The following is a 72089-nucleotide window of genomic DNA, read 5'->3' as shown; positions in this document are numbered from 1 at the left end:
ATAGCATCAGCGGTACTCTCTAATTTCATGAAAATTACACGTACAGTTGAAAATACCTTGCTAAAAAGAAATAGTAGGACTAAAAGGAAAAAAACTGTCTGGTTTGATAAACATTGTGCTAAGGCTCTGAAAATGTTGAAAAGTGTACTTGATGTCAAACCTAGAGATAAGGAAAGAGTGAGAGAAGAGCGCATTAATTACAAAATGGCCTTGTTAACTAGGAAAAGGGAGTTACAGAATGATGCCTGGAACAAACTTGATATGGCCGTTGCAACAAAAAACCATAAATTGTTCTGGGAAACTATAAATTGCCCATTCTTAAAGAATGAAAATATTCCAGAGGTCAATTCTCACGTCACTTGTCTTGCATGGATTGCACACTTTTCTGAGATTTTTAAATCTGATTTTAACCCAGATGGGTCTACTTTATGTTTTAAGTGGAAGAAAATGCGGTTGTTTTTAACATTAAATGAAGTGACAGATGCAATTAAAAACAGTAAGGGTGGCAAAGCGCCGGGGCCCGATGGGGTACCCATGGACTTTTATAAACATGAACTATTACTATGGGCCCCAATCCTGACCCGCTATTTTAATGCAGCGGTGGAAGGTAACTTACCTGTGACATGGGGCCAATCAATCATTATACCCCTCTACAAAAAAGGATCAAGGTCAGAGGCAAGGAATTATCGACCAATCTCACTTCTGGACTCGACAGTTAAAATCCTTAGTCGAGCCCTATTAGTGAGACTGGAAGCCTGGGTAGAGGAGAATAACATCCTGTCCCCTGTACAGTATGGGTTCCGTAGGGGAATAGGAACAATGGAGCAATGCGTGAACCTGGAGCTCATAGTCAGCAAGTATACCAGAGCTAAACCTGGTAATCTTTACCTATGCTTTGCCGACTTGAGTTCCGCATTCGATTTGGTGGAACACGCATTGCTCAGGCCCATATTACTGGCGATGGGCGCCCCTACTGAAATTATCCATCTGCTCGCCCGCCTGTATAATAATTTAACAAGCAAAGTCAGGTTTGGAACAGACGGTGAGTGCACCCCTTTCTTTGATGTCAAGAGAGGCATCCGTCAAGGATGCGTACTAGCCCCCCTATTATTTTCCTTATTCATTAATCATGTTGATACAACTTTAAGGATGACTAATGCAGACGCACCAACTATAAAGGGTAAACCTATCCCAATTCTTTTATACGCGGACGACGCGGTCCTCCTTTCTAGGACCCATAATGGACTGCAACATCTAATTAATGAATTCCATGTACTTATAGAAAATAGGAAATTGAAAATCAATAAAGGGAAGACGGTTACCATGGTGTGTGGTAAGAAACAAAGAAAACATAAACCTTTTTTCTTAGAAGGGGGGAGACTAGAATCTGTCAATAGCTTCTGTTATTTAGGCATCACCTTTTCAGGAGATGGGAAATGGATTAATGAACAAAAAAGTATTCTTTTTAAAATGGCCAGGAATACTAACTGTATTTTTAGATTTGCTGCGAAACTAGGGGACCGCAGAATCCATGAAATGTTGACCCTTTTTAACTCCAGATGCATCTCGTCAGCCATATATGGGGCTGGAGTTTGGGGGTACGATACACAGAGTGCCAAAATTGTCCAGGGGAAAGAAAATGTGTTTTTAAAAAGACTAATCAGTGCCCCAGCTACGGCCTCAGCGGAGTTATTACACAAGGAACTAGACCAGCATTATGTTAATGATCTAATTGCTCTCCGTCCCTTGTCCCTATGGCGCTCAATATGGGCAAAGGAGGAGACAAAGTTTACTCAGGATGTAATAACTGATTGTATTAATCTTGATCACCGATCAAATATCCCCTGGCTGAACCATATACACTATTGGTATAAAACATTGTATGGTCTGGATATTTTTAATGATTTTAATGTGGATCCTATATTATCAAAACGGGAGTTGAAGGTCTCCTTTTTGAAATACACAGCAGAGACTAGATTGGAAAAATATAACAAACAAAGTACATTTAATCTCTATCAACAATATAACATCAATGTAGGTTTCCAATTTTATCTTGTAACAGTTAATATTCCCTCCCATCGATTTGTGTTAACCCGTCTCCGCTTAGGAATTGTGCATCACCTTGTGGCTTTTCCTGTGCCTAAACAACCTGGAAAATGTTTGTGCCCATGTGATGGCAAATCAAAACAAAGCATGTGTCACTTTATGCTATTTTGCACTTTTTATACTTCTTTTAGGAAATATTATTTGAAACCCATCTTTTTAAAATATAAAACGCATAATTTACAAACAGCAATGAAACTAGTGTTTAACCTAGAGTCCCCAGATGTATGCTTCTATGTGGCCACTTATATTTTAAAATGTATATTTGCAAGAAAATCAATTATTACATGAACTTTACAAGCTGCTAAATGTATTATGCACTTTATAATTGGATGTTGTTGACATCATGTATTATAATGCTAATTTGCACACATATGTTTTTTGGAGTCATTGCTGCTATGGTATAATATCCATTGTTGGAATGACCCAGCACTTGCACTTTTCGTCATAGTTATTTTCTGTGAATAGCCAGACCAGGTGCTGCTATATGCATATTGCACTTTAGAAAGGATGTTGCTGAATTCCTTTTAGAAATTGTTAATTTGTACATATATTTATATAGAGATGATACTTAGCACTTTAACAGTATATCTGCACATTATTAAAGGTCGTATAACGATTAATATTACAGTTAAAAGTATTTTTGCAAATGACCTAACGACTTTGTACTATAATGTCGCTAAATGTCTATATTTTAAATGCCACCCTTTATATGTTCCTTCCTTTTTCTACAGCTTGTTTAAGTATTGTGTAAACTTTTTATGTCTGTTGCTATATGGTTGTATTATTTTACAAACCGAATAAAGCACCTTTGAATTTGAATTTGATAAATCACCAGACATGAGTTACAAGACATAAATAAAAAAAACACAAAAAATCGATCCTGAACTTATTGGTGTCAAAGAGTTATAAATGAAAAATCTATACTCTCACCACTCAATGTATTACCTCTATTTACACTTGGGGTTTAATGGGCATTCTTATAATTCCTTCTCCACATAAACAATCCAAAGTTCATTGCATTTCTCCTAGTTCAAGGATTTCAGGTTGTATAACCAAATTATATAGTTGTTTGTAGAGAAGGTTCTCCTTTTTCTTCCCCAAATAACTGCTAACGCTTTTCGACCTCAAATAATTGTATTATGTTCATTGTTATTCTTAATATAAGCTAAGTACGGGTTGTCCCCAACCTAAATTTTAACACTAACTATTAGAACTAACAGGTTACTTTGCTCTTCTTTTTCTGCCATAAAACCAGCTAAAGAGTTCTTCATTTTAGACTAATCTCCAATCTCATGAGTTTCAGGAAAGGTCAGAAAATATTGCTCTTTTAGTAAAATCACTTTTTGGTTGGCAGCCTTATTCCTTTCTCATGTCCACAATTCACTTAATATCATGACACCATTCAGGTAACAGTTGTCCTCTAAAAAACTATTAGCTTAACACACTAACATAACATAAAATAAGCATAATGTGAAACATAGTCATCCTACTATTTAAACTTTCATATCAAACAGAAGGGTGATTGTGCAGGTATCCAAAGGTTTCCGTATTCGGATCATAATCAATCAATCAATCAATTTCCTTTATTCGGTTTTCATGATAATACAAAAACCATAAAAGTACAATTTTAAAAACATAAATTAAAAGTGTTACATTTCATTCTCTACTTACAATAAATAATTTAAAAGATTACAAATTCAATGAATGAAGTGCATTACAGCAAAAACAAAATGCCACAATTTTCCTTTTGCTAGACTCAACTAGCTGTCCAAATTAAATTCAGCCTTAAGGTAAGTTATTTCAACTTTCAAAAAAAGATCAGTCTCCTTTTTGTGTTCAAACACCACCTTTGCACATCTTAGTTAAATCTGACCTTGATCTTGCGGACGTAAACCATCACCTTATGCATTGTTATGCAGGACCTGTTCTTTCATTCTCAAATATGTCACAAATGTGAACGAGAGTATTACTACTGGATTTACTGGATTTGCCCTCCTCTGGTAGTTAGTAAACAGGGAACAATAAGCAGCTGTAGGCGGAACCATACTCCCTGCGGAAAGTCACCATCAGAACTTCAGATTACTGAGTCTTAGGAGGCAAGGTATCCACGATTTTGGACACAATGGCGCACCAGATAGTATTGTTAGTAGACCCTTTCACAAAGCCCCTCATTAAATGACAGAAGAATGCTTAATTTGTCACTGCGGCCAAAGCAAGCAACCATCGCTGCTTGAGCCTTGACAGACGACACCTTTTGTCAGTCATAACACCATCACAAAGTGAACATTTTGATCATTTTCTAATCAAGACCAAACATGTTTCAGTGGCCATATTTAAAGGAGAAGATCATGGGAGTTTAGCAGAAGAATGAAAACCAATGAAGCGATATTGCTCAATCAAATAAATAATTTCTGAAATTAGGTTGCGTTGGAGGTACATTTTACATTTTCATAGTGGAACATAAAACTAACTGGAAACCCATTGCAATATGGTTATGTTTATGCCATTTATGAGAAGCATATGCCGTGATCCGTGGTCTGCGCTCACCTATGTATGTCTGATAAGGAAGGAGGCTCACTCTTTTGACCGTATTTGATGTGCTGGTCTTCCAAGGAGGTCAGTTGTGCATGCAGAGTGTGGGTGCAGTTTGCTGTGAGGATTTGCGTCTGTAACACTTGCACAACACGAAAATCACAAGTGGTGTCAAGGCAAACTACATTGCCCAGAGCACCACAATGCTCTCACAGGACTTGCCCTAGTACTGAGCAATTATAAACAAAAACCCAATAAAATAGGGAATTTCTGTGTTTTTTCCGGCTGCAAAAAACGCATAATTCTCCTAGTTCATGCATTTTTACTGCATATATCTACCACCTAAGCAGGTGATAAATGCATGCAGGACTGGGGTGTGTATTAGAGGATGAGGGGGTGGGGCGCGGGTGAGTAGAGGAGGCAATGGGACCTTTTTTATTTTGTTAATTGTAGATTTTGTAGATTGTTAGAAATAAAAAAAAATGACATGAGATTTGGCTGCTGCTGTAGTCGAAGTCACATGCAATTGTTTAATTATATTTTATATATTTTTATTGAGCCAGAGAAATTAGGTCAGATTATTTCATATCCAGTAATTCCAGGCACAGAAAAAGCTAACCAATAAAGTTTGTCCTGTCTGACTTGGAACTAAATCCATTGAGTATAAGTTCCACGTGTGATAGAAATTGGGTTACTGGTTGACTGGGGTGTGAACCGTGGTTAAGTAGCAACCACAATCCTAGTCAGTGTAAGGCACAAGCTAACCCCAAATTAACTTGTGCTCACTCCATAATAGCTTAGCACAGAATGGTCAGGCTTAACCTAAATGAAGTGCAACACTTCAAACAGTAAAACAGTTCAAACACCTCACAAAAAGATCCCACACTATGTTAGAAAAATAGAGCTTAATTTAATAAATAAAACAAAAACAGCAAAACAAAAACCAAATCAGTAGAACGGTGATATGACTTTCTAAAGAATAAATTGCAATATAGCACCTAAAAGCATGAAGCGCCAACTGCAGCCATCTGGTCACCCTGGAAAGTTGTCAAAGTCAAAAGTTCAGGCCGACCGTGATGGAGCGCTGGTTGGATACAGTACCAGATTAGCCCCACTGAAGTTTTACCTTCTCAAATTTTGTGCCAGGAGTCCAGTTTAAATTAGAGTGGGTCGAGAGGAGCAAGGAGAGTGTTGCTGGCAGCAGTCAGATTTTGTGCGAAAAGCAGGCCAGGCATTGTGGACGGGCAGGTTAGAGCTTCACATTGGTGGTGTCCTGGGTTCATGATGGAGCTGAAGGTCCAGTTCTTCTTCCCCAGGCAAGAGGGTAGCAGGCAGCAGGTGAGTACAGCAGCGCGGCAGTTCCTTTAGAGCAGCAGTCCAGCAGAGAGGCAGTCCTTGGAGCAGCGTGGCAGTCCTTTTCCTGGCAATGTATCCACAGGTCCAGACGTGTACTGAAGTGGTGATGCCTGTGGTCCTTCTTTTATACACAGTTGTGCCTTTGAAGTGGGGAGAAACTTCTAGAGGCATGTATTTGAAGAGCACAGATGCTCTGCCTTCCCTGTCTTGGCTCCAGATAACAGAGGATATGCAGCCCTTTGTGTGGAGACAGAGCACGGGTTATTCTGGTGTAAGTGGGACTATGCTCAGTTCTGCCTGTCTCATTCTGCCAGCACATAGGCCACTAAGGCACACTTAATCCCTCTATTGTGTGACTTACTTGGAGGAATTTGCAAAGTTTAACTGTCAGTTACACAGAGTTACGTGACCCATGGCAGGCTATAGGCCCAAAAGGACTAAGGGCACAAAAATGTCAACCTACTAAAAAGAATGTATGAATGTAGGAATCGCACGCGGTTTTCTTCAAAGATAGAACAACTGTTCTGATATGTGTGCTATGTCAGATTAACGCCTGCTAGCATTGAAATTAATATGTAAGTGGCCTAGCCCCAGAAGGCAGCTAGGACTCTGACATGCAGCAACGAGTAGTGGTATTCCACTACTCGTTGCTGCATGTCAGAGTCCTAGCTGCCTTCTGGGGCTAGGCCACTTACATAACCTACTAAACAGGGCATTTTTTAAATTTTAATCAAAAACCTAACTTCACAACTAAATAGGGCTTTTCATCCCAATTCCAAAGACACCAAACATGAACTTGTCAGCTCTTCCCATTTGGAAATGACACTTCTAAAATGTAATAACATATGGGTCGGAAAAGCATTAGAGGACATAAGTCTTGCAGAAAAAGAAAACAATAACAGAAATTAGGTTTAGATTTCAATCGTGGGAATGGATGTCATGCTCTTGGGAGTTCCCAAACTTTGATGAGCCCCTAAAATATTAGAATCTCAGTTGTTTATTTGGCAAGCCATTTCCTTCCTTCCTTCCTTTTCATGCAATACTTGTTATAATCTGCCGACTTACAGTATTGTTTGTCAGCATGGTTACAATAGAGTATGGCCATTACTTTAAAAATATTCACTCCTATTAATTGTGGCGGTACATTGAATTTGTAGATGCAAAAATTGTATTCTTGAGAAGTGTTGCTCGTATTGAGGAAATATTCAGACAGTAGCTATCCAACACACTAATACGCCTTTTTCGTTTTCCATTTCCATTGCCAAGTAGATGGCTCAGCAATTTAATACTTGCTGCTGAAGCATCAAGAAAGTCAGACCCAGACTGAATAAACTTTGTGCTGTGCAACAGTGCCAGAAAAGCAAGCTGTGTTCTGTTGTGCTAAATTACATTTTTATTGCAGTGCCAAATGTACTCTGCATCAATCAGCAATGATGACATTTCAGATGGAATGAGACAGAGTTGGAGAGATGCTAATCACCCTGACCCACTGCTCCATAGCTACGTCGAATATCACAAGCTGTGAGAGCAATGTGTTAAATAAGTATATTTCATGATGATGTCAGTGTAAGGTACGCAGATGCTAAACAAGTTTTTGTTCAATAAGACACAGTTGCAGAATGTCATATAATGAAGAGTCCTCTCACACATCGATATGGCTGACCCATACACTGTAACACAAATGACACAAAGCAATCATAGGTGTCATGTTACACTCCCTTGCAGATCAAACTGAAATAGTGTAACACTAGCATTACCTCCTTAAACCTGTTTTCCTACCACTGCATTATATGAGGTAGTTTAGCCTCCCCAAGGCATCAAATGACTGCACTACAAGCCAATCACATAAGACATGAAGTAAAACACTCCTCCCCTTATCCCCATATCCCTTTCATCACATGTGTAGTAACAAGGAAATGGAGCCCACAACACTGTTTGTTGATTTGTCTGCTCTACGCATCACGTTGGAGCCTGTCACATTACGGTAAGCTCTGAGAAGCTGAGAAGTAGGTGTTGCACGAATTTACTTTCCTCATTCAAAGGAGAGTATGCGCAGTGCTGGACTTTGTTAATTTTTTATGATCACTGACCGTTACAACATTAACCATGCCCATGCATGAACTCATACTATGCTAGCATTTCACATTGTCTGTTGTTCTCTAAAGGTTTACGTTTAGCATCTGGAGTCAATGATGCAACACATCACGTCATGCTTTTCACCAGTTGTTCAAATATAAACATATTGCTATGGTTTTCCAATTAGTCTCTGAGTTATGTCGTATTAGCAGTGAAATTGCCACTATTAGAAAACATCGGATAGCCTCAAAATTAGCCTAAAAAAACAAGGGTTCATATTTACAATGCAGTAATGCGAGTGCTTGAAAATGCTACTTGCACATCTAACATGGGCTTCGATTGGAATTCATAGAGCATATTATCAAGGCCATTATCGCCGCTTTATCGGCAGTTTCCTGCCAATAAAAGTGGCGATAATGTATCGACGGTCCTTGATAATATGCCCCCTAGTGTTTCTGAAAATACTCTTTCCATACATGCTGCCTTTAAGTACATGTTGGAAAGGAATGCGCTCTGGGGCATATATACAACTCCCTAGAGTACCTGGAGCGTCACTTAATTTGAATCTCCAGTAACTCTGTGTACTGGCCGATACTTACAAGGCCACACAAAACCACGTTGCAAGGCTTTACACAACCTTGTAAAAATTGCCCTCTTCCACGCAGTACTCTCCGTTAAAGTGGTGTGTCATGGGTGTTGCTTTGGGTGTTCCCCAGCAACACCCATGGCATTTTGACTCTGCCACAGATTTACAAGGATTGGTAAATTTGAGAAAATGCCAAAAATGGACGCCTTTCCAGGGGAGGCATTAAAGTGGCGCAATGAGGAGAAATACTTTTATTTTGCCTCGGTTTTTTGCTCATTCTATGTGTGATACATTCTGTAGCACACATCGAAGAAGCAAAATGCCATTAAATATTGTTTTTGTGCAGGAAGGTGTTCCTTCCTGCACAAACACAATCATCCAATTAACGCACGCACCATGGGCTGAGCTCAAGGGTGTGCCATATTCCTGTAAATACAGAGCATTCCTGCATTTTTTAAATGAAGGAGCTTTACGCAGAAAAATTGTTTACAACGTCACACCATTTCATTGTGAATATGCTTATCTGTGTCAATGATTCATGATGATCTTCACCAAAGTTCACTTAGGATCTGATTTACATCTTGGCGCATGATTGACTCTCCCACAACAGTGACAGATATCCTGTCCGCCGAAATATGAATCCCACTATATCCAACTGGATAACCCAATGGAGAAACCCATCTGCCAAGATCTAAATCAGGACCTTAGTTAGAAACAAGTCACTTTGGTTCCTTTCCAAACATTATCTGCAATAATTCAGTTGACCAGAGCTTTTGTGAAGATGTATTCCACTTACTTGTGCTGCCTTCCCTTATTTCTCAGTTCAGTTCAGTGTGGAATGTTGCTCATGCGTAATTAACACCTTGACTAACTTACCGCCAGATACAATTCATTAACAGGTGTAGCCAGTGCGTCCTTATTACATACATATATTCTTAAACAAAGGAGTGCTCAGACACCTCGGCTGTGAAAGGTTAAAAGTGTTTAACTGATCAATATCTCTAATGTATGTATTTATTTAGCCTTTTTCTACAGCAGAATAAAACCTGGGGTGACTGAGTGAACAGAATGGCAGCAAACACATTTATTGTGGGGTTTACACAGTTAATCCGAGGAATGCCAAAGGACATTCATCTGCAAATATGTAATGAATGTGAAGGATAATCAAGTTACAGTATATTTACATTTATAACTGTATTAAAGCACAGACCATTCTAGAGTGCTGTAATTTCATGCAGCATTTATCAGTACAAAGTACAAAGAGAGGCAGGATAAACCAATTTTCTTCTCATGAAAAGGAGTGGAGGAATATATGCCATTTCAGTATGCATTTACATATTTTATTCTGGTTGATCCATTAAATAAAGAACATAGATGTTTACAGATTCCTTTCTAAAACACATTTATAAAAAATTAAAACAACCTTTCCATAATACAGCTTTCATCAGTGCATTTGACCTTAGTGTAGCAAGAGAGATTTACCATAAACGTTTTATGCTTGTAGAGTGTTGTGATGCGGTGATTATTTCCGTCCACCCACAATCCCTTTGTAAATGCTGTACAGTTACAATTTTCTGCATTTGAGAGCCTACACTACATTTACAAGTTGTGGTGTTTCCAGGCATACTTGGGAGGGGATTTACTAAGATTTTACACTGCGCTTGCAGCACAAAGGTGATGCATATCGGCGCAAAATCCTTTTTTTTCAATTTCCTTTCTAGCACAAAACTTGTATAGCGCTGGAAATAACTGGAAAGTAAAGCAAAGCAGCTTATAGCACTGCTATGCATCACTTAGGGACTGATTAGGATGTTGGATCACTAATCAAATATCGATTACAAAAACACCAAACTACAAAAATATTGCAGCAAATACATCATACACACAAATATCAACACCCTATACTTAACAAGAAATTACACAAATATCGCAAAAAAATATTGCCTAAATAAATATCGAGTACAAAAATATCAACAACAAAAATATAGCCAACTAAGGGGTCCATTAGAATGGTGGGCTATCCTATTGTGAAATGGGACACCCCGCCATAAGGGCGGGGGTCCCGTGGGGGCCATTAGGATGCGCCTGCCACAGTGGTGGGCGCATCCTGCATTCCTGACATTGTGTTGGGCGGTGCACTGAGCCGCCCGCCACAACGCCAGGAAGGCCTTTTGTGCATGGCGTTGCCTGCCATGTTGTGCATGGAGCTGCAGGGGGGTACCATAGGTACCCCTATGCACACCCCCCACCCCACTGGAGTCTCTGGGGCCCGCAACAGCCCCATCAGGCAGACTCCGCATTCCTTTCCGTGGCGGCAAAGGCATGTCCTAGTACACATCATAACATGGCTACCAGACACCGCCACCGTATTAAACCTTTTTCTGCCCGATCGACTTCTTGACCGGGCGAAAAAGCGGCGGACGGTCTTTCCGTCCGCCGCTAACCCCCCAGCCATTGTAATATGGCGGGGGGTCTTTGCTGGGAGGATGGCGGGTGGATCGCCCCTGCCGGGCCGGCGGTGGCTAGAGCCGGCCCGGAGGGAGTGATCCACTCGCCATCTTAACGGGGCCCAGAATTATTGATATCATTAGGTAATAATGAAACACAACAAAAATATCCACAATACCAATATCAAGTACACAAATATCTCTAAAATACAAATAAATAATATCGAAAGTACCATTTAACGTTGAATAAACACAATTTACAAATATTTAATTAAGTAAAATATCCCAAATAATTATAATAAATGATGACAACATATATATAAAATATAGTAAATGATTAAAAAATATATTATGATTATACTAACCCAAATAAATGAATACTTTCACAATATAACATTAAATTACTTTCCAACAATGCAAAAAATTACATATATGTAATATACAACAAATATAAATCTTATAAATTACATTTATTTACAATTGTAATTAAATAACAACAACAAATAACATGAATATAAACATTAACCTTTCACACCATATACAATTCATCGTGAATTTGAGGAGACAAATATCCCATTCATTTAAGCATTACACCCTAATAAAAGTAACACCACCTACATAGAAGCACTAACTACAATAAAACAATTCACAGAAAATTACAATCCCCAAAGAATAATAATAGATTTTGAACAGGCAAGGATTCAGGCAATACTCAAATGTGATCCACACACTGCAATACTACCATTTTAACCAAAGCATGTGGAGGCACCTATAAAAATCTACTTTAAGCATAGAATATTCAACTAACAATAACTTTGCCTACCAAATTAAAAAAATAATTGCCCTGGCCTAAGTACCTACTGCAGAAGTAGCCAATCACTACAACTTACTAATAGAAAGTCCTTTATGAAACCAATCAAACAAAATTAAGTCCCCTGCTCAACTACTTTGAAGACACCTGGGTGGGAAGGTTACATAGATCAGGACATCATAGACAACCTAAATTTCAAATACCCTAGTGGAATGTGTATGCCAGTACTTTGGCACAAAAAGCCAAAACTCACAACGCAGTGGAAGGATCGCATAATGCCTTCCAAGCCATAATTTGAAGAGGATAGCCAACATAACATAAACGTATTGAAGCTATTAGAAAGGAACAAAATTACCAAGAGCTCAGACTAGAGCAATCTCTAAGCAAAATAGGATCTAAACTAAGCAAACAAACAAAAACATAAAACTAGGATGTACCCAAATACCCAAGGTCTAGAATATCTAGACATAATTACAAAATCAATTATCTAAATAAACTAAAAAGCAAACTTTTGAAACATAGAGAACATAAAAACAAAGATTTTGTCTATTTTACAATGAATACATATATTAAAGTCATAAATATTAAAAAAGAAAAGAAAGAAGAAATAAACATTTCCCACCCACAACAATAAAAAAAAAGACTTACAGTTAAGTAGCTGTAGAATGTCCTCACAAACGAAAAAAATCCACATCAATCCAAGGAAAAACTAATCCAGTAAAAAAAGGAAACCCCCAAAAATTTACAAATACAACTATAGAAAAGGGAAATCCATTGCCGCAATCCTCTAAATAACGAAACCCTTAAAAGCCCAAAAATTGTTTATGAAAAAACACTCCAACAACCTGAAAAAAGGAAATTTATAGTAACTTGTAATAAAATAAGAAACAACATTGTCCTTTATTAAAAAAAACAGCATGAACAACTCCATCTCTGCACCAAACCGAGGACCTGTAAATACAAATTAAACTAAACTCACCCACAACAAAAATTCAAACCCAAAGAACAAATATCAATATAAAATACACCAAAACTCATATAATAAACACATAACTAAAACTACATAACATTCTAATTACATCCCACACTCAGTCAAACACAGAAAAAATTAAACTACCAAAACAACAACTAACTCTCCCGAAAATGATCAAATAACACCCTAACAAACACATATACTCTACTATTTATTTATTTATTTATTTATTTTGAAATTTATACAGCGCACTGTTACCCGTGGGTGTCCTGGCGCTAAGTAATACTCCAACACGAAGGCCATGAAGGGATTAGAGAGCAAACAGCCAAGTTTTGAGACCTCTCCTAAAGGCCATCAGATCAGTCACCTTCCTAAGAGCCAGGGGCAGGGCGTTCCAGGCTTTGGCTGCACCTAGCACAAAGCTTCTGCCCCCCCACCGAGCTTTCCTAATTCGAGGTACCGCAATCAGCCCTGCCTCAGATGATCTAAGGCGTCTTGCAGGATGATACCAACGAAAATACTGCTGAAGAGAAGACGGACCTAAACCTCGCAAAGCCTTGAATACCATACAAAGAGCCTTGAAGGAGATCCGCTTTCGCACCCGGAGCCAGTGGAGTTTAACTAGCTCCTGGGTAACAGAGGCGTACTTAGGAATGCCCGTAATCAGGCGTGCTGGGGCATTTTGCAGAACCTGCATTTTTTTCAGGATGCCCTGTTGTGCATTAAGAAACAAGCTGTTACAATAGTCCAGGCGTGATAGAACCAGCGTAGTGACTACTGTTTTCTTGCAGCTTTCTGGAAAAGGGGAGGATTTTACGGATGGTCTTGAGCAGGAAGAAGATGGAGGAGGACAGCGCAGTGACCTGCGGTCCAAAGGAAAGCTGGTCATCAATCAATACCCCTAAGTTCTTAACCTTGGACACAGGGGTAGGAACACTGCAAATACCTGCAGGCCACCAATTTGGACTCCAGAAGTTAGCGTTTGAACCAAACACTATAACTTCAGTTTTTGCCGAATTCAATTTAAGGCAATTTCCAGCCATCCAGTTTCCCACTGTCCACATACAGTCCTGAAATGTATTTGCTACACCTTCCGCTTTGCCAGGTAACAGTGACACCACTATCTGTGTGTAATTGGCATAAGAGGTAAGTTCAAAGCCGAATGCTCGAATTACTGGGGCAAGTGAAGTAACGTAAACATTAAACAGGGTGGGGCTCAGGGACAAGCCCTGAGGCACCCCACAAGGTAAAACGAAAGGTTTAGAATTGTAGTCATCAAGTGCCACACTCTGAACTCTGTTGGTAAGGAAAGCTTCTAAGATGTTAAGTGCTTTCCCTTGTACCCCACATGCCTTCAAACTGTCCAACAATATCACATGGTGGACCGTATCGAAGGCCACAGAGAGGTCCAAAAGGACAAACGCTGCTCTCCCACCAGCATCTGTTACAGCTCTAATTTCCTCAGTAGCTTCAATTAGTGCTGATTCAGTGCTATGGCTGGGTTTAAAGCCGTGTTGCGATGGATCTAACGCCTGAGTGGCCATGAAGAACGCACTGAGTTGGACATTCATCACCTATCTATAATTTTGGCTGGGAGGGGGAGTCTCGCTATAGGGCGATAATTGTTGGGGTCTCTGGTATCCAAATTTGGCTTTTTTAATAGAGGCAATATTGAAGCTCGTGTCCAGCAAGACGGAAAGTCTCCGGTCGCAAACATGTAATTGAACAAGGCAGTCAATGAGGTGGCAATCGGGGTTGAAGCCAGCTTGATCACAGCTGCCGGACATGGATCTAAGGGTGAACCTGATTACTGGTTACCTACTAACTTACCCCTAACTTAAAACTAACTTAAAAATATATAAAACTAAACTTACCCGCAAAGACGAAAAGCTGCTCCCAACGTAAACTTAAAACGAAACAGATAGATACAAAAGTTAGAAAAAGAAAACAAAATTGCTGCATAAATAAAATAAAAATAGGACTAACTCCCCAGAGAAAATATTGATTTAAAAAATATATATCTATAATTTAACCTATAATAATATTTTTTCACGTTTAAAATGAACATGGAAAATTGTAAAACATACCTTGAATACTATATTATTCCCCCAAAAATATAAAAAAGTTTTTAATTTATATTAAAATATATGTTTATTCCACACATTGTAAACCTAAAAATATGATACAAAATGTTTTTCAAAAAATATATGTATTAGTCAAAATAATTATGTACAAATATTGTAAATTATTTAACAAAAATATTATACAATATACTAAATAATAAAATATAATCTTGTAATATTTAAACTGTGTATGTTTTCAAATTATTAAATGTATATAAAGAATATGGTTAACATATAAACACAAATGTATACCATTTTCTTTTCTTTTTCTACAAAGAAATGAACAATACAAATGAAAATGTTTATTAATCAAATAATTTAAATGTTTTACTTTACAATTACAAAAATATTCTACAAAAAATGTACAATTGTTAAACACTGTATCCAAAGAAAATTATATGAAATATTATATGACTTGTTTCACATTTATGTATAATAAATAAATATTACAATTATGTTAAATACTTTAATATAATATGAATAATATGATTGTGTCTGCTTTATATTTTTCAATGTAAAAGTAAATTTACTTACCAAACAAAATATTACAAATATATTTGTGAATTAAAATAAATAAATATATTTACTTGTAAAAAATATTAAAAATAAAACTAACCTACATCTATTAACTTATTATAATTTACAAATACGCTTTTAAAATATTAAATACCAATTTACAACTACAAAACCAAATCCATGTAAATCCATGTAAAATCATTGAAAGCCCTGTATAGTAAACCATAATAATTTACAATTCTAACTCCAAACCCAAATAAATTAAGGGAAAGTACTGGATAATAAACCGTAATAATTTATTCTAACTCCAAATCCAACTAAACCAAGGGAAAATGCTGGATAATAAACAAGAATAATTTACTATTCTAACTCCAAACCCAACTAAACTCAGGGAAAGCACTGGATAGTAAACCATATTAATTTACTAATCTAACTAAAAATCCAACTAAACTAGAATAAAGCACTGGATAGTATACCATAAAAATGTACTATTTTAAATCCAAACCCAAAAAAACCCAGGGAACGCGCTGGAAAGTAAACCATAATAATTTACTATTCTAACTCCAAATACAAAGAGACTCAAAGAAAGCACTGGATAGTAAACCATAATAATTTACTATTCTAACTCCAAATCCAACAAAACTCAGGGAAAGCACTGGATAGTAAACCATAATAATTAACTATTCTAACTCCAAATCCAACTAAACTCAAGGAAAGCACTGGATGGTAAACCAGAATAATTTACTATTCTTACTCCAGACCCAACTAAACTGAGGGAGAACACTGGATAGTAAACCAGAATAATTTACTATTCAAACTCCAAGCCCTACTAAACTGAGCGAAAGCATTGAATAGTAATCCATAATAATTTAGTATTCTAACTCCAAATCCGACTAAACTCAGAGAAAACCCAGGATAGCAAACCATAATAATGTTCTGACCACCGCCTGCCATGAATGACCCCCCGCCACATTAGAATGGCTTGGAGGGTCCGCGGTGGACGGGAAGACCATATGGAAGACAATATGGCGGCACTGTCTGCAAGACACCGCCATCCATATTAGCATGCAGAGGGTCTCAAGTATACCTTATTAAAATTAATATTTCTTTTCAAAAGTCTAATACATTCTATACGTTTTAACGAATTCTATTAGATTATAATTAATATTCATTCATACAATTTCCCCCCAAAATATTATTAAATTATTAGACAATTAAATGTTGATATTAATTTAATTATAACATTTTAAGGCAAATGTTAAAAAAAATGTTTAGAACATTTTAATATCATGGATAATAATGTTAAATTAACTAAATTTACAATTATAATTTTGCAAAAAATGTAATTTAACATTTTTTTTTAATTTACATTTTCTTAAAGATTTAAATATATATATATATGTCTTTTGTAATTTAAACAAACATTCTTCAATTAAATGAAATACTAAATACCATAACATCTCTATTTACCTCATCAAAAAATAATTTTGTATTACTAAATATCAATCATACCCAAAACATTTTTACATTTCTCTATGAGAGCTTAAGCTTGGGCCGGTTTCACACAGATGCACAAGCTCCCATAGGGAAATGGGAGTTTGCAACCACGCCATGTGCTGACCCATTGTAATAAGTTGTTCGGATGCCTGACATACAGTTAGTCGGTTCCCAGACCGAGATGTTGCCTCCGACCAACAATGTAATTAGGGCCTTAGTCTCAAGGGGACATACCATGGGTGAAGGATGGGCATTCCCATGGAACCACCCAGGGTTTATGACAGTAAACTCAATTTACTAAATAAAATAGACAGGGTTTAGTGACAGAAAACTGTGCCATTTTGACGTAGGGGCAAGGAAGGAGAAATGCTTTCATTTCTCCTTACTTTTCCGACTTTGTATGTGTGCTACACTTCACAACACACATAGAAAGAGGGAAAATGGTTAAGTCAGTGTATGCATAGTATTTTGTACTGGAAGAGTACCCTTCCAGTACAAAACCTATGTTAGACTCACAGAGATACCCATGCACCTTGGCACAAAGGTGTTTCCATGGGATACAGCATTTGATTTCAGTACCGGCGCTAGGGAAAGGGGAGGAGAGTGCCATATTTAAGTACATTTGGCATTCTCCTCTCTCTATTTCACGCAGTGCAGCATTTGTGTCTGCTGGACAGTGCTGCGTGAAAAAGTGGTAAATCTGCCCCATGCCATACAACATGCAAATGGCAAACTTCCTAAGATTAAAGTAACATACGTAAATTCCCTCCATCTATGTATCACACCACAACACCTCGTTGCACTCCTTTCCTATTAATGATTATGGAATTACACATAAATCATAATCAAATTTAAAGTGTAATGCTCTTTCAGCAAATTTGAAACAATTAAGTTATTACCATTAGTTTTATCACTTGAGTATCGCTGATAAATACTACGTAGGGGACAAAACGTTCTGTAATTAGTTGCTATTCAAATGGCTCTTATTATACAAAACCCATGGAAAATACATCTTTAGTAGCTAATTTGGTAAGTATATTTATGAGCTTTAGAACATATACATGTGGATTTTATGCAGAAATAAAGTGTTGAATGGAAGAGAAGTCCAAAGTGATGCTGGTTGAAGAAGTGGGCTGCAACCCAAAGCAAGTTATTTGATATTTCTGAAAAGCTGCTCTTCACTACTCATCTGAAGGCCTGTTTATAAAAATTCCTCACCGTTTTTTTTAACAGGATTTAGTAGGTCGGGTTAAAGGCATTCCAACATGTGTCATCTTGGACACACAAGGTACCTGTTTCTATGTTTTTGTCATCTAAATGCTGTTGTTGGATAATGTGCAGATATTAGTACTTTTCCACAGGGTAGGAACTTATTTTTTTGTTGAATACTTTTTATTGAGATAAGAATAGTAAAAAATACAATTGTCAAAAAGAATTAGATGCATTACAATGTTTAATAGTTATTTAGTTAAAGCGTGGGCGTAAAATCCGTTTCGCGGGCGAATTTGCGAATTATTGACGATTTCGCGATCCACGAATCGCGCAAAATTACCCAATAATTTGCAAATTCGCAAGCTACGAAATATTTTGCTTGGTCGCGCTTACAAAAAGAAGAGCTGGCGCGCAAGGGAGCCTACATAAAAACCTGGCATAAAGTAAACAGGGGGGACCCGAAGACCCTAAACGCTCTCCTGTGAAAGGAGCTTCAAAATAAAGAAACATGCCCGGCAAGGCGGTACTTGGAAGCAGCCATTGAGGACCTTGGCTTACAGCAACTTTGGGAACTTTCAGGCTCCACAGCTCTCTTCAAAAAGGTGGTCAATAAAATAGTACGGAAGGAATCATTGCTGCAGGACAAAGCCGCCCTAATAGAGCGGGCTCATGGCTGGCTCACAGTTCAATCATACAATATGCTCTTGCCTCAAACCTATCTGCAGATAGGCTTCACTAAAAAAACAAAAGAGAAACTCTTGAAATATCGCCTAGGTCTACTGCCGTCAGCGGCTCACCTACCTCCATGGTTACGGCCACATCTACCTATAACATGCCGATTTTGCGGGATTGGCAAGGAAAATATAGTTCATCTGATCTCTACCTGCACCAAGCTCACCCAAGATCGCCGCGTCCTCCTGCGACCACTTTTCAACATCCGTAACATACGGACCTGCAGGCAAGCGGCGCTAGCCTGCTTCAAAGGAGATGACATCCAACTGAGTTGCCGAATGGTAAAATTTCTTGAAACAGCTGAGGCCCGCTTCAAAATTCTGAAGGAACGAACTATTCAAGTAGCACCGTAAAGGGCCATAATGATGAGCTAAATGGTACCTCAGAAGCCCATCCTCCAGAGTGACACCGTTTGCCCTCCCTTACACTGTCTAGTACTGATTGGTAACAGGGCTCCCCTGAACTGTTATCATAATTTAACTATCCTCTCCTCCACCTTGGCATCTTTTTTTTATTTTTATTTTATCTTCCCTTGGCAGGCAAGGAGGAAGAATCTATTCCTTAATTTTTTACTTTTTATCTTCCTGCTTTTAGGATAAATAGGCTGTCTAACATGATGTTAAGCTTCTTTTAATTCTGCTGCTGCTACCTCACCATGGAATCTTGTGTCTTGTCTTAAGGACAGAATCTCTGTTTTAACACGCTAAAATGTTATTTATGTTTTATTGAATCCTTTTTGATTTATATTGTAAAGGTTTTAAATAACCATGCACAATAAAGTATTACCTTACCTTGGTCGCGCTTGAAAAATACAATATCGCACGCGCGGCGTTGACTCTGAGCCTGCCGAGTTGTTTTTCTACCGGTTTTGCGTGTGCTGCGCCATTTTCGATCTTGCTGCGTGATCGCGCGAGAGTTTTTCGAACGGCGCACAGCTGACTTCCGGCGGGAGGTTTGAACAGCTCGCGTTCGCGAAATTGCAAAAATTGCAATTCTGCACAAGAAATCCACCGCAGGAAGCATAAACCTTGTGAAAATGATGATTTTGATCAGAATAACTCCTCAGATTGACATTTGGCTGCACTTTTTGGTGCAGGAGTCAATTTTTTGGGGTGGGGTGGGAGGAAGGAAGTGCCCCAGAGTCTCCAACTTCCTCTTCCTATTCCTGTCCAGCAGGCTCCTCCCAGTGCTTTGTCCATGTACTGGTCACTTTTCATTTGGCTGTGGAGCTGGAAGGATTACTTTTTTCTTGCTGCTGGTGGATTTTTGTATTTGAGGACTTTTTCGACTTTGGAGTTTGGATCACTTTTGGACTTGAGATTTTACAAGTAAGTTGGTGTTGTTTGTTTGGGGCATTGCAGTTGAGGCAACTCCAGTTCTAAAACTTTTTTCACAACTTTAACAAAATATATATTGTGGTGGGTAGCTAGCCACATTATCCAGTAGGCCCAGGGTCAGTCATGGGTGCATGATACAACTGTTTCTCTGATTTTTTTTTAACTTAATTCTCATTTATGTCATGGAATTTTAGCTCACTGTTATATGTTTTTTTTTAAATGTTGGGGTGCCTGTAAAGCCTCACTAGCCAGTAGGCCCAGGGGTAGTGAGTGGTGCATGGGCCTAGTCTTTCTGTGGGGTGTCTTGAATTTAAACATCATTGAGGGCATGGATGGCATGGGATTGTGGTGATTTTTATGTGTTTTTCGATTTTTGGGAGTGTTGTTGGGGACTGGCCATGTGGGTGGGGGCCATTTTGAGGGCTGGTACAGGCAGGCCCTGTGGGTGGGGGCCATTTTAAGGACTGGTACAGGCAGGCCCTGGCCATGTGCTGGGGGTCAAGAGGCCATTTTGAATGCAGGCAGTGTGCTCAGGCCTGCACCCAGTTTGCCTTGCTCTCAACCATTATGCCCAGGGGTACTCAGTGGTGCATGGGCCTAGTCTTTCTGTGGAGTGTCTTGAATTTAAACATCATTGAGGGCATCGTTGGCATGGGATTGTCGTGATTTTTATGTGTTTTTTTCGATTTTTGGGGGTGTTGTGGGAGACGGGCCATGTGGGTGGGGGCCATTTTGAGGGCTGGTACAGGCAGGCCCTGGCCATGAGCTGAGGGTCAAGGGGCCATTTTGAGTGCAGGCAGTGTGCTCAGGCCTTCACCCAGTTTGCCTTGCTTTCAACCATTATGCCCAGGGGTACTCACTGGTGCATGGGCCTAGTTTTTCTGTGGGGTGTCTTGAATTTAAACATCATTGAGGGCACGGATGGCATGGGATTGTGGTGATTTGTATGTGTTTTTCGATTTTTGGGGGTGATGTGGGGGACTGGCCATGTGGGTGGGGGCCATTTTGAGGGCTGGCACAGGCAGGCCCTGGCCATGTGCTGGGGGTCAAGGGGCCATTTTGAGTGCAGGCAGTGTGCTCAGGCCTGCACCCAGTTTGCCTTGCTTTCAACCATTATGCTCAAGGGTACTCAGTGGTGCATGGGCCTAGCTTTTCTGTGGGGTGTCTTGAATTTAAACATCATTGAGGGCATGGATGGCATGGGATTGTGGTGATTTTTATGTGTTTTTCGATTTTTGGGGGTGTTGTGGGGGACTGGCCATGTGGGTGGGGGCCATTTTGAGGGCTGGTACAGGCAGGCCCTGGCCAGGTGCTGGGGTCAAGGGGCCATTTTGAATGCAGGCAGTGTGCTCAGGCCTGCACCCAGTTTGCCTTGCTTTCAACCATTATGCCCAGGGGTACTCATTGGTCATGGGCCTAGTCTTTCTGTGGGGTGTCTTGAATTTAAACATCATTAAGGGCATAGATGGCATGGGATTGTGGTGATTTTTATGTGTTTTTCGATTTTTGGGGGTGTTGGGGACTGGCCATGTGGGTGGGAGCCATTTTGAGGGCTGGTACAGGCAGGCCCTGGCCATGTGCTGGGGGTCAAGGGGCCATTTTGAATGTAGGCAGTGTGCTCAGGCCTGCACCCAGTTTGCCTTGCTTTCAACCATTATGCCCAGGGGTAGTGAGTGGTGCATGGGCCTGGTCTTTCTGTGGGGTGTCTTGAATTTAAACATCATTGAGGGCATGGATGGCATGGGATTGTGGTGATATTTATGTGTTTTTCGATTTTTGGGGGTGTTGTGGGGGACTGGCCATGTGGGTGGGGGCCATTTTGAGGGCTTGTACAGGCAGGCCCTGGCCTTGTGCTGGGGGTCAAGGGGCCATTTTGAATGCAGGCAGTGTGCTCAGGCCTGCACCCAGTTTGCCTTGCTTTGACCATTATGCCCAGGGGTACCTAGTGGTGCATGGGCCTAGTCTTTCTGTGGGGTGTCTTGAATTTAAACATCATTGAGGGCATGGATGGCATGGGGTTGTGATGATTTTTATGTGTTTTTCGATTTTTGGGGGTGTTGTGGGGGACTGGCCATGTGGGTGGGGGCCATTTTGAGGGCTGGTACAGGCAGGCCGTGGCCATGTGCTGTGGGTCAAGGGGCCATTTTGAATGCAGGCAGTGTGCTCAGGCCTGCACCCAGTTTGCCTTGCTTTCAACCATTATGCCCAGGGGTACTCAGTGGTGCATGGGCCTAGTCTTTCTGTGGGGTGTCTTGAATTTAAACATCATGAGGGGATGGATGGCATGGGATTGTGGTGATTTTTATGTGTTTTTCGATTTTTGGGGGTGTTGTGGGGGACTGGCCATGTGGGTGGGGGCCATTTTGAGGGCTGGTACAGGCAGGCCCTGGCCATGTACTGGGGGTCAAGGGGCCATTTTGAGTGCAGGCAGTGTGCTCAGGCCTGCACCCAGTTTGCCTTGCTTTCAACCATTATGCCCAGGGGTACTCAGTGGTGCATGGGCCTAGTTTTTCTGTGGGGTGTCTTGAATTTAAACATAATTGAGGGCATGGATGGCATGGGATTGTGGTGATTTGTATGTGTTTTTCGATTTTTGGGGGTGTTGTGGGGGACTGGCCATGTGGGTGGGGGCCATTTTGAGAGCTGGTACAGGCAGGCCCTGGCCATGTGCTGGGGGTCAAGGGGCCATTTTGAATGCAGGCAGTGTGCTCAGGCCTGCACCCAGTTTGCCTTGCTTTCAACCATTATGCCCAGGGGTACTCAGTGGTGCATGGGCCTAGTCATTCTGTGGGGTGTCTTGAATTTAAACATCATTAAGGGCATAGATGGCATGGGATTGTGGTGATTTTTATGTGTTTTTCGATTTTTGGGGGTGTTGGGGACTGGCCATGTGGGTGGGGGCCATTTTGAGGGCTGGTACAGGCAGGCCCTGGCCATGTGCTGGAGGTCAAGGGGCCATTTTGAATGCAGGCAGTGTGCTCAGGCCTGCACCCAGTTTGCCTTGCTTTCAACCATTATGCCCAGGGGTAGTGAGTGGTGCATGGGCCTGGTCTTCCTGTGGGGTGTCTTGAATTTAAACATCATTGAGGGCATGGATGGCATGGGATTGTGGTGATATTTATGTGTTTTTCGATTTTTGGGGGTGTTGTTGGGGACTGGCCATGTGGGTGGGGGTCATTTTGAGGGCTGGTACAGGCAGGCCCTGGCCATGTGCTGGGGGGTCAAGGGGGCATTTTGAATGCTGGCAGTGTGCTCAGGCCTGCACCCAGTTTGCCTTACTTTCAACCATTATGCCCAGGGGTACTCAGTGGTGCATGGGCCTAGTCTTTCTGTGGGGTGTCTTTAATTTAAACATCATTGAGGGCATCGATGGCATGGGATTGTGGTGATTTGTATGTGTTTTTCGATTTTTGGGGGTGTTGTGGGGGACTGGCCATGTGGGTGGGGGCCATTTTGAGGGCTTGTACAGGCAGGCCCTGGTCTTGTGCTGGGGGTCAAGGGGCCATTTTGAATGCAGGCAGTGTTCTCAGGCCTGCACCCAGTTTTGCCTTGCTTTCAACCATTATGCCCAGGGGTACTCAGTGGTGCATGGGCCTAGTTTTTCTGTGGGGTGTCTTGAATTTAAACATCATTGAGGGCATGGATGGCATGGGATTGTGGTGATTTGTATGTGTTTTTCGATTTTTGGGGGTGTTGTGGGGGACTGGCCATGTGGGTGGGGGCCATTTTGAGAGCTGGTACAGGCAGGCCCTGGCCATGTGCTGGGGGTCAAGGGGCCATTTTGAATGCAGGCAGTGTGCTCAGGCCTGAACCCAGTTTGCCTTGCTTTCAACCATTATGCCCAGGGGTACTCAGTGGTGCATGGGCCTAGTCATTCTGTGGGGTGTCTTGAATTTAAACATCATTAAGGGCATAGATGGCATGGGATTGTGGTGATTTTTATGTGTTTTTCGAGTTTTTGGGGTGTTGGGGACTGGCCATGTGGGTGGGGGCCATTTTGAGGGCTGGTACAGGCAGGCCCTGGCCATGTGCTGGGGGTCAAGGGGCCATTTTGAATGCAGGCAGTGTGCTCAGGCCTGCACCCAGTTTGCCTTGCTTTCAACCATTATGCCCAGGGGTAGTGAGTGGTGCATGGGCCTGGTCTTTCTGTGGGGTGTCTTGAATTAAAACATCATTGAGGGCATGGATGGCATGGGATTGTGGTGATTTTTATGTGTTTTTCGATTTTTGGGGGTGTTGTTGGGGACTGGCCATGTGGGTGGGGGTCATTTTGAGGGCTGGTACAGGCAGGCCCTGGCCATGTGCTGGGGGGTCAAGGGGCCATTTTGAATGCTGGCAGTTTGCTCAGGCCTGCACCCAGTTTGCCTTACTTTCAACCATTATGCCCAGGGGTACTCAGTGGTGCATGGGCCTAGTATTTCTGTGGGGTGTCTTGAATTTAAACATCATTGAGGGCATCGTTGGCATGGGATTGTCGTGATTTTTATGTGTTTTTCGATTTTTGGGGGTGTTGTGGGGGACTGGCCATGTGGGTGGGGGCCATTTTGAGGGCTTGTACAGGCAGGCCCTGGCATTGTGCTGGGGGTCAAGGGGCCATTTTTAATGCAGGCAGTGTGCTCAGGCCTGCACCCAGTTTGCCTTGCTTTCAACCATTATGCCCAGGGGTACCTAGTGGTGCATGGGCCTAGTCTTTCTGTGGGGTGTCTTGAATTTAAACATCATTGAGGGCATGGATGGCATGGGGTTGTGGTGATTTTTATGTGTTTTTCGATTTTTGGGGGTGTTGTGGGGGACTGGCCATGTGGGTGGGGGCCATTTTGAGGTCTGGTACAGGCAGGCTCTGGCCATGTGTTGGGGGTCAAGGGGCCATTTTGAATGCAGGCATTGTGCTCAAGCCTGCACCCAGTTTGCCTTGCTTTCAACCATTATGCCCAGGGGTAGTGAGTGGTGCATGGGCCTCGTCTTTCTGTGGGGTGTCTTGAATTTAAACATCATTGAGGCATGGATGGCATGGGAATGTGGTGATTTTTATGTGTTTTTCGATTTTTGGGGGTGTTGTGGGGGACTGGCCATGTGGGTGGGGGCCATTTTGAGTGCTGGTACAGGCAGGCCCTGGCCATGTGCTGAGGGTCAAGGGGCCATTTTCAGTGCAGACAGGGTGCTCAGGCCTGCACCCAGTTTGCCTTGCTTTCAACCATTATGCCCAAGGGTACTCAGTGGTGCATGGGCCTAGTTTTTCTGTGGGGTGTCTTGAATTTAAACATCATTGAGGGCATAGATGGCATGGGATTGTGGTGATTTGTATGTGTTTTTCGATTTTTGGGGGTGTTGGGGACTGGCCATGTCGGTGGGGGCCATTTTGAGGGCTGGTACAGGCAGGCCCTGGCCATGTGCTGGGGGTCAAGGGGCCATTTTGAATGCAGGCAGTGTGCTCAGGCCTGCACCCAGTTTGCCTTGCTTTCAACCATTATGCCCAGGGGTAGTGAGTGGTGCATGGGCCTGGTCTTTCTGTGGGGTGTCTTGAATTTAAACATCATTGAGGGCATGGATGGCATGGGATTGTGGTGATTTTTATGTGTTTTTTGATTTTTGGGGGTGTTGTTGGGGACTGGCCATGTGGGTGGGGGTCATTTTGAGGGCTGGTACAGGCAGGCCCTGGCCATGTGCTGGGGGTCAAGGGGCCATTTTGAATGCTGGCAGTGTGCTCAGGCCTGCACCCAGTTTGCCTTACTTTCAACCATTATGCCTAGGGGTACTCAGTGGTGCATGGGCCTAGTCTTTCTGTGGGGTGTCTTGAATTTAAACATCATTGAGGGCATCGATGGCATGGGATTGTGGTGATTTTTATGTTTTTTCGATTTTTGGGGGTGTTGTGGGGGACTGGCCATGTGGGTGGGGGGCATTTTGAGGGCTTGTACAGGCAGGTCCTGGCCTTGTGCTGGGAGTCAAGGGGCCATTTTGAATGCAGGCAGTGTGCTCAGGCCTGCACCCAGTTTGCCTTGCTTTCAACCATTATGCCCAGGGGTACCTAGTGGTGCATGGGCCTAGTCTTTCTGTGGGGTGTCTTGAATTTAAACATCATGGAGGGCATGGATGGCATGGGGTTGTGGTGATGTTTATGTGTTTTTCGATTTTTGGGGGTGTTGTGGGGGACTGGCCATGTGGGTGGGGGCCATTTTGAGGTCTGGTACAGGCAGGCCCTGGCCATGTGCTGGGGGTCAAGGGGCCATTTTGAGTGCAGGCAGTGTGCTCAGGCCTGCCCCCAGTTTGCCTTGCTTTCAACCATTATGCCCAGGGGTACTCAGTGGTGCATGGGCCTAGTTTTTCTGTGGGGTGTCTTGAATTTAAACATCATTGAGGGCATGGATGGCATGGGGTTGTGGTGATGTTTATGTGTTTTTCGATTTTTGGGGGTGTTGTGGGGGACTGGCCATGTGGGTGGGGGCCATTTTGAGGTCTGGTACAGGCAGGCCCTGGCCATGTGCTGGGGGTCAAGGGGCCATTTTGAGTGCAGGCAGTGTGCTCAGGCCTGCACCCAGTTTGCCTTGCTTTCAACCATTATGCCCAGGGGTACTCAGTGGTGCATGGGCCTAGTTTTTCTGTGGGGTGTCTTGAATTTAAACATCATTGAGGGCATGGATGGCATGGGATTGTGGTGATTTTTATGTGTTTTTCGATTTTTGGGGGTGTTGTGGGGGACTGGCCATGTGGGTGGGGGCCATTTTGAGAGCTGGTACAGGCAGGCCCTGGCCACGTGCTGGGGGTCAAGGGGCCATTTTGAATGCAGGCAGTGTGCTCAGGCCTGCACCCAGTTTGCCTTGCTTTATTTATTTATTTATTTATTTATTTAATTTGTATAGCGCGTTATAACCACCGGGGTCTCTAAGCGCTGTTTGTCCAGAATTACGTAGTGGGGGTTCGGCCTTTACTTGATATTACCACAGCGCCTACAGGCTACACCATGCTTGCCTAAACAGAGTAGTTTTTAATTTTTTCCTGAAGGTTACTTTCCTTCCTTAGTTCTGGGGCCAATTTATTCCATAGTGCAGGAAGCGTGTTGGAGAAAGCGCGTCCTCCCACCGTGGCCAGTTTGAAACGAGATTGGGACAAGAGGGTCGCATCCGACGAACGCAAAGTCCTGCTCGGTGTATAAGGGGACAGGCGAGATTTCAGATATCTCGGTGCATTGCCATACAACACCTTGTGTACGATGCACAAACCTTTAAAAACAACCCTCTGCCGAATCGGGAGCCAATGTAGCTCCTGCATCAGTGGGGAAGAGTGGGCAGTTCTAGGTTTTTTATAGATCAGCCGGGCTGCATCGTTCATAACCCCCTGTAGCATATCCAACAGCCGTTGAGGTAGGCCAATATACAGGGAGTTACCGTAGTCTAGCCTAGCCAGAATTGTGGCTGAGACCACGTGTCTCATGGTGGAAAACGAGAGTAGAGGAGAGATCTTTCTCAATTGTCGCAGCAGGCCTATACAAGTGCCCACTACCGTGGTGACTTGTTTCTTCATGGAGAGTTTATCGTCCACGTATAGACCCAGGCTTTTTACTGCAGACGCCGGCTCCGGCGACGCACCCAGCTCCACAGGCCAAAATCTCTCACTCCAAGGGTTGCCCGTGATGGAGATAGGCAGCACTTCCGTCTTGTCAGGATTAATTTTTAAAGAATTCTCGGACATCCAGTTAGTGGTGGCTTTAAGTATATCCTGCAACCTGGTGGACGCTCCCGGACCATCATCCAGCCGGATGATTATCTGGGTGTCATCAGCGTAGTTGTACACTAAGCAGTCCATCCTGTTCAGCCTTTCAACCATTATGCCCAGGGGTACTCAGTGGTGCATGGGCCTAGTCATTCTGTGGGGTGTCTTGAATTTAAACATCATTAAGGGCATAGATGGCATGGGATTGTGGTGATTTTGTATGTGTTTTTCGATTTTTGGGGGTGTTGGGGACTGGCCATGTGGGTGGGGGCCATTTTGAGGGCTGGTACAGGCAGGCCCTGGCCATGTGCTGGGGGTCAAGGGGCCATTTTGAATGCAGGAAGTGTGCTCAGGCCTGCACCCAGTTTGCCTTGCTTTCAACCATTATGCCCAGGGGTAGTGAGTGGTGCACGGGCCTGGTCTTTCTGTGGGGTGTCTTGAATTTAAACATCATTGAGGGCATGGATGGCATGGGATTGTGGTGATTGTTATGTGTTTTTCGATTTTTGGGGGTGTTGTTGGGGACTGGCCATGTGGGTGGGGGTCATTTTGAGGGCTGGTACAGGCAGGCCCTGGCCATGTGCTGGGGGGTCAAGGGGCCATTTTGAATGCTAGCAGTGTGCTCAGGCCTGCACCCAGTTTGCCTTACTTTCAACCATTATGCCCAGGGGTACTCAGTGGTGCATGGGCCTAGTCTTTCTGTGGGGTGTCTTGAATTTAAACATCATTGAGGGCATCGATGGCATGGGATTGTGGTGATTTTTATGTGTTTTTCGATTTTTGGGGGTGTTGTGGGGGACTGGCCATGTGGGTGGGGGCCATTTTGAGGGCTTGTACAGGCAGGCCCTGGCCTTGTGCTGGGGGTCAAGGGGCCATTTTGAATGCAGGCAGTGTGTTCAGGCCTGCACCCAGTTTGCCTTGCTTTCAACCATTATGCCCGGGGGTACCTAGTGGTGCATGGGCCTAGTCTTTCTGTTGGGTGTCTTGAATTTAAACATCATTGAGGACATGGATGGCATGGGGTTGTGGTGATTTTTATGTGTTTTTCGATTTTTGGGGGTGTGGTGGGGGACTGGCCATGTGGGTGGGGGCCATTTTGAGGTCTGGTACAGGCAGGCTCTGGCCATGTGCTGGGGGTGAAGGGGCCATTTTGAATGCAGGCATTGTGCTCAAGCCTGCACCCAGTTTGCCTTGCTTTCAACCATTATGCCCAGGGGTAGTGAGTGGTGCATGGGCCTCGTCTTTCTGTGGGGTGTCTTGAATTTAAACATCATTGAGGCATGGATGGCATGGGAATGTGGTGATTTTTATGTATTTTTCGATTTTTGGGGGTGTTGTGGGGGACTGGCCATGTGGGTGGGGGCCATTTGAGTGCTGGTACAGGCAGGCCCTGGCCATGTGCTGGGGGTCAAGGGGCCATTTTCAGTGCAGACAGGGTGCTCAGGCCTGCACCCAGTTTGCCTTGCTTTCAACCATTATGCCCAAGGGTACTTAGTGGTGCATGGGCCTAGTTTTTCTGTGGGGTGTCTTGAATTTAAACATCATTGAGGGCATGGATTGCATGGGATTGTGGTGATTTTTATGTGTTTTTCGATTTTTGGGGGTGTTGTTGGCGACTGGCCATGTGGGTGGGGGCCATTTTGAGGGCTGGTACAGGCAGGCCCTGGCCATGTGCTGGGGGTCAAGGGGCCATTTTGAATGCAGGCAGTGTGCTCAGGCCTGCACCCAGTTTGCCTTGCTTTCAACCATTATGCCCAGGGGTAGTGAGTGGTGCATGGGCCTAGTCTTTCTGTGGGGTGCCTTGAATTTAAGCATCATTGAGGGCATGGATGGCATGGGATTGTGGTGATGTATATGTGTTTTTCGACTTTTTGGGGTGTATAACTGATGTTCCTCTGTCTTCCATTGCTTTTAGGTGCACAAGAGAACCACCAGTGCCAGGAAGAAGTCCTGCAGCGGTGTGTGCAGCACAACGTCTCGCGACATCACGTGTGGCCACAGACAAGACAACTCTGCAACTCGTGCAACTGCTGCCTGCTGTTCTGACATCTGAAGAAGATGGACCCCAAGAAAGGTGGCCGTAGTGCCTCAGAGAAGAAAGTTGCCAGTGGCACTGCCAGTAAGAAGGAGCAGAAGAAGCAAGTGGCACCACCTACCAAGGAGACTGGTGTGCCCACAACACCCTTTTTGGGAGAAAAAAAACTACGCCTGCAGCAGCAGCGGTGTCCGTCGGGGACCAAGCTGGAAGCAGCACCTCCGCTTCATTGGGCTCAGTGCCACCACGCCAAGTTAGGTCCAAGACCATAAGTGCTGCTGCGGCAGCCACTTTGGTTGTTCAATCACCATCGACCAGTGATGTTGTCTCATCACAAGAAAGTACCATCCAATCAACACCGGGTGTAACTCAGCTGGCGAGTGTTCAACAACCACAGCCGCAACGACAACCACAAGTGCAACTAGTACAAGCGCAAGTACATGGGCAAGGAGAGGCGCAAGTACATGGGCAAGGAGAGGCGCAAGTACATGGGCAAGGAGAGGCGCAAGTACATGGGCAAGGAGATGCGCAAGTACATGCACAAGGAGAGGCGCAAGTAGAGGTGCATGGAGAGGTGCCACTAGAGGTTCATGGAGCGGCACAACTGCCTACAACGCTTGTTCCTCCAGAAGTAGGGGCACATCAGGAAATTGATATTCAAGTGGAAGAATCATCCGAGGAAGCCACTCCTCCTGAGGATGATCCATTATCTTCCAGATCCCCAGCAAGAAAAAGGTTAAAGAGGGCTGCTACTACTACAAGTTCTTCTTCAAGCCCCCTTCATTCTGATGACCTTGATCTTGATTGGAACCCATCAATGCAGTCTGACAGTGAGGCACGCCATGAGCCGACAAAGGTAGCTAAGCCTAAAAGGAAGGTTCACGCAATGCTTCGACTTATGGTTGGTGACGATGAACAAGAAGGGGTGCCTTCTGCTGCTGATGAAGAGTCTGATGATGACCCAGTCATCACAGACGTCATTCCAGCCACAGGGGGCATGCAGCAGACAAACATTTTAACCCTAGCCCGAATGGCTCCTGAGCGGGATGTGGAATGCAGCCAGCCCTGGGGCTACCCCGATTCTCAAACACGAATCACAGATAAGATAAGCATTTTGGAGAGGTAGAATAATGGGCTAGGACTGGGAGGAGAGCAGAGATTGCCAGTACTACTAGTAAAGTACTAGTAGGGCTACTGAATTCACTAACTCCGTTACTGGCACTTTGGTACATTTCAGGACTAGATGTTTCATTCATGCTGGTAAGTTGGAAGAAACCAAACGTCCAGTAACCACCGCCCACCCCCACACAAAATAATATGAACGCGTATACTATGTTTTGGTATGAAAAATAATTATTAAGAAATATATTGAGGTAGTCAAAAAATGAAATAAATTAAGCCAACTCATCCCCCTACCTAACCCCAACCAATGTCCAAAAGTCCAAAAGTCCCCTTTCCCAAACACCCAATTCCCCCCCCCAACAGTCTTTAAAAAAGGGGCAAGAGACAGTCACTTCCTCCGGTGGCATAGTTTGGCAAGCTGTTGCTTCATGTCCCACTGCTCTTTGCGGAGGTCCCGGAGCTGGCGCTGATGTTTTTTGGCCAACCGCTCCAGGTAGTCCACTCTTTTGCGTAGTCAGCGCACACGAACAATCCAGGATCTGGGGGGGGGGCGCTGATGTTGTTGCTGCTGTGCGGCAGCGGCGGGAGGCTGTCGGGCCACGGCTCCATTTGGCTGGAGGCTTCTGGCTGGTGGACCCGGGGGCAGTGGAGGAGGATGTAGATGTTGATGTCTCCTCATGCTCCCAAGCCCACAACCGCCGATACTTGGCACAAATAGCCTCCAGCCCGGACAGCCATCTCCTTACGGGTGAGCTTTTTGGGAGTAGCATCTATGAAGAAAGAAAGAAAAATACTGTAGCCAATAGTCTTTAACATAAAGTCAAAATAATTCAACTGAAGGTTGACACTCAGTAACACCAGCAAGTAGCAAACACAGTATAACATTTTGGCATGTTTCTGTACGCCGTCTTTGTAAGCCTGTGACACTGTGAGTTTCAGGAATTCCACTAGCAGCACTATAGGTGGACTCACTACTACATACATAGTCAGAGAGTACTAAAAAAGGCCTTTTTTACTTTTTTTACTCTTGTTTTGCAAAAGAAATTAATGGTACGTGGACTTGTGGTAGCCGCCATAATGGCAGCTCACTCAGCTTTCACCCAAGAAATACAGACAAAGGCCATGATGATGCAGACTCGCAGTACTCTAAGCAGTGCATGCAGGTGGGGATAGGAATGACTTACTTTTCTATAGGGGTGGCACTGCCACTGGTCATACTTCATCCACTCACCGTCTGCTCTACTACATCATACACCTCTGCTATCGACGAGGAGGATAAAGAAGATAACATCCAGGCTTCCAAAGTACGTCTATGATTCTTCTTAATGTCTCAAATGTATCAAAAGTTCTTTTTGTCAATAACCAACTAACACCATTTTCATTATATTTTGGAAACCGCCGTCTTCTGTAAAAATGCATTCAACAAAACCATTCTTTACAGTCATAAATAAATATTAAGACTCGCTCGTCCTTCGTTTCACCCTTCTTTAACTTTTCGTTCTTCACATCCCTAAACTACATCTGATATGACTTGGCTTCACAATAAAAATTTGCCAGCTGAGTTGAAGTGAAATAGAGGGGGCCATTGGTTACCAGAGAAGTACCACCGCTAATGCTATTAAAAGTCAAGGTTGACTTTCTTCTACGTGATAGCCCAAAAAGTAGTTCTAAATTAGTAAATGTTCTTGACAGTACAGTGTACTTATACTAGTGTACTGTGTACTACTGTACAGTACATCATACACTCCTTTGCGAGCCTACTCAAAAAAAAAAAATAAGTAAGGAGTATAATAACTTACCACCATCCGCCGCCGCTGAGTCTTCCCCCCCAGCTCCTCCTGTTGGCGCCGCTGCATCCAGAGTGGACCCCTCCGCACTGCTGGCCCCGGCACTGGTGGTTATCTATGCCGCATCAGATGTTGTGACGTCTAGGAAAAACATGTCATATTTTCAGATGCCATACACAACCCCTATTCTTTCTCGTAATGGAAGAAAATGTTATATAACACATTTTTTATTACTGGGATTGAAAAAAAGTAACAGTTTTGGGGAGGGTGTTAATCTTTTATATGCTTATTCCATTAAATGCTACACTTCTTCTTATGACAACTGATGAATGCTTGCTTAACGTGCACCATTTTTCTCATTACAGAAAGAAGATTCCATTGCCCTTCTGCCAGACGATTCACCAACTACTACTGAGTCATCACCAGCAGTACTTTAAGTACTTTAAAAAAGGTGGGGGCTCCCGCACAGTTATTCTAATAATTTCATGTGTCTGTTAACTATTATTAAGTTTGAGTCATACTAATTTCATTCATGGGAATGTTGTTTAAACTTTAACGTCATCTTCATCCATCAGAATACTATGCTATTAAAAATAAAGAAATAATGTTTTCATTTCTTAATTGAAAATAAAACTTTAAAACTAACAAACACTGTGTGGTTTTTGTTTACGAGTGAGTGAGCGGAAAGGTTTGAACTACTGCACTTGGCAGTCATGTTTCAGTGACTCAGATAGGCCGGGACTCGGAGGTAGTCTTCTTCTGTTCTTCTGGGTCGTAAAATCATTGGTCAGACATTCTAGATAGTCGGTCAGGCAATTGGGGGTTCAACTTCTGTTCGGACTGAGGTATGTCGAAAGTCGAACTGCACCTATCATCAACAATGTCCTATTTATCTTGTCCATACTTCTTTGTGTGCAGAATGGTAAAACACCTTCACTCCGCATTTTTTATTCCGCATACCTTCAGTCCGCAAATACTATTACTCCGCATTACTATTATATCGCATACCATTACAACTTATATGCTTTTACCACGCATGCTTTTACAGCGAAATTCATTTTAAAAGCATGAATGGTAAAAGCATATGTTTTTTAGTTTTAAGTTTACGGTAAGTATATGGTTTTAGTTTGGGGGTGTTGGGGTATATGTTGGGGTTCAGGGGTATTTTAAGGGTTAAGGGATAGGTTTGGGTATTGGGGTTCAGGGGTATTTTTAGGCTTGAGGGTAAGTTTGGGTTTTGGGGTACAGGGTTATTTTTAGGGTATAGGGCTAGCGTTGGGTTTTGGGGTACAGGAGTATTTTTAGGGTTCAGGAGTAGGTTTGAGTTTTGGGGTACAGGGGTGTTTTAGGGTTCAGGAGTAGTTTTGGGTTTTGGGGTACAGGGGTATTTAAGGGTTATGGGGTGGGTTTGGGATTTGGGGTACAGGGGTGTTTTTAGGGTTCAGGGGTAGATTTCAGTTTTGGGGTACAGGGGTGTTTTTAGGGTTCAGGGGTAGGTTTGGGTTTGGGGGTACAGAGGTGTTTTTAGGGTTCAGGGTTAGGTTTGGGTTTTGGGGTACAGGGGTGTTTTTAGGGTTCAGGGTTAGCTTTGGGTTTTTGGGAACAGGGGTGTTTTAGGGTTCAGGAGTAGGTTTGGGTTTTGGGGTACAGGGGTATTTTAGGGTTCAGGAGTAGGTCTGGGTTTTGGGGTACAGGGGTATTTTAGGGTTCAGGGGTAGGTTTGGGTTTTGGGGTACAGGGGTATTTTTAGGGTTCAGGGTTAGGTTTGAGTTTTGGGGTACAGGGGTATTTTAGGGTTCAGGGATAGGTTTTAGTTTTGGGGTACAGGGGTGTTTTAGGGTTCAGGAGTAGGTTTGGGTTTTGGGGTACAGGGGTATTTTAGGGTTCAGGGGTATTTTAGGGGTACCGGGGTATTTTTAGGGTTCAGGGCTAGGTTTGAGTTTTGGGGTACAGGGGTATTTTAGGGTTCAGGTGTAGGTTTGAGTTTTGGGGTACAGGGGGATTTTAAGAGTTCAGGGCAAGGTTTGGGTTTTGGGGTACAGGGGTATTTTTAGGGGTACAGGGGTATTTTTAGGGTTCAGGGCTAGGTTTAAGTTTTGGGGTACAGGGGTATTTTAGGGTTATGGGTAGGTTTGAGTTTTGGGGTACATGGGTATTTTAAGTGTCAAGATGGGTTAGTGTTTAAGGGTACTGGGGTGTTTTAAGGAAAAGGGGTGGGTTAGTATTTTGGGGTGCAGGGGTATTTTAAAGGTCCAGGGTGGGATTATTTTTTAGGGTGAAAAGGGTATTTAAAAAAAAAAATATATATATATATATATATAAATATATATATATATATATATATATATTCACTGAAAAAACCATAGGTTACTCACCAGTTATAGTTAGGAATTAGCATTTAAAAAACCTTTGAAATTCACTGAAAAAACCATAGGTTTCACACCAGTTATAGTTAGCTGGAAATTTTACTCGCATAAAACCATTGAAATTCCCACGTTATAGTTAGTTGGACTCACTATAACTTGCACGTCTGCAATGCACTGCTGATGACGTCACTTATTACATCACTCATGCATATATTTAAATATTTAAACATTACTCGCTAATATATGTATTCACTAAGATACACTTAATAAGCCAGTTAACCAATCAATTTTTTTTTTTTAAACACTGAAAAAACCATAGGTTTCAGGCCTTATATAGTTAGGAATTAGCATTTAAAAAACCTTTGAAATTCACTGAAAAAACCATAGGTTTCAGGCCTTATATAGTTAGGAATTAGCATTTAAAAAACCTTTGAAATTCACTGAAAAAACTATAGGTTTCAGGCCTTATATAGTTAGGAATCAGCATTTAAAAAACCTTTGAAATTGACTGAAAAAACCATAGGTTTCAGGCCTTATATATAGTTAGGAATTAGCATTTAAAAAAACCTTTGAAATTCACTGAAAAAACCATAGGTTTCAGGCGTTATATAGTTAGGAATTAGTTTTTAAAAAACTTTGAAATTCACTCAAAAAACTATAAGTTTTAGTGGTGTTATAGTTAGCTGGACATTTTACTCATACAAAACCAATGAAATTGCTCCTATATAGTTAGTTGTACTAACTATATTTCGCGCACCCGCAATCTACTGCTGATGATGTCACATATTAGATCATTCATGACATGGTCAGTGACATCACTGATGACATCTCAAATGACATCACTGATGACATCACTGATGACATCATCCACGTGACAATCACATACACCTTTTCATACACTATTACAATTTTTCATCACTGTTTGTAAAATACAGAGTATCATATTTAAATCCATTGTCACGGCAATACAAGTATCTAAAAATCCACTCAGTGATTCATAGATGTGTACACACATCTAATCACTTACCTATGGATTCACTCATACATGCTGTCAATGAACAATAGAACACTATCAAAAATACTTATACATCTATATCGACATAAAACAACAGCACGCATCCTATTCACATATGAACTCATCCTACTCACTTATGCAAACAATGGATCATACTTACATATTTACTTAGCAAAACGCTTATACAAACACCACTTCTTCTATTCATTTAGATAGTAAGTCATACTTAGTGAATTATAAAATCATTATTACAAGTATACAGTTATCCATTCAGTCACTCACACAATCATTGTGTCTTATGTATACTTATTTATATACAATAACTGACACATACACTGCCTTTTATTTTTCTAGTTTGTTGGACCTGTACCTTTGAGAAATATATTTGCTCATCACCACACCCATAAAGAGATTCCCTCACCCAAACTGTTAGAACATGTAGTTTTAACTTCATATATCTACTGAATCAACTATTCACACATCTTTGGACAGTCACACACCCCCCACCGAACCACACACATTTTCACACTCCCATACAAATACTTAGTTAACTAATCAATAACTAATATAGACTTTGACATAGTTAGTAATCAACTGTAGAATCAGTTTACACAACAACTGACAAAGTGATACAGATATTCACACAGTTTAGTCACTATCCACTATATTTAGTGAGACATTATAAATTGGTCAAGTAAACAGTCAATTACACTGCTACTAAATCCTCCATCCAAATATTTATTTATATATATCCACTCATTCTTCAATGTAAATTGCTATATATATAATGCATATTTAAATAACGAAGCAAACCACATTCACTGGATGATGTCATCAGTGATGTCATCAGTGATGTCATTTGAGATGTCATCAGTGATGTCACTGACCATGTCATGAATGATCTAATATGTGACATCATCAGCAGTGGATTGCGGGTGCGCGAAATATAGTTAGTACAACTAACTATATAGGAGCAATTTCATTGGTTTTGTATGAGTAAAATGTCCAGCTAACTATAACACCACTAAAACTTATAGTTTTTGAGTGAATTTCAAAGGTTTTTTCCAAAACGAATTCCTAACTATATAACTCCTGAAACCTATGGTTTTTTCAGTGAATTTCAAAGGTTTTTTTAAATGCTAATTCCTAACTATATAAGGCCTGAAACCTATGTTTTTTTCAGTGAATATATATACAGCTGACAGGGACTATTGTCTTTCATTGTAGGCATGTTTTTGGTGACCGTTGTGTCTATTGCGATTTATTATTATAACATGTGCAGGAATAGGCTTTTATGCTGGTTGCTATGGCATTATAGTTTGATAATGTTATAGTTTGATAAATTTCACTCAATATATTTCTTTTAATGTTTATAGTACATTATATAATTCGATGTACTTTAACGTATTTGTACTGTTATAATCCATGTTAATATAACATCATTCGCATATACAATGGTCATAACATGCGGGTCTTTGATAATAATTACCATTTGGCATTTGTAAAATAGTATTTGAACAGATAAAATCAATTATAAACACTTTGCCATATATGTCAAATCACCATGCTATATGATAGTCTGTCAACCATTTCTATTGATTTACACATTGTGGTCACATGGTACAGAGTAAAGTGCTGTAATTGGTGGTTTGCCGTTTTTTAAATAAGTTTAGTGTGTAATGGCAAACACTCTTTTATTCCGGTGAACAAGGCGACAGGGTCGCCGAAACGCGTCCGGTCCATGGCACTTCCGCTGCACATGAAATAATGACAATAAAATAGAAGACACTGCAATCGCTACCTGAGTCTGTGTCCGTTTTTCTCTGTGAGGGTGCTGCAGTCTGTGGCATTCTTTGGAGCGTTTTTACATTTGTAGAGAAGCAGGACTTGGCTTCTCTCTTCAACGGACCCCTTTTCAAAAGTTGGCTGGTGTGGAAACAACAAGTCGTTTGGAGGATTCGGCTCGGGAGAGTCACTACCAATCAGCCCCCTGCTTGACCTGTGAAGGCGGAGAACACGACGGGCTTGGTGCAGTCCAGCGGAGTCGGCTGACTCACGGAGGACGGAGCACGGCGTTTCGAGCAGTGAGCCCTACGTATCCTGGTATACGAGCAGGTGAGAAGGTGATAGCATGCAGTGTCTGCAGGGACCCACGCACAGCAAAGGGTTCAGAAGTTTGATTTACTGTGCACATAATAAGCAGGAGTGCCTCGACATGGAGGAAATATTTGCTACCAGGGAAAGAACTGCAGAGGACTTATTTCTAAATCTGCCGTCAGTGGACGAACGCCCGACTCGGGGTGAGTCAACAACAATCATGCAAGGGGACATAAGAAATGTAATTAAACGATTGGAAAAACATCATAGGAGTGAAATGATGAAATGGTGGGAAATAAAATCGCTTGACAAATATCGCGAAGCAGGGCGAGTGCCAAGAGGCTTACGTATATTGCTGGCGCCTAACTTTGACAATCCAAACCCCGAACTGTTGAAACAATGGGCAGAAAACAATCTAGATGCATCAATGCGTAATGTCTGCCTACTAATTAAGTTTGCCAAAGTGGATTGTGAGGTAGACTTACAGGAGATACAAAAAGTAACAGAGGATTTGGATAAACTTACCACCAATGACAATAAGGACACGGTGGATAATTTAATGAAAGAAATGTACGACCGCAAAAACAAGCAGGAAGAGACAATAAAAACACGAAAGATCTGGAAGTTTACCAGAGACAAAAATGACTACGAGAGAGGTCAAGTGTTCACCTTCTCTCGCAAATATGATAATGTCAAAAAACAAAAAGCCCTTGTCCGATCAATGGGACAGACAGCAGGAGCTCAGGCAATTGCATCTACATCTACATCCACAGGTGCTGAGGGAGGTCCAACTACCAATTTGGACATAGGCACAATGGGCCATGGCCCGGACTGTGACTCAGATGGCAGTTCGGGGGGGTCAACCTCCTCCTTTACCCTGCTGGGGCCAGTCAGCTATGCAGAGGAACTGGATTTTATAAGGGAACAACGCCTACAGACCCTTCGACCGAGAGCCAGTCAATTACCAGGCAAACCAAAAACAGACGGCGGAAACCAAGGCGCAAATGCGCAAAACGGCGGAGGCAGGGGGCGCCAGAAAAAGAAGAACTGGCGCAATTAAATGAGCCAACCAACCCCCTGACTATCATCAACTTAACAGACATTGAATTAAACGCCGCAGAGACCCAGCTTCTATCTTTAGGTCTTAGTTTCTGTCCGGAGAGCAATTTTGACTATGTCCAGACACGTGTTGATATATATAAGTTTATTAGAAAACTTAAATTACGAAAGTTCTTTCTCATTAAAAATCATGGTCGTACTACCACCAGCAATGTACAACCAGTGCCACAAGCTAGCACAAGTTTGACAGCAGGAACAATGCCGTCCTTGGCAACACTTCTAGCACTAAGAGACGACCAGGACAGCATTATGTGCTCCCAAAATGTGGCGCAGGAAGAAGGCATCAACATTTCACTACCAGGGAAAAGTCCTTTCAAAGCACCATCGACATTTGTCCCCATCATGCCACGAGACGCTCTCGATATTTTTCATGAGAGGGTCAACGACGAATTGAAACACCTGTACAGAAATTCTTGCAGATCTAAAACCAAAGCTAGTGGAATGGCAAGGGAATATTTTCAACTAATGAAAAAACTGAAAGACAAGAAAAATGTTGTCATCAATAATGCGGATAAAGGGGGCAATATTGTTCCATGGGACAAAACAAAGTACCGTGCAGAGGCTTTTAGTCAATTGGAAGATAACATCTGCTATGAGCGTAGCGATGGAATCTCAGTGCGTAGAATCAGTAGTGATTACAAAATTGTGTTATCACAATGGCAACGAGAGGGGTTAATCACAAAAGACGAATTAAAATTTTTACACAAAGAACATCCTGTATTGCCCCTATTCTACCTCATTCCAAAAGTCCACAAAGGCCTAGACCCTCTACAAGGCAGACCCATCATCTCTGCCATCAACAGTTGTTTTGAAAATACGTCCAAATATGTCGACCATTACCTGCAGGAATTTGTTACAAGTCTGCCCACCTACTTACAGGATTCAAGAGACTTTTTATTAAAACTTAATGCCATTGAATGGACACAAGATATGTTGTTTATGACTCTAGACATTACTGCACTCTATACGTGTATAGAACATGAGGACGGTATACATGCAGTACAATACTATCTAGACCAAAGAAATATTGGCATGTACCAGCACAACAAAATGTTGGTTGAAATGATTAGACGATGTCTAAACAATAATGTGTTTTTATTTGACACCAAGATCTATAGACAAAAACGTGGAGTGGCAATGGGGGCATGCTTCTCTCCCAGCTATGCATGCTTACATGTAGGCTGGTGGGAGGAGCATGTCCTCAGAGGCCAACACAAGGCCCTGTTTGATGCCCATGTAGCCCACATGTGGCGTTATATCGATGATGTTTTTATCGTGTGGAAAGGCAATAGAGACCAGGCTTTGGATTTTGTCAGGATTATTAACGACAATGAGCTCAATCTAGCCTTCACTAGTGATATAAGTGCACACACGGTAAACTTTCTGGACATCAAAGTTACATTACTAGAAGGGGTCATTACCACTAGTCTATATCAAAAACCAACAGCTGGTAATACGCTCCTGCACGCGACTAGCTTTCACCCGCGTCACACCATTGACAGCTTACCGTATGGTGAATTTTTAAGAATAAGACGCGCGTGCAGTACAGATCGAGCTTGGATAGAGTCACAAGAAATTGCAAGAAAGAGACTGTTAGCCAGAGGCTATAGAAAGCACAACTTGGATGTAGCATTGTTGAAAGTAAATTCTATCGACAGAAATAGTCTGCTACAGTCTAATCCTCCAGTTGTTAGCAAAGAGGGAGCTATAATTTCCGGTACATCCACTTCAGTGGAAAGTCCTGTAGTGGAAGCCTCATGTAGATTCATCACTACATATAGCAAACAGTCACAAGCAATTAGAAAAATCTTGAATACCCAGTGGCCCATAGCTTTGACTGACGGTGTGGTAAAAGAAGTCTTGCCCATCAAACCAGATATCACTTACCGCAAAGCTTACTTTATGAGGTCTGATTTAGTCATCAATAGTCCGGAGGTAATCAATAAAGACTACTGGGTATCTTCTAGATATGGCTTTTTTAAATGCAGTAGCTGTAGAGCCTGTAAATTTGGTGCCAATACTAAAACATATCGGTGTGCCTTCAATGATAATGAGATCAAAATTAAGGGCAATTTTAACTGCAAAACGGAGTTTGCAGTTTATTTTTTATCATGCATATGCGGATTGCGCTATGTAGGGAGCACCAAATTGCAAGTTCAGGCTCCTATTCTCCAACACCTGAGAGCCACTGTCAATTCAGACCAATCATATCCAGTGGCAAGAAATGTCAGGACAGAACATGGGGGCAATCTTAATGTCTTGTCCTATTTTGTAATTGACAGTGTGCCAGCTAATAGAAGAGGCGGTGATAGAGATAAGTCCCTCAGGCGGTTGGAGACAAAATACATTTTAGAGTTAGACACCAAGAGTCCAAAAGGTCTTAACATCTGTGAAGACCTGTATCACTATCTCTGATTATAATACCTTAGACATTTGTTTATCAGACTATATATGCTTTGCGATGATTTGATTAATGTATATATATGAAATCCTGTACAATACGTTAAGAATTGGTCATTGATATTAAGATCGTTAGTTGTTGGTGTTTGGTGAATACGGATTTTAGCATGAATTTAATTTGAATTTATGTTTTTATTCTGATTTTACGTAAGCGCCCGATTTTTATAACGATATGACCTGTAATGTAGTTATATTTTCTATATACATCCTTTCAAAGACACTTTTTGATATCAGGTAATAAGTATGCATTAGTCACTTTATCCATATGTACAGGGTTACAAATTGTATATAATCTTTGTAAAGTATTTTGGTCCTTAAATTCTGCTTGTTCTTTCCCGTATTAGATTCCCCGGCTGGGGAATTTATTGTATTTTGCACATAGAAGTTTTACACTTTACACTTGGCACTTTACAGGCACTGCAGCACTTTATCTCTGATTTTAACCTGTGATCATTCATATATGTTCAGTTTAAACTACAGCTGACAGGGACTATTGTCTTTCATTGTAGGCATGTTTTTGGTGACCGTTGTGTCTATTGCGATTTATTATTATAACATGTGCAGGAATAGGCTTTTATGCTGGTTGCTATGGCATTATAGTTTGATAATGTTATAGTTTGATAAATTTCACTCAATATATTTCTTTTAATGTTTATAGTACATTATATAATTCGATGTACTTTAACGTATTTGTACTGTTATAATCCATGTTAATATAACATCATTCGCATATACAATGGTCATAACATGCGGGTCTTTGATAATAATTACCATTTGGCATTTGTAAAATAGTATTTGAACAGATAAAATCAATTATAAACACTTTGCCATATATGTCAAATCACCATGCTATATGATAGTCTGTCAACCATTTCTATTGATTTACACATTGTGGTCACATGGTACAGAGTAAAGTGCTGTGATTGGTGGTTTGCCGTTTTTTAAATAAGTTTAGTGTGTAATGGCAAACACTCTTTTATTCCGGTGAACAAGGCGACAGGGTCGCCGAAACGCGTCCGGTCCATGGCACTTCCGCTGCACATGAAATAATGACAATAAAATAGAAGACACTGCAATCGCTACCTGAGTCTGTGTCCGTTTTTCTCTGTGAGGGTGCTGCAGTCTGTGGCATTCTTTGGAGCGTTTTTACATATATATATATATATATATAGATATATATATATATATATATTGCGAGTATTTTTACTATTTATAACTTTATCATACATGCCTTTGCATTGTAAAGGCATGCGTGGTAAAGTTATTTGCGGGCCAAAAATTCGCGGAATAATGGTATTACGGAGTAATTGTATCCGCGTTGTTATAAATGCGGAGTAATGGTATGCGGAGTGTTAGTTTGCGGGATAACATCATATATTCGTGCAGAATAGTCCCTGAAACACTAGCGGTATGGGATGTGCTCCTCTCAAATCAAAAAGGCAACTGCTACCTTTTACTTGGTGTAAACAATGACATTTTGTTGTTGGAAATTGTCAAAGCACTTACATTAAGAAGACTGAATAGACAGCAAGGGCATCCCAGAGGACTGCACTCAGTTCCTAGAGCTATTGCTGTATCAGAGTTTTTTTTCACACCGTTTGCCGAATGGGCAAGCTTAACTACTTACACAGACCGAATCATAATTGTAAATAGTAGTAGCACAGAGAGTGATGGTAGAGGCAGGATAAGAATGTAGAAAGTAGTCTACATTAGAAGAAGATCAAAGACTATTTTGTAAAACATAGAATTATTAGGAACCAGTTTGTAATGAGTAGGAGCTGTAAAAGTTAGGGAAGTATAAGTATTAATATAACAATAGAACAACTTACTGGGGCCAGCAGAAGAGCCTGCAAGAGACTGAGCCTCTCCACCTTCTGCCACCGGAGTCTCTGTCGCCGCCGGCGCCTTGCCCCTGGGAGGTCCTGGTGATCATGAAATGAAGAAACACAACATGGATGATTGTTTTTTGGGAAATATTTGATTTCTTTGTACTCAATCTAAAATTATGTCGGGGAAACAAATTAACATCAATTGCATCTGATCTGGTCAACTAGGAGGATAGTAGTACAGTATTGCAGGATTCGCAGACCGTCTAATAGGAAAGTTATGTAATTCACTAACTACATCAACAACAAAAAGGTTCTACTATGACTGCCATCACTCAGCAGCATGAGACGTCGTGTGACAGACACAGTCCGTCATCGTGATTGCAGACCACTAACAAATGTCCTATAACAAGTAATAAATAATATACTCAACGTATCAATCCACCACTATCTCTTCAAAGTGGCAGCAGCAGGAGCACAAAGAAGGACTAGACTTGAGTCTACTGTCTCTAGCATTACGCAGTAATGCTCTCAAATGACTAAAAAGTTGCAAACAAGTAAGCATAGTAGCAACGCCAATAACCAGGCGAGCACCTGGAATGACAGAAGCTATTTAAACATTAATTTACGTGCAATGTAATCGAATCAGCAGCATTCGTACTCTTCAGGAAAAAAATAGATTAGCAATATAACAGAGCAGAAGGAAAAAAAGTAGTTATTAAATAGCTACTTACCAAGGCCATGGATCTCCACACCGAGCAGGTCGAGCATGTCATGTTCCCGGTCCAAGATGTCACTCCACCGGTGCGTCACTTGCTGGTAGGTGCGCCGGACCCCGGATTCCTTACACATGCGCCGGCACACCTTCTCCCACAGCTGGCGACGCTCTCGGAGGCCGTAACCGGAAGCAATCCACCCACCTGCTGCCACGGTCTTAGGGAGGTGGACTTGGACAAAAACCATCAAGGCGGCCACCTCCACCGCAGAGAAGATCTCCCTGGCCTGGACTTCCTCCCCCCTCAAACGCCCGCAAGGGTGCCGGGTACGGGGTGCTGGGCCCTTCCCCTTGCCCTTGTCGCCTCCCTTAGCCATGGTCCTGGGCACAAGAAGAAGGAAAGAAGAATAGGTGTGGAAAAAAAATAGGAGCGAGAGCGAAAGAAATAAAGTAGGTACTAAAGTAACAAAAACGTTAAAAAAACACAAAATATAGATGTAGGAAATTGAAGAGAGAGATAATAAGCAACAAAAAAAAAGTTCAAAAAACATAGGATTACAAAGATGTAGGATGGATAGAAAGGTAGCATGCCCAAACCATAGCAGTGAATGAAAAACAAGATGGCCGCGCCCATAGAGGACCGCTTGGGTAAGTGTGCGATATTTTCCCCGCGAGCACGCAAAAACGCCCATAAACACATAATCGCGCCCCGCATACGACGCAAGCATGCAACTAGCGCCCAGAAACAGAAACACGTCACGCAAACAAGATGGCCGCGCCCATACACGACCGCATGGGCAACCTCGGGGTTGGTGCGTTGCAAGCGGTCCGCGAATAAGCAAAAAAACTGCGCGAACACGCAAAAAAAAAGAAATCAGCAAATTCGCACGAATTTGCAGAATGCAAGTTCGATTTCGCACGAATTCGCGCCCCGCGAATATCGCGAAATGGCAGAAAAACTAATTTTGGAAAACGGAAAGCACTTAGCAGGTGCAAAAGTTCAAGCTAATTTGTAACCATTCCCTGTAGTGCTTCCTGAGGGGCCCCTCCAGAGTTCAATAGCCTACTTGCAACTATTCTCTGACCCTGCTCTGACCCTCAAAGCAGGGTCAGAGAATAGTTACAAGTATGGCACAATGCTCCTGTAAAAAAAATAACTGCAACAGGAAGCACTTACAGCTAAGGAAGCAGGTGCCAGACTTGAAGCACAAATTCAGTGACACATTAACCAGCCCCAAATTATTTCATCTCAGTTGAGGCTGGGCAGGTTTGCTTTCCCCCATAATCTACAGTGGTGAACAAGAGGGTGGTAGTGGTGAACCAGAGGGTGATGTAATGAACGAGAGGGTGGCAGTGATGAACCAGAGGGGAACATTGATGATCCAGAGGGTGGCAGTGGTGAACCAAAGGGTGCTGTGATGAACCAGAGGGTGGCAGTGGTGAGTGCTGAACCAGAGGGTGGCAGCAGGGGTGAACAAGAGGGTGCTGTGATGAACCAGAGGGTGGCACTGGTGAACCAGAGGGTGCTGTGATGAACCAGAGGGTGGCAGTGGTGAGTGCTGAACCAGAGGGTGGCAGCAGGGGTGCACTGGAGGGTGCTGTGATAAACCAGAGGGTGGCACTGGTGAACCAGAGGGTGCCGTGATGAACCAGAGGGTGGCAGTGATGAACCAGAGGGGGACAGTGATGAACCAGAGAGTGGTAGTGGTGAACCAGAGGATGACAGTGGTGAACCAGAGGGTGCTGTGATGAACCAGAGGGTGGCAGTGGTGAACCACAGGGTGCTGAGATGAACCAGAGGGTGGCAGTGGTGAACCAGAGGGTGGCAGTGATGAACCAGAGGGGGACAGTGATGAGCCAGAGGGTGGCAGTGGCAAACCAGAGGGTGGCAGTGATGAACCAGAGGGTGGCAGTAATGAACCAGAGGGTGGCAGTGATGAACCAGAGGAGGACAGTGATGATACAGAGGGTGGCAGTGGTGAGTGCTGAATCAGAGGGTGGCAGCAGGGGTGAACCACAGGGTGTCAGTGGTGAACCAGAGGGTGCTGTGGTGAACCAGAGGGTGACAGTAATGAACCAGAGGGTGGCAGTGATGAACCAGAGGGGGACAGTGATGATCCAGAGGGTGGCAGTGGCAAACCGGAGGGTGGCAGTGATGAAGGGTGGCAGTGGTGAACCAGAGGGTGGCAGTGGTGAACCAGAGGGTGGCAGTGATGAACCAGAGGGGGACAGTGATGATCCAGAGGGTGGCAGTGGCAAACCAGAGGGTGGCAGTGATGAACCAGAGGGTGGCAGTGGTGATCCTGAGGGTGGCAGTGGCGAACCAGAGGGTGGCAGTAATGAACCAGAGGGTGGCAGTGGTGAACAAGAGGGTGCTACTGGTGAACCAGAGGGTGACAGTGGTGAACCAGAGGGTGCTGTGATGAACCAGAGGGTGCTGTGATGAACCAGAGGGTGGCAGTGGTGAACAAGAGGGTGGCAGGGATGATCCTGAGGGTGGCAGTGGTGAACAAGAGGGTGGTAGTGGTGAACCGGAGGGTGACAGTGGTGAACCAGAGGGTGCTGTGATGAACCACAGGGTGGCAGTGGTGAGTGCTGAACCAGAGGGTGGCAGTACCGGTGAACCAGAGGGTGTTGTGATGAATCAGAGGGTGGCAGTAGTGAGTGCTGAACCTGAGGGTGGTAGGTGTGAACCAGAGGGTGGCAGTGATGAACCAGAGGGTGGCAGTGATGAACCAGAGGGTGGCAGTGATGAACCAGAGGGTGTCAGTGGTGAACCAGAGGGTGTCAGTGGTGAACCAGAGGGTGCTATGATGAACCAGAGGGTGGCAGTGATGAACCAGAGGGTGGCAGTGATGAACCAGAGGGTGCTGTGCCCATACACGACCGCCATGCAAGCGGCCCGCGAACACGCAAAAAGCCCCGCGAACACGCAAAAAGCCCAGCGAACACGCAAAAATCCCAAAATTCGCAATTTCGCACGAATTTGCGAATTATGCCGATCGCGAATTCGCTTTTGCACGATTTCGCGGACCGCGATTTCGCAGATTTCGCCCATACTTAATTTAGTTTAGCAATTCCTTAAACAATTGATAAAATAGGAGGTAGTATCAAATAGTGGAATTCGTGGAAGGGGGATATACAATTTCTTTAATATATATAGTTTCTCTTTTTTATATAAGATAAAAAAGAGGAGAAGAAAAAGTTGCAAGAAAGAAAACAAAAAAATCAAAACTATAGGGTCTAAATTAAAGGAGAGTGTGAGGATAGAAAAGTAGTAAAAGGTAACCATAATAAATCAGATGTAACTTTTTGAGAAAGTGAAAGAGACAGTCGCTATTCTGTGCTCATCACAAATAAGATTCCACCATTTTAATATTCATATATTAGAATTGTCTTTCCAACAAGTAAGTTTAACTTTAAATTTAAGTGCAATGAAAAGTTCGAACAAGACAGACTTTGAAGAAAGATTGTCAAAATATGGTGACATAGGGGCCTATTAGGGTGGCGGGGGGACTTAGGTACGCCCACCATCCTAGTGGGAACCGGACCATCCGCCTGCCATGCGGCGGTCCCACACCCCTTATCATGATGCGACTGCCACCCCGGCAGTTGCATCTGGCATTTTAACATTGCAATGAGTGCTCCTGGCTGCAGCACCTGCCGCAATGGTAAAATGCCATGTGGTGCATTTCCATACACATCGTGGTAGGCACCGCGTGGTGCCTGCCACCTTGTGCATGGACATGTAGGGGGTACCTATGCCCCCCACCCCCGCTACCTCCCGGGGACCCGCAACGGGCCCCCAAAGCAAATCCCTGCCAGCATTTCCATGGCGGCATCGGCGCCATGGAAAGGCCTTCAAATCTTTACATCCTAATATGGCTGGCGGTGCCTGCTAGGCACCGCCACCATATGTGAGCCCCTGCACTGTCCAGCTGTCAATCGTAAGGATTGCCGACCAGCAGAAAAGACGTGGATTGACTGTCCGCCCGCCACGATACCCATCGCCATCGTAATATGGCAGTGGGTAATTCACATTACGCGATCGTCATGGGCCCCATAGTTCTAAGAAAAACATTTTGAATGGAAATGAAAGATTACAGGAAAAATTTCTTAAACATTTTGATCAAATTGATTTTCAATAGGCAAACACTTTAGGACAATAGTAATAATGGTGAGTTACATTTCCATTAGAAGAAAGACATGACCAACATAAAGGAGTGGCAGAGGAATCAATTTTATGGATAAATGAGGGAATAATACCAGCCCTATTATATACAAAAAAATAAAGATTGGGTAATATTTGCATGTCTGTAAGGATTGGAAATTTTACGCCATAGATTATCCCACTGATGAACAGACAGCGCTATTGAAAGATCCTTCTCCCATAAAAATTCAATAGAGGATAAAAACATATAAATTAGGGATGCTTTGGGGTGGAATAAAAAGTGATATTATATAATGGTGTCAGAGGAGTGAATCAAGAGGAATCAGGAGGAAAGTTATTATTTAATAAAACAGATTGGAGTCCAGCTGATAATTGGTTGTATTGTTATAAACAATAGTTAGGTAAGTCATAGTGTTCTTGTAATTGAGCAAATGGTATAATGGTTTTTTGGTAAAATAAATGGTGGACACATAAGATACCCTTTTCTTTCCAGTGTTTGATGTAAAATGATTTATGGCAAAACTCAATAGAATTATTATACCAAATAGAAGATGCATGATAAGACTGATAGAAATAAGAACTTTGGGTAAATATTGTATGCAGTAAATGTTGGGAATATATTAAAATTGGGTATTTAGATATAAATGTACAGTTAGACATGAAAATAACATCATAAAATGAAAAGTCATGGAGGAAAGAACGCAAAAAATAATCCATTGTGGTATAGGTGAGTCATGATAGTGCTTAGACAAAACATAAAATTGTTGAATTAAAAAAGCAGTATGATACAACTTAAAATAAGGAAACATACACCACCTTCATTCTTTGGAAGAATTAATTTAGATAGGGCAATACAAGCAGGTTTATTATTCCAGAGAGATTTGGTGCAAATAGAGGTAATTTGGGCAAAATAATAATTAGGGATTTTGAAGAGGAACACAGAAAGTATAAAAAAAAGAACATGTGGTACAATGGTTATTTTAATGATATCCAATCTGCCCCACCAGGATAAGTGAAGAGGGGACCAGGTAGAGAGGGTGGGCCAGATTCACAAAAGTAATCTGAGACAAAATCCTAACTTTATGACTTTCTGTATTCACAAAAGGCATTTAGGAGTAGTAAAGTTAGGATTTGCCTTTTGTGAATACCTAAAGTTGTCAATTTAGGATTATGTCTCAGTTTAGGAGTAGTAAAGTTAGGAATCCTAACTTTACCACTCATAATGCCTTTTTGTGAATACCGAAAGTCGTAAAGTCAGCATTTTGTCTCAGATTACTTTTGTGAATCGGGCCCTACGTTTTGAATTTTGAGATTTAGGGCAGTATATTTATGAATAAGAGTAGTAGAAGTATTGGGGGAAAACCAGACTCCCATCTATTTATTCCTAGCGGGGCACCATGTAAAATCGGTGCTATCACATGAGGAATTTAAGGGAGAAATCTCAGATTAAGAAACATTTAACCTGTAACCAGAAACATTGGAATATGAATCAATCTCTTGCAAAAAGGGATCCAGGGAGGCAAGGGGATTAGGCATATAACTCAGAATATCATCAGCATAAGTAGAGAGTTTAATTTCAAGAGAGTTATGTTTAAAACCAGATATAAGAGGGTTACATCCAATACGTTCAAGAAAGGGTTCCAAGCGAAGAAGAAAAAGCAGAGGTGAAAGAGAACAGCCTTGTCTAAGACCCCTAAGTAAATTATAATACAGAGAAAGACGCTCATTAACAAAAACACAGGCCCATGGTTCAGAGGATAGTAATTTGATAAATGAAAGAAATTTTGGAACAAACCCATACCAGTGGAGATAATTAAACATAAATTGCTAATTAATACAGTCAGAAGCTTTTTCTGCATCAAGGGATAGGGCAGCAAGAGGAGAAGGTTATGTTCTCCCAAAAGCAAGGACATTAAAGAACATCCTAGCATTATTGGAAGCAAGTCTGCCCCTAATAAAAGCAGCTTGGTCAGGAAGGGGTATAACTTCTTCCAACCGGGGGCAAACATTTTAGCAAACTTTTTACATTCATAGTTAACTAACAAGATTGGACGATAGTTTTTACAGTGGGCAGGATCCTTATCTGGTTCTGGAATAAGAACAATAATGTCATCTAAAAAGGAGCCATTAGCTATAGAATGTATTAAAACAGAATTAAAAAGTTCAAGTAATTTAATACCGAAAAAATAGGAAAATAGCATATAAGTTCAATAGAAAACAACCTGGACTGGGAACTTTGGCCTTTTTCAAACATTTGATAGAATCAATGATCTCCTGAAGAGTTACGTCCTTTTCAAGAGCACTGAAAATTTCAGAAATGGAAGGAGGATTAGGAAGATTACAAGTCTTCCATACATCAAAGAATGGCAAGAGGCAATGGCGGATTGGAACGCCTTGTGTGATTTGTCAGGCTTAAATTTACAATCAGAGAAAGGATCCAACCAGCCATTAAAGTCACCAGCAACAATTATATTAGGGTTAGTGATGAAGAACAACGTTATTTTAACAAAGTGCTAAAATCCAGGGCCAGATTTGACAGGGCCATAAATGTTGAAAAAAGTAACATGTTTTTGAAAAATTATAGCATCCAGCATTACCCAACATCCATTTGTAGCACTTTGAGATGATACAATTTGAATATTGAGAGATTTACGGCCTGAGATTGTAAGGGTCTCAAGGAGCTGGGGGTGTGAGGTGCAGGTTCCAGTCCATCAAGGAGGGGGTCCGTCAAATAGCCAGGTTTTGAGGTTTCTTATGAAGAGGGGAAGCAATGAGGTGTCTGAGGTGGAGCGGAAGGATGTTCCAGGCTTTGGCTGCGAGGTAGGAGAAGGAGCGCCCTCCCGATCTGGATTTTCTTATGTGTGGGACCACAGCGTAGGAGAGCTGGTCTGATCGTAGGGTCCTTTGGGGTGCATGGAATTTGAGTCTGCAGTTCAGGTATGCTGGTCCGGTGTTGTGGAGGGCCTTGTGTGCGTGGGTGAGCATCTTGAAAGTGACTCTTGCCTCAATGGGGAGCCCGTGGACAGTGTGCAGGTGCTGGGAGAGGTGGCCGTGTTTTGGCAGGTTGAGGACCAGTGTTGTGGCGGCATTCTGGATGTTCTGCAGCTTGCGGGTGAGGTTTTTCTTTATCCCAGCGTAGTGTGCATTGCCGTAGTTGAGTCTGCTGGTAACCAGGGCGGGAGTGATGGTCTTTCTGTGTTCGAGCGGGATCCATTTGAAGATCGTACGTAGGAGGCGGAGGGTGTGGAAGGAGGACGCCTAGAGTTGATCTGGTGGTCCATTTTTAGCTCGGAGTCCAAGAGGATTCCCAGGTTGCGTGCATGGTCCGTGGGTTGGGTGGGTTTCTGAGGGTTATGGACCGCCAGGTGTCCCTCCAGGCATCGGGATTTGGGCCCATGATGACTACTTCTGTCTTGCTGGTGTTTAGTTGTAGGCAACTGTTCTTCATCCATTTGGCGATGGCTTTCATGCCTCCTCGAAAGTTGTGTCTGCGGTATTGGGTTCATTGGATAGGGAGAGGATGAGTTGAGTGTTGTCTGTGTATGAGACAAGTCTGTAGGCTCTGACGATGGGGCGAGCAGAGCCATGCAGACGTGGAAAAGCGTCGGGCAGAGGGGGGAGCCCTGGGGGACTCTGCAGGTGGTCGGTGTGGGGTTCAAGAGAAAGGGGGGGAGTCTGACCCACTGCGTTCTGCCGTAGAGGAATGTGCTGATCCAGTCGAGTGCCTTGTCCTGTTTTCCTGCGTCGAGAGTCTGCGTATTAGGGTGCGATGAGAGACTGTGTCAAACGCCCTGAGAAGTCGAGGCGGATGAGGGCTACTGTTTCTCTTTTGTCCACTAGAGTGCGGATGTCATCTATTACAGAGAGGAGGGCAGTTTAAGTACTGTGGTTTTTCCTGAAGCCGGATTGGGAGGAGTCGAGGATGTCGGGCTCTTTGATAAAAGTGGTGAGTTGGCTGTTGATGGCTTTCTCAATGATTTTCACCAGGAATGGGAGCAGGGAGATGGGTCTGTAGTTTTTGAGGTCGATGGGGTCCGCCGAGGGTTTCTTAAGGAGAGTGTTGACCTTCGGCGTGTTTTCAGTCATCGGGGAATGAGGCGGCCGCCAGGGAGCTGTTGATGGTGTGGCAGAGCATGGGTGCGATGGTGTCATCGGCTCTGTTGAAGATGCGGTAGGGGCAGGGGTCCGTGTGGGCCCTGGAGTGGATTGACTTCATTGTCTTCAGTGTGTCTTCGGTGGTGAGGGCTGTCCAGCTGTCAATTGTTGGCTTCAGGGTGTCGGGTCGTTGGTGGGGTTCAGTGTGTGGGCTGTCTTCGTTGAAGTTGTTTTAGATGCTTTTGATTTTGCAATGAAAGAAATTGCTGAGTTTGTCGCTGAGGTCTTGTTACTGAGGGATGTTGATCGATTCGCCGGTGGGTTGGGCAAACTCCTTGATGATGTTGAAGAGTTCTTTGCTGTTGTGTGCGTGGTTGGAGATTCTGTCTTCAATCGCTTTTTCCTCGTTTTTCTGATGAGTTGGTGGTGGGCGTTGTTAGCCGCTGTTAGGGGTCATGGCAGCCATGCTCACGCAGGCACGCACTGAGTAAGGGGAAAAACAACATTTTCCAGCAGCCTCGGCACAACGCCTGCCGTCAGCCGCCGCATTAGCCACCGTGTCACACGTGATGCGGAAACACTGAAATAGCGAGGCAGCGGGGAGAGATGCTGCAGATTATTGCGCCGACTCCTGGATACCACTGGCAGTATTTCCTGTGTTCTTGGTTGGGTAAGGGTGCCTTTGGCACCGTTGATTTCCTTTTCTGGATCATGTGAAGCCTGCTCACTCCGCTTCTAACCCTTGGTGTGGAGTACGCTTGATCATATATTCCCTACGTTGGCTGAGCTCCTAGTGATAACCATTTGGAGCTTTTGCGAGGGTATATATTCTGGATCTCTGTTTAAGGGTGCCTCATCTGTACAGTACATGACTATACTCTTATGCCTTTATTTCCACTCATTGGAGAATTATCCACAGTCCTATTGTCGTTAAGGTTCATGCGGGGGAATGTTTGGCATATCTGATACATTCCTGATTTTGGGAATATCTGGCATCAGTTTTCCTTTTGGATTGCATAATATGGGGAGAGTGACGTAACTCTTCTCGTTATTGAGTTCTGAACTAAACTCCTTCTGGATACTATTCTCGATACTTGCGTGAATTCTTATCAGTGTTCCAGACCATTTGTTCACTGCTCTGTTTATTGTGACAATCACTGCTGCAACTCAACATTATTTTGTTTTGATTTCTTTATTATTGTCCTCCACCGGGGTGTAATAGACAGAGTGTCTTTTGAGCCAATGTGCATGCCTCACTATCCCAGGTAGATACCGCTGGGGCAAGGGAGGTAGTAGGTATTGACGGAAGAATAGATCTTTACCTAATAGAATCTTTTATGAAGAAGAAGTTTTATGGTGGAGAAGTGTGGCTCACTGGTTAGAGGCGGCAGACCCTGAAGCAGAGGTCGGACCCGGGACCAGCGTTCAATTCCCGACGCGGCAGGGTCTTGAGCCCAAATATCCACGGACTCGATCATTCTCGTTTCGGTGCCTACTCGAGTCACAGGTTCACACTCTGCAGCTCTGGGCATTAGCTTGCTTAATCTCCACTACGGCCGCCCATGGCGGGATGCCTGGCTTTCACCTTGGGGTTGCCCAGTACGGGTATCTCACAGGGAAAAACCAGGACGGGTTCCCAAGGCAAGCGGCGAGATGCCTACGGGTAATCGAGCGCTATATAAGAACGCTTAGTAATAATAATAATAATTATGTCATCCAGAATGTTGTATGAGGATTAGAGGTTGCAAGCTCAACACCCCTGTACTTCAGCAAACATATTTTTCTTTACAGGTTAGTGGAAGTATGAGTATTACGGGATATTGAGATATAGAGAGAGGTTATAAAACCTAGTAGTAATTGCTTCTCTTTTGTGTCTCATTACAGGTCTCCCTCCCTGCTGTCCCCTTCCTTCCCTTCCCCTGCTTAACCACCCTTTTGTCTGTGCGTTCTCATATCCGGACTTGGGGCTGTTGAGAGGTGGACCCCATAGAGCATCAGTTTGATCCTGAGGATACGTTCAGGCCTGGGACAGAATAATCGGCCGACGAATAGATTCATCCTCCCGGTCGAGCTGATCCTCGGATGGCCACTTTAGACGACGTCATGGCGGCGTTAGCCGTAGTTCAGGTATAGCTTTAGGATTCACTTGTTTGAAGAGACTATCATATGTTACATGATTGGGATGCATTTAGGGAAGAGTTCGAGAAAACATTCGACCGCAGGGCAGATACCTTCTCAGCAGATAGGGAATTGCTTGAATTAAGACAAAGGAACAAATACTTGATAGGATATTTGTACACTTTCCGAAGACTGGTAGTGGAAACACAATTGCCAGAAGGCAAACAATCCGCCATCTTTTATAAAGGCCTTAGGGATGAACTAAAAGATGTGATTGCCCAAGTGGATCCTCAGACATGTTCTGCTTTAATAAAGTTGACCATGTGGTTCGACCATAGAATGAGGGAGCGAAGAGGGGAAGGCAAGAAAAAAGAGAGATACCTGCCACGCTTTGAAAAGCCAAGATCCCTGGATTCTGGAGTGCCCGTCTCGAAACCAATGGAAATCGGAACCATTAGAGCATCTTTAACTATAGACGAGAGAGATCACAGAAGAAAGAATGGATTATGTCTGTATTTTGGCAAAAGAGGACATTATCTGAGCGAGTGTCCAGTCAAACCCAAGTTCAACCGTACCCGCCTGGGATCATCTGTAGTGCACAGTACAAAGTTATTGATGGAAAACTGATGAGCTTGAGACACATGGAAGGGGAGTCTTCGAGTAGCGTGTTTATCCCTTCTCTCAAGAAAGAGTCTGATGTTATTCAGGAAAAATAATTCATACCGATAGTGCTGTATATCGATGAAATACCCTGTACTACCCAAGCCATGGTGGATTCTGGAGGCACTAGTTGTTTGTAGGGGTGGGCGTAGTACGCGTAGTCACAGTACGCGAAGCTACGCGAAGAGGTTCTCGCACTACACGAGCTTCACATAGCTTCGCAAGCGTGCATAGTAGCTTGTCGGACCCGTTTGCGAGGCGTTTTTCTTGCTCAGGAGTGTGTTGTGCGTGTTCGGGGCGCTGTCTACATACTCGCAGGATCATAGCTCGTGAACTTATCCTTGCATTGGGCTATGGGCGTGGCCATCTTGTTTTTCGATTGTCCGCCCACCCGCGTTGCCTTATTTCCTGTTCCGGGTCGTTTATAACGTGTTCGCGTTGTGCATGTCATGTTCGGGAACGTTATCTACTTGTTTGTGACAACAAGTGAGTGTTTACGAGAAATATCGCACAAACGTACCCAAGTGGTCGCGGCGGGAGCGGCCATCTTGTTTTTCACTTTATTCCATGATTCTGGTCCTAGTTTTCTATCCAGCTTTATTCTTTGCAATCTTTACTTATTTTCACTGTTTTTTTCACTTTTTTATTTATCATCTCTGTCTCTCTGTCCCTAAGTTTATATTTTGTGATTTATTTCTACTTTCACTGTGTTTTTATTACTTTTCTACTGTTTTATTTTACTTCTTCATTCAAACTCCTACTTCTTCCCCCTAACTTTCTTTTTTCCTTTTTTCCTTTTCTGCCTCCACCCCAGAACCATGGCCAAGGGCAGCAGTACCGGCTCCAAGGGCAAGGCGCCTGCGCCCAAGTGCCGGCTGCCTTTCAGGCCTGACAACTTTTCGGGGAGGCGGAGGTGGCCGCCCTGGTTTTCTTCGTCCAGGGCCACCTCCCCTTGACCTTGGCAGCAGGCGGCAGGCCAGGCTCCGGGTACCTTACCCAGGAGCGTCACTGTCGGTGGGCGAAGGTGCGCCAGACAGTGTTTCGCTGCTCGGGGATCTGGCGCACCTACCAGCAGCTGGCACACCGGTGGTCCGACATCCTGGATCCGGAGCAGGACCTATTGGACCTGCTAGGTGTCGAGGTTGTGGGGCTTTGTGAGTAGCTGGTAATATATAGTAGTAAAAGTATTGTGTATAATTAGGGCTTCCGGTTTTATGGTATTTATTTTTTTCCTATTTCCGTCTGTATTTATCCATATCTATTTTTCAAGCATTTTTTCTGTATTTATCCACATTTATTTTTGCCACAAGCAAAAGACGACGCTACAGCTAGTATTTTTCCACATTTATTTAAATTGACAATGCACACATGCGCTCAGGTGTTATTGGTCAACACTATACATTCATCTGAAAACTTTGCCATTTGCAAAATGTCCCAAATATGCTTAAAAGTGCTATCACAGTTCATTTGTCTCAGAGCCTTGCAGTTTCTGTCATCAGCAGAGTGCCACATCCTCTCCCCCACTGAACACCATACTGCCCCCCTGAGAGAAACTTACACTGCCTTCAGCTGGAACCCAATTGTGCCCCACCAGCACCTAAAGCTGTCCCTGGCCATCACTATGAAGATTGATGTTTTGTATGTGCAGAAGAGAACAAGAATTTGCAATGCAATAGGTCTTGCATTTACGCTAGTTTAAGCTATTGGCATTGTAAATGTCAATGCCTTTTATTTATCTGTTTTAAAAACCAAAACATAAATAAAAGGCATAAAACTTATAAAGCATACCCGGTCTCAGCTGGGTCAATGGGTTTACTCCTGTTTCTTTTTTCCTATGATGAAGAAGGCGCCATCAGGAGGAGTGAAAAACAAAACCTCCCTGCCAGTCAGACAAGGAGAGTAGTGTCTCGCAAGGGGAAAGAGTGGGACACAGTGGTAATAAAAAGAAAGGCGGCCAGGAGGGAAGTTCCGGACCCGCTACGAACCCAGATACTGGACTGTGTGAAAGGGACCAAGGTGATGGTTCAGAAAGGAGGAGAAATGGTGGCTCAAAACATCTCCTGGTTCAAGTAGGTGTCTGAGCCCCCCGCTGGTGCAGAGACTGACGAGGCCCCGGACGAGTGGGAGATCATCCAAACTGAGCACGAGGAGCACGTGGTAAGTCAACCGGTACGACCACCGCCGGCCATGCCCTGTGAGGAGGTGGTCAGCGAGGACCCAGAGGTACCTTCGACATCCAAGAGATCCGGGTCCTCCCCAAGCACCAGGAGTGAAAACCCCAGATATGAACTGAGGAAAAATCCGCGGCTGAGCACCTGCCTTAGAGACTTTGCATGCCAAGTGAGTAACTGGCAGAGAAGCCAAAGAAAAGTTAAGGACTGAGTTGGGATGGAATGTAATGAGTTAGCTGTCTAGGTGAACTCAGCTGGACCACGCCCGATATGTGACACCCACGCATTCATGCCGGAAGGGCGGAGCACGCTAATAAATGGTTGGGCATGACTGCACGGGGTCAGTCCACGCCAACTGTTAATGTGTTTGTTGTGTCCTCTCTGCTGTGCACAACAGTGGCCCAGTGACATATTTAGCAAGGCGCGGGGCACCCCCTCTGGGCATCACACATAGGAGGCGGGAACTACATTGTATAGTGAGGGGCAAGTAGCACATAACAGAGCACTACGAGAGAGTCGAGGCTAAGCTTAGATTTTTCTAGACAGAACTCGACGAGCGCAGCTCCAGCTCAAAAATGAATTTATTAGACTGGATAGTAAATACCCCTTTTAGGATTGGGTGCCACTTCGAGTAACTTCGTGTCAGCAGTGAAGAGAAGCTGTTTGCAGCTTGTTCTACCCAAACATAATTAACAGTAACTGCAAGAGGTTATTGGAAGAGGAAAACCTGTCCTTCGGCTTGGGAACCAGCCAGGTTAAAAGGAATAAAAAATGAATTTAGGTTCCCCACCAGAACCTTAATAATGTGGCACACTCTATCACGTTGTGCAGGTTACAAGGTGCGCGCTGCTGGAGCATGGTCCGGGGTTTCTGACTCCTGACGCTGGGTGAGGGACAGGGAAGGATATTGGTTTGGTTGGGTGCCTGGTCGTCTCAGCTCAATAGCACGGAGGCGTCTCGAGTGATCAACTAATGCTAAGACATTGGCACATTTTCTTTACACTGAGAGACTTTCACTGTGCTGAGAGGTGAGCCTCTGCTAAGCGGGTTCTCAGTTTTGGTTAGTCAATAAACGTACTATAGATATTGCTGAAATCTATTGAGAGATTCTGAATTGTTCCCAAGGCACACGTGGGCTCTGCCCTGGGGCAGCATCTTTCAATTCCTTTACAAAAGGAAGCTTTCGTGCACTATAGGGATCAACTCAGATCTCTCCCCATTTTTTCCACCTTGTCCAGGAGAGGCTCTTAGGCCACCTTGCTGTTTCCTGCAGACAGGTCTAGCAGGGTAAGGACTTTAGCCTCTTCTGTGTCCATGGACAGCAGGTTGTTCCCTCTAACATCGGTCAGAGCGAAGGCTATTTGGGGCCCCCTCCCCCCCCACACCGCTGGGGCTGCGGGGGCCTGGGTTACCCCCTGGCTGTCCCTTTTGCCTAAGTTCTCAATAGCTGCTCATGTGCAATGTGGCTTTTTTTGGATGGTGCTGGAGGCCTCATACAGTTTTATTATCTATGATCTTGATTGGGAAGGGGGGCTGAAAGTTTCTTTCTTTAGTGCATCCTTCGGTTTCTGTAGTGCATCTTCTCTGTCTTCAGTGCATCTTGTCTTATTTTAGTGCTTTCCCCTGCGCATGTAATGTGGCTATGGTGAGGTTAAAGCCAACTGGCATTGTTCCCCAAACCAGGGAGCGTGTATACTTCACATGCAGTTGAAACCTCACGTGGCGCCTGTACTCAGTGTCAGTAACAGATAGCATTTGTTCAACAAAGCCTCATTAACATGTAAATGGTCTTTCAAAGACCTGTGAAGTACTCGGGTGCGGCTGGCAGCTCTGTGTGTGCCGGGCTGACACCTCTTAACCCTCTAAGGAGGGGGAGACACCAGACGGCAGCACAGCAAAATTTACTAGTATTTTCCCATTTTTATATATAAATACAGATAAAGGAAATCTTATTTTCCGTCTGTATTTATACGTAAAAATCCATAAAAATGGAAAACCGGGAGCGCTATGTATAATTCTTGGACGAATAACATGATTACTGGTGCGCTTAGTTACATTGCAGATCAATTCCGTTCCAAAATCTTCTGTGATTGTATGACACAGGTGCTGCTCGGCACTTCTCTTACTTGTTTGTAACTTTGCGCTAGCTTGGGCTGATTATTGTTGTTAGAGTTTACTTTAGAGAACTGAAGTTAGTTATTGCTAGAGTCTAGTCCTTCCATTGTCCTTCAGTGAAATAGTGGTGGATGGATAATAGGTTTACTTAGTATCAGTTCATTTTTTTTTTACGGTCTGCCTGATGCCTCCTCTGTCACTGAATGCTTCTTACCCCAGTCCTCCATAGAACTTTTTTGTAGTTTGTTTAGTGAGTGGTAGGCTTAGCAATAGCATTGTTACTGAGTCAGTAGCAGAACATCATATGATGCAACCAACCAACAATATGGTGTTTGCACAAATGTATGCATATGTCCTCCATCGCATCTATGCATTTTTGCTAGCTAAAATAAAATGGAAATGCCGACTTACTGAACAATTGGCCCGTCTGGAATAGGTGGCGTAGGTCAGGTGGTACTGGCTTTGTTAGTTAGTATTCTGCAATAAGAATGATTATAGATCATTTGATTAGTGTTCATATAAGTAGCTGGTCCGTGAATCCTGCAAGCTAGTAGTCGTTTAGATAGGTCAATTTTATTGCAATTGTTGTTTCCTAAAATGTTTGAGCGTTTTTTTAATGATTTTTTTGTTTCACATCACTCAATGTTTCTCTCTTTCTTCATTTTTTCTTACATGATCAGCATCCAGGGGCAAGAAGACGGGGTCCGAGTCGGCAGGACAACAACCACCAGAGGAGCGCTCCTCTACTGAGAATCCTGCTGCTGGCCCCAGTAAGTCCCACAGTGCTTATATTATTAACAATCATATTTCCCTAACTTTCAACACACCTTATGTTTTCCAAACTATTAATTAAGCTTCCTCCTAATTCAATTTTTAACAGAAGCTTTTTTGATCTTCATTATCTGTTTTCCAACTTTTGGGTATCCCTGCCTTTCAGATCCTTCAAACTGCCTCTGCTATGACTCTCTGTACTACTACTATTAGACTGTCTGTAGCTAAGCTTGTCCTGTTGGCCACTCTTTAGTTATGGTATTCTTTTGAATAAAGCTGTGATAGAATAGCTGTAGCCACTGGGTCCACTCCTGTCCTTTGCGTTTTCCTCTTTAATCTCTAGGCTTTGACAATTCCCACCAACAAAATGCGCAACCAGATGTTTGCCTAGTATTTTTTGTTAGGGTAGTAGTACATACTACTACTACTGTTGTGGTATTCTGCACAGCCACATACAGAACTATACACAAGAAAGTGTGATGTTGGTGATGGGAGGTTGGACCTTACTTACACCTCAGTCACAGAACTCAGAACCCACAATTCACTGACCGACTAGCTATAGTGTCTCAGTCATTAGTCATTTGTCCCGACCCCCCACACGAAGATACCCAATGATTTTATTACACAACCCAGAACATAACACTCTTTCACTCACTCACTCGTGTAAGTCCACGACACCACAGACACTCCAAAAATACCACAGAGTCTATGTGCAAGTTCAAAAGCTTTATTTTTTTCAAATAATAACAAGCTTTGTAAGTTGTTCCATGAAATACATCCAGCTCCAGCATGCAAAATAAAGAAGATTAAAACTAAACATTTGTACAACTAGTGTACGATAGAGTCCTGTGGGAATTATGGGAGACCCCTCACCGTTGAACGTATACTGGTTACATGCATCTTTCGCAAGCTCTGCAAATCTCTGGTTCGTAGACGGCAATCTTCTCATCTGCTTATTATGAGAAAAATGGGGCACGTTAGGCAATATAAAATACAATTATGCAAGCTTTTTGCAATCATGCCACAAAGTGTAACATTATGGCTAAACAATAGGGACTAACCAAACTCCATAAAAAAGTGCCTTTTTTTTCAACCTCTTCACTTGTATGCAACACTCATGTGGCCTCAAAGGCGTCTTACTGCACAACAAGCTGCGAGGTAACATGTTCAAAACAGTAGACATGAATCTAAAATGGTTACATGGCTCTGGCTAACTTTCCAAAGACTAGAGTAGGAGTAGAGATGAGATGACCCTAGGGACCATATAATAAATTAATACTACTAATGTCTGTCTACTGACTCTACTGTAGTACGCAATTTGGACTAGTGATGATTTATGTTGTACTTTAACTGTTTTTTCAATCTTCCTTCCTGGTGAAAAACGAGTAAAATAGGGGGAGGTGTGCAGGCATCTAAAAAGGTGTACTTGTTTTTATAGGTGCACTAACAGTACCGACCACCAGTGCCGACGGGGCCAGCGGCGATGCTAATGCTGCCATCCAGGAGGGGGCAGGAGATACAGCACCTGCACGACCACCAATAGGGGAGGAAACAGCAGTGGTAGGCGGTGGTAAGTTATATTCATTACTTATTTGCATTACTAGCTGGAAGGGGGACATTTCCCTCACCGTACTGTGAGACATATTAAGTAAGTCTGAACTTGAAGATGTACTGGACAATATAAAATAGTTGAAGAAGACACCCTTTACTTAGCATTACCAATGCATTAGCAATAGCATTACCAGCGTGAGTTGAGTAAACAAAGGCCTCATCAATCAGACTCCAACTCAGCTGTGAAAGTTATGGAGAAGACTAAAAGTCAGATCAGATGACCTTGATGGATGTGTTGAACAAAAAGGGAAAGAAGTGAACTAGGGTGGAAGGAGGAAGGACGAAAGAGATGTAATATGACTAGCATAGAAGGATACTTTGGAAGCAGCATGCAGGTGGCTGATATGAATCAGATGCATGGGTTGTTGAAGGATGGGTGGAAGGTGAAAGAAGATGCCAGCTAAGGTTTGTTAAGCCATACCTTGGAGAAGTGTGGCTCACTGGTTAGAGGAGGCAGACCTGGAAGCAGAGGTCAGCCCGGGACCAGGGTTCAATTCCCGGCTCGGCGGGGTCTTGAGTCCTAAAATGTCCATGGACTCGTCAATTCTCGCTCCGGTGCCCACTCGATTCACGGGTTCACACTCTGCGACTCTGGGCAATAGCTTGCTTAATCTCCACAACGGCCCCTCACGGTGGGATGCCTGGCTTTCACATTGTGGATACCCTGCCGGGGTTATCTCACAGGGGAATACCAGGACGGGTTCCCTAAGCAAGCGCTTAGAAACCGCTTGGTGATTTGCGCTATATAAATTCCTGTACATTTACATTTACATTTACATCTAATAAAGAATGATAAACATTTACTTTCAATGGATGGATGCCCCCTGGATGGATTGTATTCATCATAGGTGGAGACTGTCACTGGATGCAGAGTCTTACTTTGAAGATAATATAAAAGAAACTGCACCAGAGTAGCAAAGCAGAGGGTCATCATATATTATATAAAAGTAGTATTTCATTTCAGAATACAGTTGATGACTCAGTAGTTTGCAAGCACATCATATATATTATCAAGTGCCTTCCTCTGAATCCAAGGACCACTTCCTACCTATGTTATATTTTTTTGATTTTTATTTATATGTTTACTTACCAGTAATTATCCACAATCCATAGTTTGCTCACCCCCACCCTGCCCCTCTCCACATCACCACCCACCTGCACTCCCACCTCTGACCGCTACTGGACTGATATGTCCTTCCATATAAGTAATGATCATTGCATCATAAGTATATTATATTATTATTAATCTGCCTTTTTGTAGTCGCCAGACACCGGGGCACAGTCAAATTGAAATTGAGCAATTTCCCTTCATGTAACAGAGAGAGTATGGCCTGTGCCACCCGTAATCGAAAAATATACGAGCTTCCCCACCTGCAGCTTAGTTAAAAAAGTAACAGGCGTCTGCGTATCCTGTATGTTGCTGTTGGATGCAAGCTTAGCTGACTTGCTGCTGCAGCCTACAACAAGGTTATCTAATTTATGTAAACTAGAGATATGAAAAATACTGGTGTTCTTCTGTGTACTAGAGTCCATCCATAGTACTAGGGCAAGTATAATGCCGGAAAAAAATTCCAACAAATGTTAGAGGCCGGAGAAGCAGGAGGATAGATACTTAAAGTTACCACAAATGTTATGTATTGCGCTTGCTAGTGCTATTGTGCCACTATGTGTTGAATTAATTAAATTAAATTAAAATTAAATTAAAAGGTTGGACAGTTACACAACAACAACACATACAACAAAGGCATTTAACACACATCCAAAAAGTTAACTACACCCCAAACACCACATTTGGGAATTCAATCCAATGCCATCCATGCCCTAAATGATATTAAATTCAACAGACAACATAGAAACAGCTACATCAAGCACCCCCGCTGATTACCTCTGGGACTCTAGGCCTACTGGCAGAAGAGGCCACAAATTTGGAGGCCTATGGCAAAAGCACAGTGGAAGGTCACACAAAATGGCCGCCACCACATGGTCAGCTGACCCTCAAACAACAAAGTACATACAAAGGACAGGAAGTTGAGGTCTCTGGGGAACTTCCTTCCTTTTTAAAAAAAAAAATGAACAGAAAAATGACTCCATGCTCCAAAAACCACAACCAAATGACAACCTGAGGATTTTTTTTAGCAAAATAAACAAAATCATAATTTTCGAGAAGGTTTTATGCAACTCGAGACACATTGCTCGCGAGATTGCAAATTTGGCGTGTTCGGCAGCGCAAACTGTACAAAAAGTTGTTATCGCGTGCCCGAGCATGCAGATTGAGTGCGCGAAGAAGACAAAAACTGTAAGGTCGCATTGTCGCACTGTGCAAAGTTACCAAAATTACGCGAGCTAAATTCCTAGGGTTACCTACTGGCAGAAAAAGCCATATTATTTAACACACACCCAAAACCTGCAATTCCACACCAAAAACCACATTTTGAAAATCAATCCAAAGCCATCCATGCCATACATGATGTTACAAATTAAACAAACACCACAAAAACAGTTGATTAACTTTCATGCACCCATGATGACTCGAAAAGTACCTCTGGGCCTACTGGCAGAGTAGGCCACAAGCTTGGAGGCCTATGGCAAAAGCACAGTGGCTGGTAACACAAAATGGCCGCCACCACATGGCCAGGCCACCCACAGAAAATAAATAGAATGAACTCAAGCAGGCCTACACTAACTATATGAACTCCTAGGGTTACCTACTGGCTGAAAAGCCAATATTTAATTACACACAAAAACTGAAATTCCAATCCAAAAAACACAGTTTGCAAATTAATCCAATGCCATCCATGATGTTTAAAAACTTGAAATTCAACAGACACCACAGAAACATGGTTGGACCCATGGGTACCTCGAGGCCTAATTGATGAAATTTCAAAGAAATACAACTTGGTCCCTCATGAAAGTACAGGCCTCCCTCAACAATAATTTTTTACAAGGATTGAAAAGACCAGAAAACTGTAGTTAAAAAAAAAAGCCCTTATCAAACAAACATGTACACCAATTCTCCAATTTACTTGTAAAAGAACATTTAAAATCTAAAAGTCCTCAATAAATCCAATCAAATGATATGATGCAGAAAAAGTGATCCTCCAGCTCCAAATCCAAATGAAAGTGAACAGCACATGGACAAAGCACTGGGAGGAGCCTGGTGGACAGGAACAGGAAGTTGGAGACTCAGGGGCACTTCCGAAGAGTAGAAAAAAAATAAGAGGACTCTTTGCACAAAAGACTACAGCCAAATCACAATCTGAGGGGTTTTCCTGAGCAAAATGATGATTTTCGAGAAAGGTTTTATCATGCTCGAGAGATATTCTGTGCCAGATTGCAGTTTCTGCGTGTTTGGAAACGCGATCGTACCAACACTGTGCCGGAAGGAAGATCGCGCGTCCTAATGACGCGATCGTGTGTCCAAATGACGTGATCGCGTTTGCACAGTCTAGCGGGATTGTGTGGCCGGATTCCAAACTTTGTGGCGCACGTGACACCAAGAGAAAATCGAGAGGGCGAACGCAGAACCACGGTAAGTCAGAACCACACACGCGAGAATGCTATTGAGCGCGCGAGGAAGAAAAACAACAACACTATGCTGTAGATTGCGAAGTAGACGACAACTTTGCGTTCACTGCGAAGCACAAAGTTCCCACCACTTAGCAGACTCCGCGAGCGGAGCGTAGTTCACTGACCAGGGTTAGTTGTTTGATGGATTTCACAGAAGCCCATCGATTAGAGGTACAACATGTCCTCAAACCTACACCCGAGGTGGTGTTTGCAGTGGATGTCAAAAAGCTTGAGTCTGGTCCCATATGTCAGGCCACCGAGCCATTTATTGTGGAATGTATAAAAGGACATCAAGAGCTCTTATATTTTAACATCATTCAGGCCCCATTGTACGGCATCATATTAGGATTACTGTGGCTCTCCATTCACAATCCCAGTATTGACTGAAAACGGAAAACATTGAGTCTGGATTCTGATTTCTGCAAAAAACTTTGTTAGAATAATTCCAAATCGCTTACTCCCACCAATGAAAATCGTTATTACATCGCCACCGCTGCAGAGAGAGAGATTGAAATGCCCGACTGCTATCAACAATTTGAAGACGTGTTTGATGACCAAATGGTGGAAGTGTTGCCCCCCACAGGCCCTACGATTGTAGGATTGACTTAACCCCTTAGCTGTGCGCTGTTTCCCCCCCGCTGTGCAGGGGGATGGGGGCCGCGCACGGCTCTGCTGTGCTGGTGACAAGCTCGACTCGTCATGAGGCACAGCGGAGCTGCCCTCATGATGAGCTGAGCTTGTCACAGCCACACCCGTTTTCAAACGTTCAGCACAGTGGGGAAATTATCCCCGGGTGCGAACGTTCCAACGGCTGTGACGAGCTCAGCTCGTCATGAGGGCAGCTCAACCGTCCCTCTCGTCACTAGCACACAAGGGGTTAAAGCCTGGTTCCGTAGTACCCTGTGGTAGGGTTTATGCCCTAACAGAACCCAAGAATAAACACCTGCGCCAGTATTTAGACAAATATTTGGCCCTAGGATATATACGTCAGTTCAGTTCACCTGCGGCCACTCCGTTATTTTTTATTCCTAAAGCAAACAGAGAATTGAGAACTTTCATAGACTTTCGTGACTTAAACACCATCACCATACGTAACCAGTACACGCTCCCATTAATATCGGTGTTGTTGGAACAGGTTAAAGGAGCGGTGAACTTCACAAAACAGGATTTTCGTGGTGCCTACAATTTGGTAAGGATGCGTCGAGGAGAGGAATGAAGACGGCATTCAAGATTAGGGATGGGCTTTATGATTACCTAGTCATGCCTTTCCGCCTATGCAATGCACCTGCAACATTCCAATTCTTCTTAAATTATGTTTTATGGGAATGCCTGGACCAGATAGTTGTAGTATACATCGACACTATTTTGATTTAGTCAACGAAAACAGAGGACCACGTCAGACATGTAAGTCTCATGCTACAAGCCTTGAGGGAGCACCAACTTTTTTTGCAAGATCAGCAAATGTAAGTTTCATGTTTCCATAGTTGAGTTTTTTGGTGTTGTACTTACTCCCTCAAGACAGGAAATGACGGAACGTAAGGTGAGGGCCATTTCCGAATGGCCTTGTCCAAAAAATGTGAAAGACAGACAGTGTTTCAAGGGATTCGCCAATTTTTATAGTCGTTTTATTTCCCACTTCTCCAACAAGGCAGCCCCACTTACTCACCTGACTAAGAAGAATGTACAACTTTGCTGGACCTAGGAAGCACAAGCAGTATTTGACATATTGAAGAAGGCGTTTGTTACAGCTCCCATTTTAACGCACGCCAATCCCACCTTGCCATTCATAGTAGAAGCGGATACTTCGGATGTGACAATTAAAGTGGTGCTTTCTCAAAGAGATATCAAAAGAGGACCAATGCACCCGGTGGGTTTTATGTCTAAAAAATTAAACAGTGAGAAACAGAACTACACCATAACCGAAGGGGAACTACTTGCAATCAAGGAAGCCTTTGGGGAATGGAAACACTGGCTGTTAGGAGCACAACAGACAGTCACTGTATATACAGATCACCGTAATCTCCAGTTTGTAAAGACTGCTCGTCAGCTTACGCGGAGGCTACTCAGATGGATGACATTCTTTGAAGAATATAACTTCATAGTAACGTTCCACCCTGGGAGCATGGACAAAAAGGCTGATGCTTTAACTCGACAGGAGTCCACTGTACTACCTTTGAACAACCCCGAAAGAACTATCCTGGAACCACAGAATGTGATAGGAGTAGTACATAGCACCCACTTTCTATGAGGAGTTGTGAAAGGCCTTCAAACCTTCAAATGGAAGGTTTGGGTGAAACACCATCCTGAATGGACGAAGAAACAAAGTGTTGTCATGAAAGGGACTAAAGTGCTGATTCCCACTTTCAAATTGAGACGCACCGTCTTCCAACTGTGTCACACAGACCTTAGTGCAGGTCATCATGGCACTGATAAGACTTGTGAAAAGATATTGCAACAGTTTTGGTGGCCCTCTCTCCGAAGAGACATTCCAGCATAGCTAAAAGCCTGTGTTGTGCGTGCTCAAAACAAGTCCCTTCCAGTGAAACCACATGGGTTGTGCAACCTCTCCCTACTCCAGATGTTCTATGTGAATGGTTTTCATTGGATTTTATAGTTGGGCTCCCATCCGACAAAGGACATACAGTTATTTTGGTCATCTTTGACTATTTAACGAAAATGGAGCATTTTGTAGTCTGTAAGACGATCCCTAATTCCAGTTACTTAGCCACTCACTTGATGGAACATGTAGTGAGGTTGCATGGCCTCCCGAAGGTGATTGTGTCAGACAGTGGAACCCAGTTCAAGGCCAAATTCTAGAAGGTCTGGTGTTCAGCATTGCAAATCTCGTCTGCCCTGTCTACTAGTTTTAAATCACCCTCAGGCAGATGGGCAAACGGAAAGATTGAACTGAACCCTGAAACAGTACTTACGTAGTTATGTTGATAACAATACAGATGCTTGGGTTGATTGGTTATGGCTGGCTGAAATGGCCTACAACAACGCCCAACACAGTTCCACAAAACACTCTCCCTTCTATAGTACATATGGTTATCACCCTCGCTTTGTACCCTTCATTGCGTTGGGGAGGAGTGAGCGCATTCCAGAAGTGCATGAGAGAATGGTGCCGATACAGAAGGTCATGCAACACACAAAGTAACATCTAATGCATGCCAAGGTTCTGTATAAGAGACAAGCTGACAAACATCGCCGTCCAGAGCCCACGTACAAAAAAGGGGATTTAGTGTGGCTCTCAACAGGAAACAACTGTTTCAAAAGATATAGTGTGTTCATTCCCAGGTACATAGGTCCCTACAGGGTAGTGCGACTTATTAACCCAGTGGCAGTGAAGTTAGCTTTACCCTCTCATATGAGGATTCACCCTGTGTTCCATGTCTCTTTGTTGAAGCCTGCATTTGGTCCAGCACATGCTAGGCCATCATCAGCGTGGTGTCATGAACCTACCTTATCCAGCCTTGTCCCATGCTAATTAAGTACAATACTACGCTTTGTAAACACCAGGGTAATTTCTCATGAGGTTTTACCTTCCTCATGATCCACGACCCCTATTAAAACCCACCCCTATCCCGTGCATCCTGCACTCCGAGTGTTTAATGTGTAGAATCTATCATGTGTTTGATATCTGTATAGTTTAAAAACGTGATAATCAGTTTTGGCATTATGTTAAGGATCGAGTGATTTAACTTGGCTTTCTCAATGTTTGTTTGTGAAACAGCCCTTCTGACGATCTTCAGCTTTGGCCTTTAGGTAATGAATCAAGCAGCAATGAAGAGTAGTTTGAAGGTTTTTGGAGGACGCTCGCGTTTGCATGCTTTCTCCGTTGTGGTTCAGAACGGGTGAAGGCATTCAGACGCTCGCGCACAAATCTCTTCTCTCGCTGTGAAGGTTTTCTTCACACAGCGTAAAGAAGTTTGGGACGTGTACAGCACAATGGACGTCCTTGGGTGTGGCAGGGTGTGGCTGAGGTATTTAAAGCCACACCCAAGTACTAGAAAGTGCTTAGCCTTCTAGATTTCTTCGTGGGAATGTCGCGCTTGGGGTTTTTACATCGCACTTGGGATTTTCACTTACCTTACGATATCCATGCTTCCTGAGACTTCAGCTTAGTTTCTTCAAGTGAGATGAGACCTACAAGAGAGCAAAGAAAACAGAGCTAAGTGAACTATTTATTTCTTAAGGTGCCCATTGCAAGAAACACTTCTTGTTACAGAGAAATAAGAAAAAGTTTTGGAACCATCCTTTTTTACAGTAAAAGAAAAAGGAGTTGAGAACTTTGTGTATATAAAAAGTGCTTATTGTTTACAGAGACATTTTATCATATAGGATTGCTTTCAGAGCTAAATAAAGTTTTGTGTATTGTTTGCCAATTATTTATTCCTTTCTTAGAATGTGAAAAAGTTGTGAGGAAGATAAGAACAGAAGTTTTTAGAAGTAAGTTTGAAAACTGATGTTAGCAGTGTTTGTTCAGCTTAGAAGGGAAATAACCACTAACTTTAACTTGTTGTTTAATCCCAGGTCACTTGCTATTGAACTACTCAATTTGCATTTGCTCTTAAAAGGACGACACCAAGGACAACACCCCATCTGACAACATCCCCAAAAGATGCCTGACTCCACTCACAACGACAACTGGAGGCGAAGCCCAATTCTGTAGATCGCAGGTAGGAATAAAAAACAATCCTTCTAAAAAACTAAGAAAGTGGTAGGAGACAAACCTTATAAGATTCCTCTTTGCTAAGGGCATTTCTTGTTGCTTCGCAGGTCGACTACAAGAACTTCATTATCGTTGGAATCTGGCCCTCCTCCCTAATTACTATCATCAACCTACAGTGTATATTCTTAAAATCACAGGTTGCAGGATAGGGTTCCTGGGAGTTTGGCCCATAGCGTCTCTGCGATACACTACCAAGCACCTTACAGGTAAGAATCCCGGACAAGCAGGTAAGAGTGCCTTGGTACCCCTGACATGTGGATAGATCAAGAGGAAGAATATGAAGTGGCTGGGATTCTTTATTCCAAGATCACTCATAACAAACTCTGGTTTTTGATTGCGTGGAAGGGTTTATGGTGCTGAGGAGAACTCTTGGGAGCCAGAGGCCTAGGTGCATGCTCCTAGACGGGTTGCTGCATTCTACAAATGTTGTCCTGCTAAACCATGTACCTACCTGTGCTCTCCGGGAGCAGGATGTACTGTTAGGGGTCAAGGCAGCCACGCTCGCGCAGGCATACGCTGAGGAAGGGGAAAAACTACATTTCCTAGCAGCCTTGGCACAACGCCTGACGTCAGACGCCACGCCAGGCACCGTGTCACACGTGATGCGGAAACACTGAAATAGCAATGGAGCGGGGAGAGACGCTGCAGATTATTCCGCCAATTCCTGGATACCACTGGACGTATTTCCTGTGTTCTTGGTCGGGTAAGGGTGCCTTTGGCACCACTGATTTCGTTTACCCTTTTCTGGATCTTGTGAAGCCTGCTCACTCCGCTTCTAACCCTTGATGTGGAGTACTCTTGATCGTATATTCCCTTCGTTGGCTGAGCTCCTAGTGCTAACCGGTTGGAGCTTTTGCAAGGGTATATATTCTGGTTCTCTGTTTGTTTAAGGGTCCCTCATCTGTACAGTACATGATTATACTCGTATTCCTTTATTTCCCCTCATTGGCAAACTATCCACAGTCCTGTTGTCATTAAGGTTCATGCGGGGGAAAGTTTGGCATATCTGATACATTCCTGATTTTGGGAATATCTGGCATCAGTTTTCCTTTTGGAGTGCATAATACGTGGATAGTGACGTAACTCTTCTCGTTATTAAGTTCTGAACAAAACTCCTTCTGGATACTATTCTCACTACTTGTGTGAATTCTAATCAGTGTTCCAGACCATTTGTTTACTGCTCTGTTTATCGTGACAATCACTGCTGCAATTCAACATTGTTTAGATTTCTTTATTATCCTGAGGATCTGTTCAGGCCTGGGACAGCAGCTCTAAAGTTGGTGTGGGCTTCTGTGGATTTGGTGATCATCCAGGCCATTTCGAGGCAGCAGCAGGTGCATCTGGACCCTCGAAGTTCGCTGCTGAACCGTCTGGCTTTCTTGACGTGGATATTGTTGTTTTTCTGGATGGGCCAATGGTGTTGGCACTGTCGGACATCAATCTGTGCAGCGTTCGGGCTGCTGTGTTAGGGTCAATGTTTACCGTGATGATTGGGGCGGAGTTGCTGAGTGAGGAGGTGAGC

The sequence above is a fragment of the Lissotriton helveticus genome, chromosome 9 (genome assembly GCF_964261635.1).
Source record: "Lissotriton helveticus chromosome 9, aLisHel1.1, whole genome shotgun sequence".
NCBI lineage: Eukaryota > Metazoa > Chordata > Amphibia > Caudata > Salamandridae > Lissotriton > Lissotriton helveticus.
This window is presented reverse-complemented; position numbering follows the sequence as displayed.